This window comes from Tasmannia lanceolata, unplaced genomic scaffold (assembly GCF_043159265.1).
Source record: "Tasmannia lanceolata isolate RefF3 unplaced genomic scaffold, GAP_Taslan_0.1 ptg000006l, whole genome shotgun sequence".
Taxonomy (NCBI): Eukaryota; Viridiplantae; Streptophyta; class Magnoliopsida; order Canellales; family Winteraceae; genus Tasmannia; species Tasmannia lanceolata.
Window position 1 is genome coordinate 7,059,725 of NW_027518683.1, and position 71,763 is coordinate 7,131,487.

The window sequence follows — 71,763 nt, forward strand, 5'->3', positions numbered from 1 at the left end:
AAATGGAAGCTTCTAGAGTTAAAATGGAAGCTTCTAGAAAGAAAGTATAAATAACTCTGTAATTTATGAATCCATAGAAGGCAAGTTATACATATTAAGAAGGTGAGGTGTCTATTATCTTCAAAGATTTCATCTTATCTTGTGCCAACCATGTGTCTTAGGAAAGCTGACAATTGAAATCTTCAAAGATTTCAGAATTAATGTCTCTCCAAATGTACATTGTAAATATAAATTCAACTTTTGGTTCGCACTTATTTGGTTTATAAGGTATATGTGTCTTAATTGCATCTATAAACATCAAGGTGGTAAAACTTTAGTCCAAACAAAGGTTGGCTACACCTATAAATATCAGGGTGATCAAACTGAGGTTGCAATTTAGGCCATTCTAGATTGCAATTATGTAATTTGGGCCTTGTGACTTGCGGCCCTAAGAGGCCCAAATCCTTTTTAGGTTGCTATTCGTTCAATGTAGGCCTTTTCACTTACAGTTCGAAAAGGCCCAAATGCTTGTTTATGTTGAAATTCATGCAATTTGGGCCTTTTGATTTGCTGTTCAAAAAGCCCCAGATGCCTTTTTAGATTGCAATTTGGGCCTATTGAATTGTCGTTTATACCTAAATTACAATCGGAGAAGGCGCAAATTGGTATACCAGTGTATACCCAAATGCATCCTCAAGCATTCTTATTTTTAAGGTTCATTTTAGGAACAAACGAGCATGTGCTTACACACGAATAATGAGGGTTTCATGTGTATAATAATACTATACCAATTTTCTTGATTGATAAGCTGGGTTTTAGTGGGACCTTTAACAACAATAATATGAAATAATCAACTACAAAATAAATTACTCCTAATAAAATCGCCAATTGAAAGAGCAATAATTAGTACTGTTGGGACTCGGGTAGAACTCACCGTCTCAAAAGCTAGCTGTTAAGTGGAGGGATCCTTAGAAGCCCATCCACATCCTTCAACCTTTCCGATGTGGGATCTTTGCTTTAACGTGGAACCCTAAACAATCTCCCCCTCCATGCGGATGCAACATGGACAATCTCACCCCTTCATGTGGGAACTATGAGATCTTCCCTGAAGGATTTTTCCATCCTCAGAGGCATACTTGGGTTACCGAGATCTTCCTCGAGAGATTTTTTTCGTCCTCAGAGACACATCGGATTATCACGCCCTAACTTTCATACTACTTGTTTGGGACCCGGCCGGGTATAACTCACCCTTAAAAGCTAGCCATTAAGGAGAGGGTGCCCAAATCCTTTTTAGCCCATCGAGATCCCTTCACTTTACCGATGTGGGATCTTCTCCTTTTGCGTGGAACCCCTAACATGTACGAGATCCCTTCACTTTACCGATGAGGGATCTTCTACTTTTGCGTGGAACCCCTAACATGTACGAGCCTGTCAACGTTGGCTTATCAACAATTGGATTGGGATCCATCAACTTCTTTACTAGGAGATCTTGTGGGCTTTCCTCCTAGAAACCCATATCTCAAATAAAACCTCCAGTCGAATATGAGACTGAGCAGCTGAAGAAGAGATGGTCGACATTTTATGCTTCAAAATTGCGTAATATTGACAGTTGGGCAACTCTGAGTCCCACTTTAAGAAATGCGGCCTTTTAATGAATCTTACCTTGAGTAGCTTGCCATTATGCAGTAGTGTCTAGCGATATCATATGACTTTTGAATAAGTAATTCTACTAATGCTCCAGGAAAATAGTACATATTGAATTCCAATAAAGGAATAATCACCACCAAGGCATGGATAACTTAATCTAGAAGGTTAAAATAGTTCAATTCTAAGATTATACAATATAAAATGAGAAAATTGGGGAAATGATAAAGAAAGTGAAGGCAAGATCACTTATCAAGAATCAGGAAAGTGAGACGATGAAACTTAATTAAATTCCATCGAACTCAACTTTCCATAATACTGCGGCAATATCCTAGATTTTTTTTTCCAAATTATGTAGGGATGACCAACATTTATTCCGACTCTAGGGATCTAGGATTCAAATGAAGTAGAAGTGTGTGTTCTTTTTAGGGAACATATCCGGCATTACGACACTCAGACTGCTTAAAGCTGCACCCGAGCTTCTTTTGGAGCGGTCTTCCGAAATAGCAGTCCTGCCTGGAAGCTTTCGTCTCTAACCCGGAAAGAATGATAACCAAAGATAGTAAGCCCAGCCCAAGGCCCATTAGTGAACATTACTCAGATATCCTTGATCTTACTATAATGGCTCATCCAGGATAGGGCCCACCATAATGGACGGTTCAGATTACATACTTTACAGCCAGATTCATGTGCGGAGTGATCATGAGCTAATCACTATTTTTAAACAAAGATTCTGTATTTGTCATCACCTCTCTCCCCTTACCCATCTGTCTCTCTACCGTCTGAAAGAATTAGACCCTTAAAATAATCGTCTCTTACAAAGAAGAAAAAAAGAGGTTTTTGAAAGGCTTTTGGAGAGAGACAGAGAGAGAGAGTAACGAGGTTTTCGAAATCCTCTCTCCTCTAGGTTTCCTTGAAAACGCTTTCGTCAATACCTCCACCTCAGTCAGACAATCTATGTAAATCCCCCTTTCCTTGTATTTCACTTTCCATTAATCTGAAATAAAAGTTTTTTTTTTCCCGCATCGCATCTTTAGGGTTTCTCATGCTTTTTTCACTCCTCTGCCAAGATCCTTTCCTTTTTATTTTTTATTTTTTTCAGCATTCTCTTTTTCATTTTTTTTTTCTGTATGGTAGAGGTTTTAGCTGTTGCATGCATACTGAACTGTGTTCTTGATCTCTGTAAAACCCTAGTTTTTATTTTTTTTGCTGCTTATGATTGCTATAATTTCTGTTTCATGTCTCTGATGCTAGTTAATATTAATTTGAGTGAATGTCCGCTAAGACTGCTTTGGATTTGAATTTTCTGATATGCAAATCATTTTATTTATTGCCTCTATGCTGATTGCTCAGGGTTTGAATATTTTGATATGAAAATCCTTTTCATAGTCGTAGCCTGGTAGTTCCATTTCTTTCTGCATTGATGTTTTCGTAGGTCTATTGAAGGAAACTCATTCACTGAATTATACTCTTTTTTTTGTGTTCTAATTCTCAACAATATAGGGAGACAAATCAACCATTTTTGTCTATTTATGTGGCTTAGCTTTAATGGTATTTTTTGTCTTCTTCTTGGCAAGCATTACTTGGACCGATTATGAATGGACATCTGATATACTGTATCTTTTTTTTTAGCATATTAGGGCATGCATAGGCTGTTATAGCTTTTCTATTATAGGCTTACCACTCTGATTCTAAATCTGCAACGAAAATCCTTTCATAATAGTAGCTCGGCAGTTCGATTTCTTTCCGCATTGATGTTTTCGTATGGTCTAATGAAGGAGGCCTCGTGTTTTGATTATCAGCAAAATTCTGAGACAAATCAACCATTTTTGTCCATTTATGTGGCTTAGCTTTAATGGTATTTTTTGTGTTCTTCTTGGCAAGCATTACTTGGACCGATTATGAATGGACATCTGATATACTGTATCTTTTTTTTAGCATATTAGGGCATGCATAGGCTGTTGTAGCTTTTCTATTATAGGCTTACCACTCTGATTCTAAATCTGCAATGAAAATCCTTTCATAAGCGTAGCTCGGCAGTTCGATTTCTTTCCGCATTAATGTTTTTGTAGGTCTAATGAAGGAGGCTCACACTGAATTATATTCTTTATGGTGTTTTAATTATCAGCAAAATTCTGAGACCAATCAACCATTTTTGTCAATTTAAGTGGCTTAGCTATAATGTTATTTCTGTGTTCTTGTTGGCAAACTTTAGTTGGGCCGATTATGACTGGACATATGATATACTGTATCTTTTTTTAATCATATTAGGGCATGCACGGGCTTTTATACCTTTTCCACAATAGGCTTACCACTCTGATTCTAAATCTGCAATGAAAATCCTTTCATAATAGTAGCTCGGCAGTTCGATTTCTTTCCGCATTGATGTTTTCGTGTGGTTTAATGAAGGAGGCTCACACTGAATTATACTCTTTATCGTGTTTTAATTCTTTTTTTTTTTTGAAATGGTAAATCAACTATATTAAAACAGGGAAGACCGAGAAAGACTCCCAAAAGGATTACAACGAAATAAAGAAAATAAAAATACAATAACCTCAAGGAGGAAAAAAAATCAATCGTGTTTTAATTCTCAGCAAAATCCTGAGACAAATCAACCATTTTTGTCAATTTAAGTGGCTTAGCTATAATGTTATTTTTCTTCTTCTTGGCAAGCTTTACTTGGACTGATTATGAGTGGACATCTTATATATTCTATCATTTTTTAGCATATTAGGGCATGCATGGGCTTTTATAGCTTTTTTACTATAGGCTTACCACACTGATTCTAAATCTGTAATTTCATTAACATTACTTGACAAATGAAGTGGTTGTCATGCTTCCCGATGTGGGGAATCTATGCCTTTAACTTCGAGTGAGCAAAGTCAGAAGTAAATTGCTTGCATTTGTTGGTTTACAATTGCGGGGCTTGTGGATACATTACTTGCTTGCAAAATTATACTTTCTTACTTGTGGTTGAACGGATATTATCCTCCAGATTCTCACTTGAGTTTTCAGAAGCTCAACATTCCATTAGTAGGCTAAGGTGATGTTTTTTTTTCTTATCCGATGCGTGTGTTTTTACCTTTTCTTGGAGCGGTAGCAAGCTTCATTAAAAGGCAAAAGGGAGGACCGAGATAGCCAACCCAGAACAGTACAAAGAGATACCACCAAAAAAGTGAGAAAATCGAAAAAAAAATACAATCAACACCAATTCAAGGAGCCAGAAAATCGAAGATCTCCAAACCCTGCTTATGTTTACTTTTGTTCTCTTTCGTTTTTGTTTCCTTTTGTGTCCTTTTTTTTATAAACATAAATGCGTGTTTGGGAAAAAAATCTCCTATCATTCCTCTTTGGAATGATTCCAGTGAAGTTGGAATGCTGTAGATGTGGTAATGTAGTTTCACTTTCAGAGGAACTTGGAAGTTAGTCCCTGGTCCATTTCCATACTTGTCTGAAATTTCTGTTATGCTCTTCCATCCATTTTCTCTTTCATCCATTCAATGCTCATCCTTCCATTTTTGTTATAGTATCTCACATCACAAAGCGAACCATTAGTCATCATCAACTTCTCTATTGATGGGGAACGTGAGGATTAGAATGCAAGAATGGCCTTCCTTATATTGTTAAACAACATCTTGATATACATAAACCAATCTGAAATCCTTATTATCTTTTGCATACTTTGCTTGTCTATGTTAGATGCCTGTGCTTCTCGACATCTCTGGATAAATACCAAAGCCACTTATTAGCATGATCATCTTCAAAATTCTATAGCAAAATCCTCCTTTTCTGCTTAGGCATTCATACTTTTTCCTTCCACCTTCTATTGCTTCAAAATCCTTGATCTATTGCTGTATCCCCAACCCCCACCCCCAAGTATTTGTTGGACTTTCTCCATCATTTTCAAGTTGGCATCTTACACTGAGATATTTTGTTTATAGTTGCTAGATTGAGAATTGAGTGCAAGAAGCGTCGTGGGAAGTGGAAGCAAGAAGCGAGGGGCGTAGAAACGAGAGCGGGAAGCAAAAATCTCCAAGGGAAGTAAAGAGAAAACGTCATCGAAAGTTGGCATCTTACACCGAGATTTTTTTTTCATAGTTGCTAGATTGAGAATCGAGTGCGAGAAGCGTTGTGGGAAGTGGAAGCAAGAAGTGAGGGGCGTAGAAACGAGAACGGGAAGCAAAAATCTCAAAGGGAAGTAAAGAGAAAACGTCATCAAAAGTCAAAATGAAGTCTTAAACTTCATTAAACGCGAACAAGAAACATCTAGAAACAGATGGGGTTATAGTTGGTTATTGAGGCAGTTTTAATGTATGTTAGGGTTACAAATAGTAAAGAAAATTTCACAGTTTTTTAAAATTACAAGATTGAGGGATTTATTGTTTTACACGTTTTATTCATGTAGATTTAATGTAAAGTTTTTAAAAAATTCCACATAAATTTTATTTGAATATTAAGATGAGTTTTTAAGTTTTAAATATTTCTTTTTTAAATACACCCATTCCGTTATCAAAAGGAGGAAATGCTCTTTTAGGAAAAAATAATCACACAAATAGGAAGCTTACTCTTTATTAAGAGGAAGGGTGTGGGAAGCGTGCTTCCCTAAGTTTAGGATGTGAGAAGAATTTAGTTTCCGAAGCGAGGTTCCCGCCCATCTAGAAAGCTTCCGATAACCTTTTTTTTTTTAACGTTAGCTTAGGTTCTCTTAATGAAGTTTGATCTTTTGCTTCCTAACTTCCTAAATCGTGACAAGAGAAGGGCATCTTAATAAATGAGGTGGGGCAATTTGATACTTCCTGAATTGGAAACATACGGCCAATGATATATCATTGACCCCTTTATCACAACCATTGAACAAGCTATTAAGGATTGATGCACTTCTGTACACATGTGCAAATTAATCACTTCATCCAGTGTTTAAAAACCTATGATGTGTGGACACGGACATGAGCGTCGCTAGGGCTGCAAACGAGCCGAGCCGAGCCGAACATTGGGGTGTTCGTGCTTGGCTCGCTTAGTTTGAGGCTCGGCTCGTGTTCGTGACGAGCTTTTTTTTTTGGGCTTGTCTTCGGCTCGCCAAAATTCAACGAAGCTCGAGCTTGGCTCCGCTCGCCTCGTTTAGTAAACGAACGAGCCCGAGCCCGAGCCGAGCCAGGCTCGAGCTTGGTTGGGTTTGGGTTCAGCTTGTTTAGTAAACACATCAAATAAATACCATTAAGTAATATATATATATATATATATATATATATATATATATATATATAGTAATATAACGAACATAATCCGAGCTTTAAAGCACTGTTCGTTTATTTGACGAGCCTAATTTTTGGGCTCGGGTTCGGCTCGTTTAGTAAACGAACGAGCCCGAGCCGAGCTTTTAATGAGTCGAACTCAAACATGTTCATGATCCGGCTCGATTCATTTGCAACCCTAAGCGTCGTGGACACGGACATGAGTGTCGTGTGTCGACACTGACACAGAGTGTCGGACACGGCAAACCCCTACAATTTAGAAATGGGGACACGGCTAAAATAGAAAGTATATTATCATAATTTGTTGATATGGATACATATGTCGATTTTTGACACGGATATGAGTTGTCTGACATGGAAACATCTAAAAATCTAGAAATGGTGACACATACATACTCATAAAATTGTTTATTATTACACAAATGCGTGTCCACACACTCACATTAACTCTAACACTCCTAGTAATACATTTAAAAGTGTCCAAAAGAGTGCCGACACGTGTGGACACGCGTGTCTTGTCGGACATGGGAGGACACGTGTGTCATCAATAAATTCAAAGTGTCGGCTAAATTATAGTTAAAAACTCGTTGACTCAACTTGGAACTCGCACGAGTTGACTCCCTTTTACCTTGGCCGCGTTCCGCGTTGCACCACAAAGTACTTTTTTTTCCTTTGAATGACATGAACCACCTTTCTACATCTTAATCCTGCTTTTTGATAGTTTGATCATTTGCTTGCTAACTTCCTAAATCGTGACAAGAGAAGGGCATCTTAATAAGTGAGGTGGGGCAATTTGGTACTTCCTGAATTGGAAACATACAGCCAATTATATATCGTTGGCCCCTTTATCATAACCACCGAACAAACTAACAAACTAGTAAGGATTAATGCACTTCTGTACACATGTGCAAATTAATCACTAGTAAGTTAGAAGGGGAGAAACAAGATTACCTTTCATTGGGGTTTGTTTGGATGCACTTTAAGTAGAGGTAGAAGGAACATAAAATGATGTCAATATTCAAGTAAAAACAAAGTAGAAGATAAGTGCTTACACCTCTGCTGAAACAACGGATTTGAGGAGTGGTCCTCTGGCAATTGCAGCTTGCGAGTTCACATGCCATCACTTAGGCATGGTGAGTCCACTTGAGTTGTGATTTGAACTGTCTGTTTGAAAGCCATCTTTCTTTCCGCTCTTTCTCTTAGCCAGTTCAAGTAGCGAGCAGTTCGTGATTGGCTTTCGGGTTGGCTAGTTTCGGAATTGATCAATTCACCATTCCGAGCATTGGGCATTTTTAAGAGAAGAAAGATTCACAAGACGATTGGGCAAGGTGCATCTTGAAAGGAAAAGAAACTTACCAACAAACGTGGATGCTAGCATCAATGATAGCCGTCATATACGACAAAGTGGGAGTTCGGACTTGGCGAACGAGCTCTTGCCGTGGGAGAGGAAAGTGGGGCAGGCAAAATAACAATTCTGGTTTCTGGTATGAGATAAGCCGAGAATTTCGATCGAGCACCCGGGGCGGTAATCCGGTCCTCTTCTCCTTCAGAACTTGGACATAAGCTTTACAATGGGGCTGACTCTCTAAGGGGTGGCGAAGAAGGCTCGAGACAGTTCCCCCGTACCCAATATTCCAAGGCCATGACCAAAAGCGGCAGAAGAATTCAAAGCACAAAAGAGGAAATAGAAAAATGTGCGGACACAAACAACAGGATTGAGCCGTAGGAGAGTTGTGGAAGCGAACCTTGGCATACTCGTTCTCAGTCGGCGAAAGCCTCGCTACCCCTCTTACTGCAGAGAACTCATCGAAGAGGAAGGGATAGGCTATGTACCATATTAAAAACAAAGTAGAAGTAACAATCCTATTTATTTTTCCTTTCCTCTTGATTTGGGAAGAAACTCAAAAGGCTATTTTTTAGAAAATGGAATGAACAGCAGTGCATGGCAACCAAACGTCCTTGGGAAAGGGAAAATTACATCTTTTTACTTTCTTTTTATAGGGAAACAACATTTCAGTGGCAACCAAGCAGACCTTTGAGTTTTTTTTAGCTGTTGAGAAAGCCCCTAGGGATTCTGAGTATCATGACATATTTGAAATACACCATTTTATCCTACCCAACCATCTATCTCTTAGGCCCATCATTTGGAAGAACCATACTTTGTGGCAAATTCAAAATTATTTTATGCTTTATCTCGGTCTATCTTTAAAGCAATTTATCTAGGATTCAAAACTGAGAACTAATTGATTGCTCCATGTGCTGTTATTGTGGCATCCAAAATCAACAGCCTCCTGATTGCATAGGCCAAAATAGAAGGTTCATGATCACTTTATTCTCAATATCCACATGATGATCTTGTTAATGATTTGGTGGACTAAAGCAACCATACGGATATGAATTTCGTTGATTATTTTGGGATTCCTTGTGTTGGGCATAAGGGCAATAGATGGAATTGTAAACGCTAGCAATGTCTCTGTGGTATAGAATTCAATGAATTCTGTAACCTCAGGCATTGAAAGTCTCCAACATTCATGGTAGAGAGCCATGGGAGTGCATCAGGGCCCAGGCTTTTACCTATTTGAAGTTAAAACAGTTACTTTTAGCTACTTCTGGCATATGGAACTAGTTGATTGCTCCATGGAGGTTCTCTACCAACTTCAAGTTACTCATATATGACATTCTTTTTGGCCTGCTTTCTGATTAATCTACACCTGTTAGAATTTCCAATGACATGCATGCTTTTCAAAAATATGTGCAATATGTTTAATATCTATGTATATCGTCAAGATTGTTGATCGATAACTTGAATATTCTCTTATTCTTCCAGACTAGCATTTTGGAATTAATACTTCAAATTGACCATTTTATCACTCTTTGACAACTACGTTTGACAGATTTGGAACGATAGATCCTTTTGATTTAGTGCAGCCCATTTAATGCATGGCTACTAATTTGAGTTTCCATGTTGAGACCCTCACAGGTTTTAGGTTGCGTCCTGAAGACAATGAAAACTAATGGTACGGATGGAGTAATTATTTCTGGGGGCGATGAGGCTGAGTGTTCAGAGACTACTGTAGAAATAAAGATAAAAACTCTGGACTCTCATACATACACTTTAAGAGTGAACAAACGTGTAAATTCCGTGCCCCCTTTAATTAGTAGTGCCTATTGAAATATAATATTTATATGTGTAGAGATTTTTAGAGCCCCGAGGTTCCAAATAGAACATTTATGGTAAACAAGATGCTTATGTTTACTATTTTTACTCCATTCTGATACTTGGTTGAGGTTATTTTAGTCACTGTGCATTCAAACAAGATGCTTATGTTTACTATTTATACTCCATTTTGATACTTGAATGAGGTTATTTTAGTCACACTGCATGTTTTTTAAATTCAGTTAGTTTTTGGCTACTATTTGATGCTTCTTTTAACTTGTTAATCTGTTCGTGATATTTCAAATTTTCTTCTGTCTTTTTTTATTGCAGTTTAAGTTAGATTTTGGCAAGTGGATCTATTGGTTTAACTTGTTAATTCTTAATCATTCAAAAAAAAAAAAACCTTGTTAATTCTTATTTTACGTACTTATGTTGATTACATTCTCAAACCTCCGTCTACATAAAAAAAAGAAAAAAAACAAATAAAAAAAATGAAATCCACCACTGTAGCTATATGTGTGTGTGTGTGTGTGTGGAGAGAGAGAGAGAGAGAGAGAGAGAGAGAGAGAGAGAGAGAGAGAGAGAGAGAGAAGGGTTTCTGCGCTCGAGCACAGAAACAAGGGGGTGGGGCCATTTGGGGGGGGGGGAGGTGATCCTAACCATTCATTTGGAAGGCCCCATCATGGATGGGGGGCCTACCAAAAATCAGCTCCATTGGATCACCAATGGGTGTCCATTTGTGGGGCAAAAAATGGACAGATACTGTTTGTCCACAAATCTGTCCATTTTTGGCCCCACAAATGGATACCCTAAGGTGATCCAATGGAGCTGATTTTTGGTGGACACCCTACCCATGAAAGGGCCCATCAATGAATGCTTTGGATCCCACCCAAAATGTTGCCCCACCTTGTTTCTATGCTCGAGCGCAGAAACCATTTCTCTCTCTCTCTCTCTCTCTCTCTCTATATATATATATATATATATATATATATAGGGAAAAGTGAGCGTACTCGGTCTAGTAGATAAGCTTATCTACTCGGTCGGCTAAAAACAGTGGGGGCCCACATTTTTTGGGTGATCCAAACCATTCATTTTTTGGGTGTCCACAAAAAATCAGCTCCATAGGATCATCCTAACCCATCCAACAGTGGAGGGGAAAATGGACAGACACAGTTTGTCCACAAATTTGCCCATTTTCCTCTCCACTGTTGGATGGGTTAGGATGATCCTATGGATCTGATTTTTTGTGGACACCCTAGGTAGGTAAGGGCCTTTCAAATGAATGATTTGGATCACCAAAACAATTTGGGCCCCCACTGTTTTTAGCTTGACCGAGTAGATAAGCTTATCTACTCGACTGAGTACGCTCACTTTTCCGATAGATATATGTATTAACATAATTCGGCGAAAGATCTACGTGACCAAAATTTCCTGCTAAAAAACATTTCTAGGATAGATTCAACACCGGGCTTTAACCATGTCTCCCGAACAATCTCAGTACATATGGCGCAAGATGATTCCACATATCGAGGTCGGAATGGGATCGGATGTTTTCACGTTTCACCGCAGTGCTGCCATTCTATCAGGAACTAAACTGCCTGTTTCTAATACTTTTAATACAAGAACTTAATTATTTTACATATTTGTAAATAAGATAAACAATTTTTTGGCATTTGCTACAGCTTGTATCAAATTTCGATTGTCTGCATTTCCATCTCCATATGCTTTTGTGATTTTATAGGATTTTCACTGAATTTTCCAACTGAAGCTGATATTTTACCAAGTTTCGACTGCAATAATGTAATATATACAGTTACGATTATATGAGTATATATATGATGTATCAATAATATGTGTGCGTAGATAGATATGCAGATGCCAGTATTGCCACACAGGCATCCTCCCCCCACCTCAACTCAACTCAACTCAACTCAACAAAGCCTTTGTCCCAAACTAGTTGAGGTCGGCTAAATGAATCCTTTAGAAAAAATTCATGAAGAACGTAAAAGGAATCTACCCGGCTCTAATCCTGGTTCTAGTTGGGTTCTTCTATGTGGATCATTTTCTTCCATTCTATCCTATCCAAGGTCATGTTCTCTGTTATGTTCCTAGCTATCAAGTCTTTCCTCAATGTTTCTACCCAAGTTGTTTTCGGTCTGCTCCTACCACTTTTTACTCCATCAATTTAGCACGGGTCACCTCTTCTCACCGGAGCATCCTCCCCCCACCAAAAAAAAAACCACCACCCAAAAAAAAAAAAAAAACCACCACCAAGCCATGCACGTGCGCACAGATATATATATATATATATATATATATATGATGTGACCCATCATTTTCATATATATAGTACATATGATATCAGTATGTAGCTTCAAAATTGAACTGCATTTTACATAGTGCCAAGCAGGCAAGCCAGAAGGGGAGATATCCAAGAAACCTATGATGTGTCCCATCATTTTCAAAAGATCACGGCCAAAATCACTATTTGGGATCTTTTCCCTTTCAGACCTTGCAATCTCATTGCTAAGCGTTCCTCCAAGTCTTGCATAATGCTCATGTCTCGCAATGGTTTGTCATACAGGAACTTGTTCGAAAATACAGTAAAGTAACATAGGAGTTTGTCGCTAGGGATTTGACCAAATATGATCGTCTAGTTCCTATAGAACCTATCACTAAAATACCCCTAGAAAGGGATAGGTCTAATCAGAGCAAAAAAGGGTTGACTTGGTAGAATTCACAGACGTCAAATGTTTGTCATTCTGAAAGCATGACAATCTAAAAATTGTAGGTGGTAGAAACATTTGTACGTATGTACTATATCAGCATGCTACTTTAGTGAGATATGGGATTTTAAAACCACCTATCCCTCATTTCCTGCCATTTTCTTTTTAACTATTTGGTTTTTTTTTCTATATTCTCTGCAGATGCCGGTTCCTGCATTGAAGGAACAGATAGCGTCAGTTACTGGTGTTTTATCAGAACAACAACGCCTAATATGCCGTGGAAAGGTTTTGAAGGATGATCAGCTTCTCTCAGAATACCGTATCCTTTCTGTTGATTTGGTTTTTGGTGGCTTATGGTAAACTTCTAGTCTTATGAAGCTCATACATTTTCTCCAAAAAAGTGGTGCTACACATTCATTCTGTCCATCATCTTTATACCTTGTGGCATAATTATATGAATTTCTGTTTCATGGTTTCGTAGATGTAATTACTCATGTTTGATCTTCTCCTACTATATTCTGTGAGGTGGATTATTATTATTATTATTTTCTGAATATTGTGGGGTGGATTATAATCTGTATTTAATTCTGGCAGATCATTATTTTTATTCATAATATTTGACTTTTCTTGACACGAGATCTTGTAAAAGGAGTTTTTTTTATATATTGTTTTCTTTAACATGTTTATATTTATTAGTGGTGTGTGCACCTGTTGAAAAGCGTTGTTATGAGTTGCTATTACACCCCTCACAATCCTTTGCCACTTGTGCTACTACTGGATTGGAGGTCCTTTACGCACACGCGCGCGCGCACACAGTAGTGTTTAAAGATGGAGGCGTGAGGTGAAGCGTTCAACACCCTTCTAAGGTAATGTTTAAAGATGGAGGCGTGAGGCGAGGCGTTCAACACCCTTCTAAGGCAAGGCATAAGCCTCACAAATTTTCTAATTTTTAGAATTTTAAATTAAAAAGCATAAAAATTAAGAAAAAAAAATTAAACTCTAGAAAGAAATTGTACTTCATTTTCCACATTTCGAAGCATAAATAAACATTAAATTAAGAACGAAAGATATAAACCTCTAACATCTAAAGAAATAGGAAAAGCTACAATCTATATGATTTCATTCCATGACCTGTTTTGGCCGAGTAATGCTTCAGACAATTCACACCCAGTGCATTGTTGATTACAAAATTTAAAATGATATATATCTAGCTTGATCTCCAACCTCTTCCTGTGCATGCTATCATGCACAAACCTTCATTTTCACCATATCACAACCGGAAAACTCAAATACACTTCAAAGAAACTTAATGGGCTGCCAAGCAACTCAAAACAACACAAAAGATAAAAAACAGAAACAAAAACAAAAACAAAAAATGAGCTTCATTGAAGAGATGATGGCCGAAAGCTAAAAGCACGAGAACACACAGTTTTTTTACTCGTCGTTGCAATAGCTGCTCATTCTCCATAAACTCTGCATCTAAATGATAGATCTTGATGAGAGAAATCACTCGAAAGTGACTGATTTTGATCCATTAAATGGTTACAGACATTTTTTGAAAATATTACGATTTACGGTTCAAATAATTTCTTATGGATTACAATTTTAATTCCATGATTAAATCTTAATTTGTTTGAAAAAAATCGTATGATTCATGCGATTTATCCTAATTATGTTTTGTATAAAAAATAGGATTTTCTTTCAAATATTTGAATCCTTTTGCTCCTGCATTATATAAGAAGCCTTTGGAAACCCTCTTGTGAGGAGGAAGAAGGCAAAGTAGGCGAAGTTTGAATGAATCGAACCAATCAAGCACTGTGCATGTGTTTCAGGGCATTACTTACATTGAGGAGGGAGACGTCTATAATGAACACACCATCGATGACTTACCAGTTTTTTATAATTGATATCTACCATTTGATATTTGAGACTTTGAGAATTAATATGATCTCTTATCTTTTATTATTTTTAAGATTATTATCCAATATGCATGGGTTTGGATGGGGCATAGATGACTATTATGTGACAAGTTTGTTGGCAATCAACTGGCATTATGATATTGAATAACTAATCATGGTAGTTTCTATTTAAATTAATAGATTTGGATGAAAATGAATAATTGGCTATTTTATTATTCTCTGATATAGTGTTTCTCTAAAAACTAGCCCTCAAACTGCTAATCTTATTTTTTTTCCTAATATAAGATTGTTTTGATTCACAAATTAGCATTTATTGAACAAGTAAAGATTAAGTTAGAAAAGAAGAGCATATTTAAAAAGAAATGATTAGGGATGGGTTTTGTCTCGTTATGTTTTAATGCAGACATGCCTGTGAAGCTTACAACTCAGATGTGAGTGGCACATATTCCTCAATACGCTTCCTGCCCAAGGCGTTTGCCTTCCAGGCCTGTACACCTCTGGTATGTTTGGATGCACTGCATAGACTCGGGGAGTAGTGGAATAAGAAGTCACAGGGAAGAGACAAGCATCTGATTGCCTGGAATTACCTTGGAGAATAGTGGTTAGTGTTTGGTTGCGCAGCATAGACTCAGAGAGCAGGGGAATAAATAGGGGGTGTCATTACCAATATATATATATATATATATATATATATATATATATATATATACACCTCTCTCTATATATATAGTGAGAGAGAGGGAGGAAAGAGAGTGAAAAAGCATTCCCAAGATTTTTCAAGCAAAATTCCATCTTTTTTGGGGAATTTGGTTTGAAAGCTATAAGGAGGGGATAAGAATTCCGCCTAAGCGGACATATAATAATTACCTAGAAGGCATCCCAAGGAGTCCTCGGGGAGTTCAATGCAATATTGGCAACCAAATGACGAGTGGCTCCCAAATCCAAACAAAATCCCAACGGCTACTGGGATTTTGTGCAACCAAACACAGCCCTAGGCATGTGTCTGGAGCCATTGAGGCTACGCCTCTCGTCGAGGCATTGTTTTGATTCACAAATTCACATTTATTGAACCACCCTAACTTAACTTTGCTGGGCGTTGTCTGTTGGAGAGGTCATTCATGGATAGCCTCGTTATTGAAGGAGACTCCCTGAATGTAATTAGATGGTTGAAGAGGAGCTGACCTCCCCCTTGGAGATTTGCGCCTTGGACTGATGAGATTCAGGAGCAAGTTGAAGGCATCCCTATTTCCTATAGGCATGTGAGGAGATTAGCTAACGGGGAGGCCGATAGATTGCCAACGGCGGCAGCGGCCAGAGCTTCCTTGGAGATCTTTGATTTTCTACCCCGAGTCCATGTCAGTGGGTGAGTAACAGGTATTTATGGACCTCTTCACTCTACTCAAATGGGAGTTTAGAGAAAATTTTAACCGGGGATGCGCTTTAGCAATCATCTATAAAATAAATATTAGTGATTATTTTTCGTAGAACATCCCACTTTGATGTCTTGAACATTATATCTGTGCTGTTTCATTTTTATCCTTGTATTAATTGAGACAATCTGATATTTTTTCACTTGTGGTTGCCTCTTACATTTGTTGGGAAGTAAACTTGGTAGATTCTTTGAGACATATGGAAGAGGGCCTCCATTCTTAGCAGGCCCTTTTGAGTACAATTTTTGTATGTATGGAGTTTCCTTTCCCTTTTTAGTCTTACTGTATTTCTCTCTCTCAACTCTGTCAACCTTCCAGTGGCATATTGATTATATTACTAGTTTATTTCTTCAGGATCTTTCATTCATGAGGTAGCATTCTTCTATTTTAGCACCTTTTAGGTTATCAGTTTGTTATCCAGCTTTGTATTTTGCTCGAAGCATTTCTTCAACCATTATGTGACCTTTTCTTTATTACCTTGATGCATTCTTTTTATTGTTTTAATTTTTTGTTGAATTTATTTAGACATTTGGTTTCGTACTTAATTATATTTAGATGTGGAGGACGGCCATACATTACATCTGGTTGTTAGGCAACCTTTTCACTCATCATCGTCCCCTACAACAGGCTTCATGGGATCTGAGAGCGCACCAGATAATCCTGGTTGGCTCTTCTTTAAGAAAACTTTGTCACCTATTTGTTTATTTGTCTATTTCATTTATTCATTTGATACTTGTTTTTTGATAGTTTAAAAATGAAGTCCATTTACTTTTTAGGGCAGAGAACAAAACTCTTTTTATGAGTTATCTCTTTTAAGTGCTGTTGATTACCGTTTATCCTCGTGCTTTACTGTTTTTTTTATAATAGGTTTTGCTATTATCAGTTGTGTATGGACTCCCCCATCATTTCATACTTCTCATAGCTAAGTGGCTTCAATAAGACACTCGTTTGTAATTTGAGAAATGAAAACATAAGTCATTCCAGTTCTAGTGGTGTTGGATAGTAGAGGTGGAGTTGTTGATGTTTGCTACTCAAGAAGAGATGTACATGCCCTTGCAAGCTTAACCTAAACTCCATCCAAATGTATCTTGAGTCACCTGACTCAGGTTATACTTCAAGCCACTTCTGTTTGTGATTTGATGTTAACAGAGAAAATTTAAGTAGTCCATAGTTTGCACTTGATTCTTTATGATTTTATGTTGATAAAATTTAGAAGCCAGTTGAGTTTGGTATTTTAGGTATTAAAGACACATTGATCTTATTTAGTTAAATTTTCCCTCTAGTGCTGGGGCACATTGATCTTGTAAGTGGACAAATAGAGATTATATTTTCCACAATCTGTTTATATATAAACACATTTTATGGTGGCATATATATATATTTTTGAAATGAATATATATATATATATATATATATATATATATATATATATATATATATATATATGGGGAAAGTGATTATGAGCGGCCCCTCATATAAGGTGACTGCTAAAAACATGGCGGGCCCATATTTTTGGGGTGATCCGAGCCTGTCATTTGATAGGCCCTAACGTAGATAAGGGGTGCCCAAAAAATCAGCTCCATAGAATCATCCCAACCCTTCGTACTGTGGAGGTGAAAGAGGGGGAAAATGGACGGGTAAGTGGGCAAATTTATACTCGCCCATTTTCCCCTCTTTCACCTCCACAGTTTGAAGGGTTGGGATGATCCTATGTAGCTGATTTTTTGGGCACCCCCTATCTAAGTCAGGGCCTATCAAATGACCGGCTCGGATCACCCCAAAAATGTGGGGCCGCCATGTTTTTAGCGGTCACCTCATATAAGCTTATATGAGGGGCCGCTCACAATCACTTTCCCTTATATATATATATAACCGGCATTACTAAGCCATATTAGATGGCCTTAGATACTATAAGGCCTTTGCTTTATGAAGGTGTGGCTTGAAGAACCAAGAAAGTTCCCCAATGGACGATTAGTTACTATTGGCAGAAACTATTGGAGCTTGTTTCGGATACTAAGCTGAGGCTTTCCTATCAATTTAGAGAACCAAACCAGGTGGCAGAAACTCTCTTGCTAATCTCGCTTATGACAAAATTATATATATATATATATGTGTGTGTGTGTGTGTGTGTGTGTGTGTGTGTGTTAAATTATAAAAGATAAATAACGCCCTTCTCCAACAGCTTAAGCTTTTGGAGAAGTTGGTAAGTTAACATGGTATCAGAGCGGTCGATCCGAGCGACCTGCTGATCACAACATCCGTGAGTGCGTCCTTTGGCGGACGGCCGATCTAGCCGTCCGCCGGGCATGCACTCATCATCAACACTCCCACCAGTTGCGCCAATCCTACCCCTTCTTCCTTAGGTTTTCTTTTCCTACTCTTAGGTTGCAGTCTCTGCCCTAGTTTTTCATTCCTTTTTGTTTTACTTGATCTGCCATTATCTATCTCCATAATTGCACACCTTCTTTTGGTATTTCAAAATCCAGTCTTTTGATTAATGCACCCCTTGATTTCATTTTCTATATTTCCCCTAGTATTTTAATAGACTCATTTTCTCTGAAGACTCCATATTTGATATATGCACTGTTTTTCACGTATTGTCCCGATATTTGTCATCTGAGCCGCTTGTTGTCGTTTTTTTCCTTCTCCATCCCTTTTTCTTTGTCTTATTTCAGTTGAGGTACCTCTTCGAGGTGCGTGCCTGAAATTGATTACTCTACTCAGTTGAGGGGCTGCCATTCTTTGAGGTCCATGCCTGAGAGAGTCAAATTCCATGAGGATCAGTACTTATTGACCCATTATTTCTCGCCCATCGTGGCCCATTCTTGCCCATCGTGGCTCATTCTTGCCCATTCTAGCATTGGTCTATTTTGACCCATTTCTTGCCCATTCTGCCATTGGTCCGTTGTAACCCATTTCTTGCCCATTCCAGCATTGGTCCATAGTGACGCATTTCTACTCGCCCATCGAGGCTTGAGTATCATCTAGCCCCATTGAGGCTATGATCTATTGGCTTTTAAGCCTCTTCGCTACACATCAACAAGCGGCGTCTTCTTCGGCAATCAGTATCGGTTATCATCAGATATTCGGCAACAACATTGAGGGCTCCACTTTCGGCAGTGTGCATTGAATTTTGATTATATTTGTAATTTAGAGAATTCTATTGTATTGGAGAATTTTATTGTGATCAAACGTATATCGATTTTCAATCCATATACGTTTGAGGGGGCATGTTAGTATATGTGAGATCTCACCGTTTGATCATCGGCCAGGGTTAGGACCTCGCTCTCGTCTATGTAATCGATTCCTAAGGCTTCGAGGATTTGGGTTTCTACGAAGTGGCCGATTCGAGCTTTGGCCATGATGGAGATTGTAATGGCCTGTTTGATTTCTTTGATTAGGGTTGGATCACTCATTCGAGCGACACCGCCCTGTGCCCTAATGTCGGACGGTACGCGTTCTAGGGCCATCACGATGCAAGCTCCGGTCTCCTCGGCGATTTGGGCTTGTTCGGCGTTTACTACGTCCATGATTACGCCTCCTCTGAGCATTTGGGCAAACCCTACTTCGACGAAAAAGGGGGATTTTTTCGCCTCCGTGATTGCGTCGTTGCCGTAGATGGTAACAACTCCGGTGCCGGCCATTTTTGTTCTTAGCCTTATATGAAGAATATGAGAATTATAATAGAAGGAAACGGAGATCTACGAATACCAAGTAAAAAAAAAAGCAAGGTGCAAGCAAACCGAGAGAGAATAGGTAAGTTGGTTTGATGAGGAAACTAGATAGATTAGGTAAGTGGATTAGAAGAGTTAAACAATAGAGAATAGGAAAGTAGATTTGATTAGGATTATTTCCTTCCATAATTATTTTGATTTCATTCTATGTTTATCATGTATGTGCTCTATATAAGCACACCTTGAGATTATTGTAAATCATTCAAGAAAAATAGAAATTCTCTAAAATTTTTCATGGTATCAGAGCCAAAGGTCTCGAGTTCAAACCTCTAGGATAGCAAAAATCTATATGCGATGGTCGGCCCAAAGTGGGACCACATGTGCCACGTGTTTTCCAAGCGGGCCACACGTGCGGGGGAGTGTTAAATTATAAAAGATAAATAACGCCCTTCTCCAACAGCTTAAGCTTTTGGAGAAGTTGGTAAGTTAACAATATATATATATATATATATATATATATATATATATATATATAGAGAGAGAGAGAGAGAGAGAGAGAGAGAGAGAGGAAAGTGTTGGTGAGCTTAACCAAACTTATGGTGAGCTAGCTTGCCCAATCACATGGGGGCCCACTTTGTTAGGATGATCCAAAGCATTCATTTGAAAGTCCCTTACATAGATGGGGGGTGTACCAAAAATCAGCTTCATAGGATCATCCTAACCACTCCATTTGTGGAGGACAAAAATGGACAGACACAAATCTACCCCATTTTTGTCCTCCACAAATGGAGGGGTTAGGATGATCCTATGGAGCTGATTTTTGGTACACCCCCTATCTATGATAAGGCCTTGCAAATGAATGGTTTGGATCACTCCCCAAAATGTGGGACCCATGTGATTGGGCAAGCTAGCTCACCATAAGTTTGGTGAGGTTAAGCTCACCAACAGTTTCCTCATATATATATATATATATATATATATATATATATATATAGGAAATGATATTTCCACCCCCATTAACCTGGTAAAGTTTGTGGCCGACAACTCATTTCGAAAAGAAATAATAAAAAAAAGACGATTTCCTTCTTTCTTATCTACCTCATCCTCTGTCATCACCACCCTCTCCCTCTATCAACATGGACCAGAAAACCATGAAAAGCCCACTTCTTGAAACATCCATAACAAAAGGTCTTGAGATTGAAACATCCCTAAAAGAAGGTAGTCTTGAGAGGAAACCCGGTAGCAGTTTTCAAAGCGACCTTGGGCCCAAACCACGAGGGCAGAGATGAGGCATGGTTTCTCCTTAAATGGCTCTGACAAAATGGGTGGTGAGGGGAAAAGTGGCCAAATGTTCTCCACAACTAAAAAGATGTGTAGGTGGAAGTGGGTTCTATTGAAAGAAAGGAATGGTGTTTTTGGAGGCAAAAGATAGTTTTTGGGATCCATGATGTTTGGATGAAGGACAAGACAAAGCGATTTTCAAGAAAACCACTAGAACCCTTCTATAGTAGTAGAATGAACCAATCAACGTGTACACCACTCACACTATGAGGAATTAGGAGTTTGGGAGCAGCTCAAATCTCATTCTTCCCAACATGGTGGGACAAACCAAGGTTGCCAAAGCGGGAATCGAAGGCTCCCGGGATGGTCGGAAGCGGGAATCGCGAAGTCACCAGAGAGTAACCAGGGGGTTGCTGCGGAATCGCTGGGGAGTTGGGCATCGCCAGGGAATCGCCGGGGAATCGCGTCTCACATAACCTTAAACCGTGGTTCCCAAAAGTAGGAATCAGATTTCCGGAGAATCATAAACCGCGATTCCCAAAAGTGGGATTTGGGTTTCCGACTAATCCGAACCAGGATTCCCAGTGTTTTGGGATTCGAGAAGATTCCCGTTTCGGATTCGAGAACTCGGGAATCGAGGTTCCCCACTCTCGGGGAAGAATCCTACTTCCTTGGGACAAACTAGCAATGATGAAATCTAGGAATGACACACGACATAGTCAACATTGTCTTCTCTGTCTGCGCAGCACTATAGGTCTATAGCCCAGTACCTCACCAATTTATTGCTTGATGGGTTCGAGGTGTTTGTCCAACCTCTCACTTTGTCTCTCTCTCCCTCATAAACCATCCAAAGTGTTCCTTCCCCAAAATCCCCAAGCCATAGCTCACCTCCCATAAATCCACTACATCCTTATCGGTATCGCCCTTGTCACCTCCCTTCCTCGCCTACTCATGTTAGCCATGTTATGCACCTCCCGGCCATCATTCTGAATAGTGCCACCCACATTTACAGGAGGTTGGTCTCCAGCTTGAGCACGGTCGTAGGCCCAGGCTTGTTGAATTTGGGTGAGAAGGTGCCTGATGCAGGACAATACCTAAATAAGGGAAAAATCCTACACTCCTAATGGGATTAAAGACTATCGGAACTCTTAGGGCTGAATCTAAAGGCTAGAGGTGCCTACGGTTTACGTAGGGTTGATTTAAAGCAGAATTAATTTTGCGGACAGAAGCAATACCGAGGCTTAAATTTGCATGAAATAATGAGAAAGAACACAATTAGCATGAAATAAACCTTAAATAAATTAGTCGACAGATAAAGGGTCCTTTTGGGTAACTAGTTAAGGGTAAAATTAGCCCAAAACGGGGTTTTAAACGTGCGACCAAGTAGAATAATTAAAACAATACCAAAACCTATGAATTTTTTCGCATTGTTGATGTCCCCATCAGTGCCTCTAGATTTGAGGCAGTAGGCTTCCTCGGAAGGAGCACAACATCATCGTCGTCGACAATTTATTCACGGATCGGAAGGAAAACTTGATTCACCATTTCGGGAACCTAAGAATCAGGATCATTGGCCACAATGTGGTCGAGCCACTCCTACTTGTAAATCCAGAGCCCAACAATAAACCTTGCACAAACGCAACCAAACAACATCGACAGTACTTAGATTAAATCTTAAGCACAATATGATGTCCGAGTACTCAACCGCGTCAACCAAGTACTTGACCATTGTGCCGAGTCGACTAGGATTTTCTTCGGCCATGTTTTGACCCGCATCCGCATTTTGAAACACTGCTATAAGCTACTGATATTTGCACTACCATGTTTGTTAATGACACAAACTCACATTGTTGTTTTCCTTTTAAGTGCCTGCTAAGAGTTTTTTGGGAATTTAAATAGCTTTTGACTGCTGGTTAAATAATAAAAGGCAAGGTGAGTTTGTGTCATTATCGAAACATGGTAGTGCAAATATCAGTAGCCTCTATATATATGTATATATAATATATATGTATATATAAGTATTAGAATCAATTACAATAGATGTTGATAGCTCAAAGATATGGTTCATAACATGAGCTATGCAATATATTGATAAGCATAAACTACCTTGTATATTTTGTACTACGCATCCATACTATCAAATACATTTATTATCCATAGAGTATATGAAGTCCATCCCTAAGTAAAATCTACGAAGTAGATTCACAAACCACAAACTAATACTTGTGTAATGGACAATGCATGAATTGAAGCCATTTTGACCGATCCCATTCATTTGTTCCGATGTTTGGCCATTTATTGAACTGCAAAACTAGGAACTGAACCCAAAAGGAAGTGACTCTGCAGCTTGTGCAACCAATGATCTTTCAATGATATAGTTCTAGAGTTCTTTGTCTTGTCAGTCACAGTAGAATTGTGAACCTCGTTTGTTGTTGACGACCATAGAGTCCGAGAGTCCTTTTAGGGCCGGGAACTGGAAAACCCCGTTATCTGTTTCCAAAGTTCATGAGAGATTAAATTCTTTAGACCGTTTATCTGTGACCACCAGGGACTCTGGATGTTTCTCTGCTTTGGTGGTTATAGTTTCATCAAGGTTTTTGTGGCTTGCTTATATGTCAATTCTATTTTTAATTTGTGATTTTGCTCTTCAGATTTTTGAACTTTATAGTGTATGTATTACTTCTTTTTTAATGGCATTACAGAATAACATATCATATAATATATATCTAAAACAGAATCCTGGACGAGACGTGGGTGCGCCACGTGTCACTGCTTCTATACCCAATTTCCTTTCCTCATAGGATTCACGATTAGGAAAAAAAATACAGTAGCTGATTTTTTGCTAAATCCTCTCTCTTAAAATCAGCAATTAAATAATGAAAGATATTCTGAAAATCTCTCTCTCTCTCCACTAATCAAACGAGAAGATATCTCCACTTATTTTTTCCAACGCAAAGATATTCCTAAAATCTCTCTCTCTCTCTCCACTAATCAAACAATAAGATATCTCCACTTATTTTTCCAACGCCTTTTTTACCTTTTAAACCATTTTAATACTTCTTTTTATTATTCTTTCAATTTACCTTCAACACTTTGTGCATCGCACGTGCTTCTCACTAGTAATGTATATGTTACTAAAACAAAGCTTTCAGTTTGATTTGGAAAATATTAATTGCTCCATCATCATTTGCAGCAACTGATCCTACTTCAAATGCTGCTGATAATCAAGGTAATCAAGTAGCTCATAGTGTAGTGCTTGGAACCTTCAATATATCTGACCAAGGGGATGGACCTATGCCAGATCTCAATCGGGTGAGTGAGTGGGTGTGGTCGTGAACAAATTTTCCTTCTTATTTTTACGGTGTTCTTGTCAAAGTTAAATGACGCTCCTTTGTTTTTTTCCTTGTTTTTTGTGTTTTACATGAGCAGATCGTCTCTTCTGTCCTCAGTTCTATTGGAATTGGTAATATTGGAACTGGGACTCGAGGCATTGATCTTAGGGTATTATTCAGTGATAAACACCAGTGACTACCTTTTATGTCTTGTCTGATTTATATTTTATTTCACTATTTTTCTAGTTGATGTATATATTTTACATCTATGTTTATTACTCTGTTTTTGGGAAGGACTATGGCCCAGAAAGACTTGGCCGAACAGCTGGTGTTGGTGGCATGTCAGAATCGGTCCAAGTTCAAACTGACCAGACTGCGCCAAGGGCTCAACATGACCCACTGGATGGTGCTTTCCGAATTCCACCCACAGTCTCTATGGGTCCTTTGCAGCCAACTGTAAGTTGCAGGATAGCCCTACTTGGCATTGCTGTTTTCTCTTTTCTTATTTTACTCTTTTTATTATCTACATAATGTGTCTGTGCCAATAATTATGTCTTCTCTTTTGTAGGTCATTCCTGATTCTTTAACAACTCTGTCTGAGTATTTAAGCCATATGATCCATGAGTTCGGTGTGGAAGGTCAGTGTTTTTTCTTACCATGAGATCTTTAGCATATGTTTGCTTTTCTGATGATCTGAGATGGTTGGAACATATGACCATTGTCAGGAATAGGCGAGCACGAGAATAACAATGTTGATGGTAGTTCACATTCAAGTGGTGGACAATGGCTTCCAACAGCGGCATCTTTGGCCGAAGTCATCCTATCAACTAGGCAGATGCTCACTGGACAGGCTGGGGAGTGTCTATTGGTATGCGCTTAGTAATACACTTCACTTTGCATTTTTTAAAGGTGTTTATTTTTCCAGTCTAGGGATTTGGAATACCAGATTTTGTCTCAAGCTAGAATATATGTTATTGTACATTGATACTTGGATAAGGTGTGAAAATATGTAATCTTGCAATATTATAGTTTCTTGTGTTAATTTTGGCAACCATTATCGCTTTGATTTCCTTTGGGGGCAAATCATTGCTTAGGCATTGATACGCCGAGCAAGGTTAAGAACTTCGAAGTTGACTTTTGATTCGTTGAATGTTTGATTCCAAGTTGATGATGAGACTGTTAAGGAATTTGCTTGGATGGCTTAGTTGTAACATCTCTGTTGTGTACTTGTAATTTCCCTTAGTTTTACTTTAGCTTATATATCATCATGTTATGCTTATTATTTTTTTGCGTGAAATCTTTGTATAATCACGAAAATGTATGAAACCATATCCAAATGATAGATTTTTTGATGAAACATAAGGAAATGATATATATATATGAGAAAAGTGTAGCTACACATTCGTGTAGCTAACTTAGCTACACCGACGGCTTAAAATACAGTGGGCCTCACATTATTTGGGTGATGCAAACCATTCATTTGATGGGCCCTCACATAGATAGGGTGTGCCCAAAAAATCAGCTCCATAGGATCATCCCAACCCTACGATTTGTGGAGGCAAAAATGGACGTGTAAAAACCTTCACAAATCTGTCCATTTTTGCCTCCACAGTTTGAAGGGTTGGGATGATCCTATGGAGCTGATTTTTTGGGCACACCCTATCAATGTGAGGGTCTATATTTTAAGCCGTCGGTGTATCCAAGTTAGCTACATGAGTGTGTGGCTTCACTTCCCCCCCCCCCCCCCTCTCTCTCTCTCTCTCTCTATATATATATATATATATATATATATATATATATATATATATATAATGGTTACATCACATTTCTATGTATACATTTCTCTGATAATTCAATACATGCCACATTTGACTTGTAATTCATTTAAATACGTGTACTCAATGATTACATCACATTTCACATGCACTTAATATAAATAATATTATGCAAAACATATTGGTATAGTATACCATTAATGCACTCACGGTTTTGGTTTCAATATGCATTTCGATTTCGGTATGCATTTATGTAGGGATGAAAATAGAAGCATTTCAGTCATTTCATACCGGTTTCTTTGGAAATTTAAGACTCAGACTGAAACAGATAAAAGAAATTAGTTGTTGTGGAGACAATGAAAACTAAAGAAAACAAAGGTTAAATAGATCTCATAGAAGATAAGGAAATCAACATTATTAATGAAAACTAAAAAAAATAAAGGTTAAATGGATCACATAGAAGATAAGGAAATCAACAAAGATATTGTCCAGAATCGTAAGGGACAGCTAAACCCCGAAATTTGCCCAGTGATGTCAGAGTCTAGAATTTTTTGTCCATGGATCGTAGTGGTTCTGGATGAGAAAGTTTTTGCATAACTTGTCCAGGTAACTTAGATAACCATCCCAAATCTAACTAGAATATGGCTTTCATTACAAAGAACTCTGAGATCCGTCAGGAGACATGATACGAGATACTTTTCTATCTTTGTTCTGTTTGGTATGATATATGCATATATCTGTGGAATTGTTTTTCTTGACACAATTATCTGTTTTTTTGGCAGCAACTTGCAACGCAACTAATGGAGGAGGCAATTGTGACTGACCCCATTGTGCGGATAAACATGCAATCTAGGGCAATGAGATATGGAGTTCTTATGCAAAATCTAGGTGCTCTGTTACTTGAGCTTGGACGCACAACCATGACGTTGAGGATGGGCCACTCACCTGTAGGTTGCTTTTATTATATTTTTAAAATCTATCTATTATATCTAGAAAATACTTGTGCTACAAACAATAATATGTTCATATTTCTTTTCACAGTTGGAAGCTGTGGTGAATGCTGGGCCCGCAGTTTTCATATCCAGATCTGGCCCGAATCCCATCATGGTTCAGGTCAATTATTCTCTCACGGTTTTATAAAAAATTATCTTCTTATTTGTCACTATTTTCTTTTCACCAGTTGAACTTTGTATCAGCAGTCACTTCCTTTTCAACTGGGAACAAGTTTTGATACAACTCACATGGGATCTGTACACCCTGGCCACGCCTTGGCTCGTGGTGGCACACTTGGTTCTGGGTTGCTCCCTAGGAACATTGACATACGGATACATACAGGTACCTTATATTTTTACCTGAGCAGCCATTCTAAAACCTTGGCATTTGATGTGTAATCATCTTTTTTACCTTCAGGGTCTTCAATGTCCACTGCTAATGCAAACCTAGGCGAACCAGCTCCTGCTCATCAACCTCCTGGGCAAACAAATCCAACTAGAACTTTTTTAGGGGTCTCAGGAAGTCCATCTTTGACTGTGGAACATGGGGTACGGGTAGTACCTGTAAGGACTGTTAATCGCCCCCCATCGGATTCGCCTGGTAGTTCAGTTGGACTGTTCTACCCACTCCTTGCAAGATTTCAGAACCCGAGCCCTGGGCATTTGAACGATACAAGGGGTTCTCAACCATCAAGTGAACACCACTATTCTGAAACGACTCCTCCCGCAAATACTTCGGCTCAACAGCAGCAAGGTTAGTAATGCAGATTCATACTTTCATAGGCAACTTATGTTGTTTTACTGATATTGGCACTAACATGTTTTAATAACAGCACAAACTCAGCTTGTCTTTTATTTTTTAATAGGCCTCTCAAAGCTTTTTTGAGAACTGTAATAATTTTTTACTGCTGTTTAAGTAATAAAAGACGAGATGATTTAGTGCAATTAGCAAAACATGACAGTGCCAGCATCAGTAACTGTATTTTATTACCTATACATAAGGAATTTAGTTGCATGTGGCCTCCATGAACTCAGAATGAAGTGCACTTGTGGAACAGAACACAAACTGTTTGAAAATGATGATGAGAATACAAGTTAAACAGGATGCACAGTCATAAAATACATTAACACAGCCACCCAGAACAACACTTAGAAGAGATTGTGCCATGTGAAATTTGCTAGAGTAAAAACATTCAAAAGATGAAGAGAAAAGAAGAGAAGGGAACCTACAATTCATGCTAATAGCTTAAGTTGAAGAAAGTTGGGATGTCTATCACCTTAGTGTCCTTTAGGAGTATACCCTGCCCCTTCTTTGGTCCTCTCCTATTGGTTCCTTTAAGTTGAACTTTGATGGTTCTATTCTCGGAAACTTCAGAAGTGGAAGTGCATGCTTTTTGTATCCGTATGCATGTCTTTGTTAGAGAGTTAAATGGAACCTCAAATGGTGCATTATTAGTGGTGGATGGGATATTGCCTTCTCCCATATTCTGAGGAGTGCCAACGACTTAGCTGATAATTTAGCTAAAGTCAGGGTGTCTCAAGGCAGGATTTTTATATCGGGCACCAGCCACCTGTCAATAATGTCTCTTTGTAATTGGTTTTCTTTTGTTTGATATAGTTCAGTTACTTTGACAAAATTATGCATCATTTGACTATTTCTAATAGTTATTGAGCCTCTCCCTGTAGGGTCATTGCCAACTTCCAACTCAAGCCAACAGGAGCTGCATGGTAATAGTAATAATAGTACTAGTGCTCGTCCAAGTGATCGCCACGGGTTCCAAGTGGAACATCCTCCAAGTCTCCTAGAAGCTGGCATTGCGCTACGCAATGCCGACAGACTTAGTCAGTTGCTTAGAACCATATTCCGAGGGGAGCATTTCCATGTCAATCACACCAACATTCAGGACAGAGCCACAGGTTCTGGTGCAGGACCCACTCAGACAACCACAGCTGAACCACATGAGGCATCAAGAGCAGAGGGTATTGAACAAGGAATTTTCTTATCCCATTTGCTTCAGCAGATCATGCCCTTCATATCACAACACATGGGGATGGACCCACCAGATTCTTCAACATTTCAAGTAAGAAGCACCATGTTTTCTTAAAAAGCTACATTTTCAGTCTTTACCTCTTTTTTTTGGCTTCTTGGCCCTGATTTTTTTCCTACAAGAAAAGCAAGAATTGGTTGGATTCTTGTGATGTTTGTACCTTACATATACATTAGCCAAATGTGAGATATAAAGCAAGTGCCCTAGTCTACGAACTAAGCAATAACACATGTTTGCAGAATGAGGATGGCAATTCTTTTGGTGCTGAGAGCTCACATCGCCGTGATGGTCCTTCTAGCCCGCCGAATTCCAAACGCCAAAAGGTATTAGCACTGAGTACTTCCATTTATTATATATTTAATATGATGTTTGTGAGAAAAAAACATACATTATGTGTAGAAGATGTAAATCAAAGCCTATGGAACCTAATGACCCATGTAAAGAATTCACGAGGTGGACTTAAAATCTTGTCACATAATTTTATCAGTTCATTTGTTCCCTTAATTTTGTAAACTAAATCGGGAATAACTTGAAACCTTTCTTGACGTAGGGGGAATGATGGCATGTGCGCTCAGGTGGTCCTCAATTTTTTATACGGCGGAGAACATGCCATGGTATGTGCATGCATTATCTTTTTTTCTCAGAGCGGCGGGGCCATCGTTGCCGGACTTATTACTTTCATAGGATGCACACCTGTGTAATCTACCATTTTGGTTCGCTGCAAGCCTGCAAGTTATCAAGCTCCTTTGAATGGATCAGATAGGCCTTTCTTCTCCAGACTCAATAAAATAATAATGGATGAGAACCCTTTTGGTATAAGTTATATGCTCTTTTCTCAAAGCCAAAAAAAACAATAGATAGAACCCTCATGGTATAGTTATATACTCAGTTCCCAAAGAAAAGAAATAATGGATGAGAACCCTCCTGGTTTATTTATATAATATTCTTCATATACTATGGTATTTGCTTGTGCAAATTCAAAGATTTCTGAGGAATTGAAGACTGCTGCATAGTGGCCAAGTTGGTTGCTCGCTTCAGGCAGTTTAGTAAGGTCTTCAAATTGGTTCTTTCTACTGTGGACCAAGTCCTCATTCCAGCCAATCTATTTAGATTTTTCTGGTCTGATTGGGTTGCAGAGCTTCACAATTTTGCAACCGGGTTAGTCGTTATTATTTTAATGCAGTTTATTCCTTCAATATTCAAATCGTCCTTGATTATTAGTATTATTTTAGTGCATTTTATACCAGTATAGAAATTATTGTTTGAAATTAACAATTTCCATTTTCCTGAATGGTTCCAAACTCATTTCTCTTCAAATCTCTCGATGTTAAAATTTCTCTTGATTGGACTGATTAAGGGCCGCTTTAGATACACCACAAATGGAAGATTAAGGCCACTCAGGAAGCCATCAACTGAGATTGATATAAAACTAACCATTATCTGCACATAAGATTATCTGTATTCTCATATAACTGCAGAACTTCTTTTTTTTTTCTTTTCTTCTGATGACGTAGGATGTCCCCACCCCCTTCGGGAGTAGGACTAGTCCCTACGGATACATGCAATGACCCACTCACCACGGGTATCAGGTAAGTCGGGGGCGGGATTCGAACACTCGTCAATAGGGAGCAAACCCATGACTTTATGCCGAAGAGCCAACGCCTCGGTGGGTTATGACAAACACGCACAGTATCCGAAACCTTACGAAGTAAAATCCCTATAGCTATTAAATACCTTGTAAATGTAAATTTATCTATAGCTGTAAAATATCATGTAAAAATATGTTTCTCATTACCACTGAAAAAAATATATGTTCTCATTAGCTATTAAATATACCTTATAAGAGTTCTTTATATATGTTAATTCCTTATGTAATAAGAGTAAACAACTATATTGAAGGAATCTACATTAAATTCTGGGAAATTTTCTACGAATGGCAACAAACTCACCTAAAAAATGAAACTTCGGTGAATAAACTATGCTCCAGTCTAAATCGAAGGACTTTTGGCCAAGAACAAATACAAGAAAATAAAACGAAGAAAAGTGGCTCTAACCCTGAAGCATGTTATGCCACTTGTACACAATCTAGTGGGAAACCACAAATCCATGGTTGAGTTCGCCCCACAATCAAAACATGGTCTTGCTGATATTTGCCTCTCCTCCCCTTGAACGGTTTCTGTGAGAATGGTTCACTGCTTGAGGATAAATTCACCCCCTTTGACATTTTTCTTGGCCTAATTATAACCAACCATGGGATATTATGTTTCCACCCCCTCTTCCAGCTTTCCACCTTCTTTTGTTCGCCTTTTCCTGAAAATGAAGTCATTTCCATGACAAGAGAAAGAAAATGAAATGTGTTGTCCACCAGTTTAGATAAGAGGACAGAAAGGGGGGAAATATTCTTGTTAGCGTCCTCAGTGGATGATAGCAGCAACTCTAAAGTGTTTTGACAAGTCCCTCTTTGTTTTGGATTTTGTGAACCGATTGTCAGTCCAAAACTAATTATTGGACTCAGAATTAAATCGTAGTTTTATATCAAATAATCAGTTTTGGACTTACAATCGGTTCTCAGAATTCAAAACAAACAGGGCCTAAGAGGGTGAAAAAGAATGGACATCAAAGGGAGACTACTCACTGTTGATAAATAAACATATACTTTAAGCATTTTATATTTCCTTCAAGTTAAAGAGCCCTCTTTTTTTTAGAAGATAGCAAAATCTGCATTAGCGAGTCATCCCACACATTAAGCCTCAGCTATACCAGCCCCATTTTTATGAGTTCCGGTCACACACATACCCAACAAGAATTTTGGCCAAATTCTCCAAAGACCAACAACAATCACCCTCTACCAATTCCCAACCTGCATCCGAGTGACATCTATACCTTTTTTTTTTGTTAGTAAGTTGGGATCGAAACCACGACCTCAAGGTTGAGATACAAAGCCTCAACCATTGCTGAACACTTACACATGGGCCCTGCCATCTTAAACAGTCCCCCAAGAACCAGTGGACCAGCTCTGGAATTTTCTTCTTTGCTTTTAGTCTCCTCTCCCAGGTGAACTTCCCATTGAGACTGAAGCATTTCCTCTAGGGCACTTGAACCTGCAGCACGATGGCTCTCTGAATCCATTCCAGCACTCATGAAACAAAGCAAATAGGCTAAGACTGTAAAAAAAAATGATAACAAATGAATAGTGTTAGGACATGCAAAATGAATCTTAAATACCTTGTAACAGTGAGGTGACATGTTGATTGTTAAAAGGAACATACAGATGGAACGGGCAAGGGAATTATAAACCAATTTTAAACGAGTTTAACATCTCACCATAAAACAAAACGGAGTTAAGAAAATCCAAGATTAGGAAATCTACTGTTAAGCTTACATGAGCTCGTCATGTCTTCTATTAGTGAGAGGAAATGTGTTTCAAAGCCGAGTCTTCTGACCTATCTAGCTTTCTGGCAAGTTTTAAGTGTTTTCACACATACATACATATATGCATATAATATGGACACACACACACACATCTATAGGCATACACCCACGTGTATGTATCTAAATTTTACCAGCAATAACAAACAATTTTATGAAATAAAATAGAAAGATAATAGACAGAACACCCAATGCTAGTCTTCAACTTGGAGTTCTATCAGCTTTATAACCTGTTTCTGTCTAGACATTGTTTCTTGAAAAATAAAAATGGAAGTTAGCATGTCAAAAGTTTCAACAGAAACAACATCTAAGCACCGAGGAAAAATCCCAATTCCCATGATTAGTCTGTCCGATGAAGTTTAGAGATTATGAAATGGAATTCCAATTGAGAAAGATCCTAACCTAAATAGAAATTAGAAAATGGAATTCCAACTGAGAGAAGATCCTAACCTAAACTCAAGAGCTAATTCCAGTGCTCTTATAGCTTTTAACTGAGGAGAAAGTCTCATACTCTCATTAAGGTCAAAACTACCTCCCTCTTGGCACTTATGAATGAATCCACAAATTCAATATTACCCTCAATGCCTACCATCAGAAGAAATACATGCTCCTTATAAAGAAGTTCCCATTTCAATATTACCCACACATTCAATATTACCCACAAATTCAATATTACCCTCAATGCTACCAGTTCAAATGTCAGTTGATAAGGGAACTTCTTTTACGAAAGCCATTCTCTCTCTCCGTTATTTAAACACCCTTTCTTCAAACTACTGTTAGCTGAAGAAAGGGCGGAGAGGAGATGATTTGGGAAGCTAACAAGGTAGTAGGCATCCGGTTAGTGGAAGAAAGGGTTGCTGAAAGAAAAAAACCATTCTCGCCTGTATCGGATGCCAGAGGAACTTCTCATTGACATGCCGGATTTCCAAATCCAACACATCTTGGAGGAGTTGGAAAAGTTCTCAGCATAGCTGAGCTGTTTAAAGGTGAGATGTTGTTGAAGATGTCCGAAAAGAGGGAGGCTCCCATAGCTTTTGGGACACTGTTAGAAGTTCAGTTCTTGGGGGACTGAAACATAATTGTTGAGGTTTGGAGGAAGCTTTAGTGGTGTTTATTGATAGCATAGGCAGTTTTTGTTTTAGACACTTTTAATGGTCTAGGAGTATACTCCTGGCTAATCTTTTTTGATGTTATGTAATGCAAGTCGGGACCTCTAGTCCCCAATGTATCTTTCATAGTATCAATGAAATTGTCAATTTTCAAAAAAAAAAAAATTATTTCCATATAGGAGACCGATCCCACCTCTAGATGGGTTTCCATGAAATCTTGGTCAGCATGTTAGATTTAAAAAGCTATAATTAGAAACCAGAAATTCCCTATGAATAAGCATTACTGGGTTTACCTCCACTTTATTTGCATTGATGTTCAACTAAATTACAGAATGGGAAAGCTACGGTGGCTCCTGAGGTAATTACAACCCTTACAAATGTAAAGTTTCCTTTAAGTATTAAATACCATATAAATTTAATTTTTATTTAGTATTTAAATATCATAAGAGGGCGAGCCTTGGCGCAATGGTAAGGTTGCTCCATTGTGACCTGGTGGTCACAGGTTCAAGTCACGGAAACAGCCTCTCTGCAAAGCAAGGGTAAGGCTGCGTACATCTAGCCCTACTCAGACCCCGCGATGGCGGGAGCCTCGTGCACTGGGCCGCCCTTATTTAAATATCATATACATTGAATCTAAACTTTAATACATTGAATCTATGTGTACTCAATTACAATATCAGGGGACTTGTCGGATATACAGTATATAACTTTGTATGTTGCTAACCCATTATGTAGCTTAGAAATTCAAGAGCATCTGTTAATGAAATAAAATTCATATACAAGTGAAAATGAACTACTTGGATAACTAAAAGACTGATTAAATTAATAGGCACAATGAATGAACAAAGCAGTTTAGAAAAACAGAGGACAAACATCTAGAGTTCTACAAATGATAATTGTCAAGATTAGATTCAAATTTTAGACAATTGTTAACACAGACAAACCCTACGAATCAATTGTGCCTACACCAAGACAAAACAAAGCTGTGATAGATAAAACTACCTCTCTTGCTCTTCTATGTCTCATGATTTTACTTGCTGAATCACTAGATAATTTACCCCAACCTCACGTTCAATGAAGTAATGAACTAAACCAAGTTCAGTACTCAAATGAATTCTGAACTGAGAACCAGTCATGAAAAGACAGCACAACATTTGCAGAAGGTGGATGCAAATTTATATATGAGCGTAAAAATGATCTTCTTTTGCTGCAAAAGGCATGATCAGTGATGTTGACAAAATTTCTAGTCTTTTTTCATCTGGATATAACACCTTTCACTCAAAACTTGTGGCCCTGAGGTTGACACAAGATGGATTATTAGACTATTAGGGAACCCCAAGTCATAAAATAGGGGCCTGAGTCCCCGAGATTGGAGCACACAGAAAGCTAATCAAACTTCAATTCACCCCACCCTTGTCAAATATCATCAACATTCGTTATCCGATTCTCCATTCAACAGCTTTGTCCCCAACTCTTTCCGTGGCTTAGCTGAAAGCCCCTTCACTAACATCTCCTCATCATACTTTCGTGCCATTTCAACCATACCCTTCTGCACCAGAGCATCAATCAGAGCATTGTAAGCAAACCCATCAGGACTACACCCATGTTCCTTCATCTTATTCCAGACAACAAAAACCAGCCGAAGAAAACCCCACCTTCCGAATTTCTTAATCAGAATCACATAAGTGTCCATCCTCGGACGACATCCACTCTCAATCATCCTATCAAACAGTTTGAGAATTTCCTTAGGCCTCTCAAGGCATTTAAAAAAACAATGGTATGTGATCACATTCGGAGCGCAACCCTTATCAGACATTCGTCCTAGAAACACATAGGCATCCCTCACTCTCCCTTCTTGACACAAAAGCTTTATAATCGTATTGTAAGTTACTACATTTGGCTCACATCCCAAATCAACCATCTCACGATAAAGCCGAATCGAAACATCAACACCATCTACAAGACCAATAGCATTAACAACTGTATTATACGCCACAACATCTAATAAAACCCCTTTTTTCTTCATCTCCTTATACAATTTAACAGCTTTCCATGGCTTCCCTGACTTACAGAGAATATCCATATAAATCGAATACGAATGAAGATCACGGGCGATCCCCTTTCGCTCCATTTCTTCCCAAAATTCTCTACACTTACTCCACCATCCCATTTTAAACCAACCTCTCAAAATCATATTATAAATTTTGGTATCAGCTTCAAATTCAGAATACTTTCCAATAAACAGTTCCTCAGCTTCAATTACATGTTTATACTCACAAAGCGCATCAATAAGATTATAAAACGAGATTTTATCCTTCAAACCAAAATCATCAGCTCTATTAAAAGTATCAATTGCTTCTTTTACCAAATGTGCAGAAGCATACCTCTTGAACATGATTCTGAAAGTAGTGTGGTCTGGTGAAAAGGATCGATCTTTTCTAGACCGTTCGATTAGATTCCAAGCGAGATCGTATTCGAAGAATTTCCCTAAAATGTCGATCATAGGGTTTTGAGTTTGGACGGTGTGTTTAAATCGGTGTTCTTTTTCGATCCAATTGAAGAATTCTAGGGCACGTTTCCAGTCGTTTCCGTAGTTAGAAATGGTTTTTGCTACTGTATTAGGATCCGATTGAATGGAATCGCTTGAAAACAATATTTTGTTTGTGTTGAAGCTGATTTTTTCATTAGAGAACTCGTTGGGGGAATTGGATTGGGAGAAATTGAGGTAGATCTGAAAGCGAGAGAAGAGGATTGGATTGGAGTAGCGATTGGAGATTGAAGCAAGGAAGCGCATTCTAGGGTTTATGTAGGGTACCGAAATATGAGTGTTCAGAGACCAATAGAAATGAGAAAATAAGAACTAAATTGTAGGGGTGCATCTTGGGTCGAGCTCAACCCAATTTTGGCTCGGGTTGGGTTGGGTTAGGTTGGGTTGCGAAAGGCCACAAACCCAGTTTAATTTCGGGTTGGGTTAGGATTGAGACTGTGGCAGCCCTACCCCACTTGAACCTAACCTTTGTCTTCTAATTTTATCTTGATTTTCTTTGTGTTATTGTATTTTTCTATTTGGCCCTAAGAGAACCCAAAACTCAACCCGATCCGATTTTAGGTTAGATGGGTTACGTTATGATTCAAAGATTTAGAGGTGGGTTGGGTTAGGGTTGACCATCCTCAACCTGGACTCGGGTTGGGTTAGGGTTTAGGGAGTGCTATCTCGGGTTGGGTTAGGGTTGGACTCAACCCGATCCAACCTGACCCAAGTTGCAACCGTACTAAATTGAACGATGGGCTTGCAAAGTGGTGCGAATATCAAAATAAAGTTGCCTCTTCTTTTTTTTTGGATTTTGGGAAGGGAAATGATATCAACACAACTATGTTTTGATATTTGGACTAACCTATCGTGTCTTTTAGTACTTAAAGAGCTGTCAAAAAATTATTTACAATTCCCCAAATGCTCTTACAAGCCAATTAAAAACGAAGACATGTTAGATTCGTACAAATAACAGAAAGTAATTGTGTTGATATCATTTGCCTTTGATTTTGAGTCCAATGATCAGTTTTAGAGTTACAATCAAATCCAAAGCCAACTACCAAGACCTTAGACCTGTTCGTTTTGAATTTTTTGAGTCCAAAACTGATTATCAGACTAAAAACTGATTTGAGTCTCATAATCAGTTTTGGACTCAAACACATTATTTTTTAGTCTAAAAATCAGTTTTGAACTCAAAATCAAACAATAGTAGGGACTCGACAGTTCAGTTGAGACCATGGTTTTAAATTTTGACCGAAATCTGAAATTTTGGATTTCGATGGAGACCGACACCGAAATCGATCAAAACCGAAACGGTCATTTATTTCGGCCGGAATTTCGGTTTTTCCGAAATTTGACCCAAAAAATCTGTTTTTTTTTTAATATTAATTTAATATTTCACCCAAATTTCGGTTGAAATTTCAGGGTCCGAAACCGGTACCGAAACCGAAATTTTAAACCTTGGCTGAGACTACGGGCTAGATGGTGCCCAGAAGTCAAAAACACCACGAAACACAACTTCGTTAGGAAGAAAAATAGTAAAAGAAGATGTGGTTGTTATGAATTCCTGGCCGACACTTGTTGTGCCCCCGCTTGTGCCACGTCTATGTGATCAGATTTGTTTGTCAGGTGACCACAAGTCGAGCCAAATGTTGTGGAGAACACCTTGTTGATTAGATGATCTTAGGTCTTCAGTCACATAATATTAGTGGGGCCAGGCCAGTTGTGGGAGATAGACCCTAACAAATAACAAAAACACTAACTTAAAGCAGCATATTTTATTCTCACTGCTTTTTCAGGCCCTGTGATTACGACAACCGATTATCAGTCGAAAACCTATTATTGGACTCAACTCTTGAGTCCATGTTCTCTACATGCTCTCTCCAGTCTCCACCCACTTTTACAATTGGGCCAACGAATATTCCATGGAATAAATGTAAGGGTGACACGAAAATAGCAGAAAAAACAAAGGTGGCGTCCTTTTCATACTGCTTTTTTAAATGGTCTCTAGAACCATCCTATTAATGCAACAGGCCACATTTGTGATGGCCAACAATATCTTTGGAATAGATTACAGTCCACGTGGTATCCTCACAAAAGATTTTTTCCCAATAAAATATCGAAGACCACCAATTCATGAGCTGATTCTTAGCCATATACCGGCAATTTAAAAAGAAACACTGTAACCCCACAACTGATTCCAGCCACGCTTTCTTAGATAAATCTCTACTCTCTTTTCTCTCCCCATCAGCTTAAAAAGAAAGAAGAGAGACGAATTTCTTTCCCACCCGCAAATCACCCATTAAAAGATTTTTAAGATATTTGTAGAATCTTCTTTGGCTTCTTCAATCTTTCTGTGCTCCCTTTTTGGCTTTTTCTAATCTGGGCAGAGAGACCATGTGTGTGAAGGATAGAGAAGAGGTGGGTGAAGGGATGGATTTTCATTCAGGGATTTTGAATACCCAGATCGAGAATTGGGAGAAAGATTCTCAGATTAGTCCCAATGATCGGATTTCTTCTCCCGTAAGAATGCCTTTTTCACACCCTTTTTTGGGTTTATCTCATTTCTTTGATAAGTTTGTTTTCTTTGACTGATGCTCTCTTTTCTCCTCACTTTTTCTTTTTTTTTTTTGAAATGAGTATTAGATGAATTTGGGTTTGATAGTCGGCTGAATTCTGAGTGATTTCCATTTGGGTAGTGTTGACTAACTTTAATTTTTTTTCTTTTTTCTCTCTTTTTTTTTTTTTTTGGGTAGGTAAGTTGGGGTTTTGGCAGGAGCTTTAGAGGTTTATTTATTTAAAAGTAGAATTTTGCATTCATATTCTTTCATACTTCTTCAATCATTATAAATAATGTTATGGACTTCAATTGGGAACTTTGCAAGACTCTGTTCAATTGGAAGTCTGATTTTGGAAGGTAGCCCTTCCCTGAGTTGGATTCTTTCCATGTATTAGTATTTATTTACTTTAGGTAGATTCTCAAAGGGCTTTGATGTGGTGGGTAGGCACAATTTACGCTCCCATGGCAATTAATTTAGTCTTTGATGGTTGCTTCCTTTTGACCAACTTTTTTCTCTGCCAGATGATCCATGACAGTGGCTTATTTCCATTGATGTTCCTTTGGTTTGGATTTGTGAAAATTTTACAAACATGTTTAAAAGTTTACTCAAGAACATAAATGTGTTTAAAAGCGTAGTCAAGAACTTACAAAGCCAATATGACCATACTTGATGTGTAAGGTTTACAAAATTCCAACCTTCAAGGATTTCGATACCCAACCTGTCCTCTTTTCTTGTCCTGAAAAATATCTCTATTTCTCCATGGATGTTTCTTTGTTTCTTACTCGAGTCCATACCACAAAGAATCTCTAAATGTGGCTCCACTTTGTCCACGACTTCTTTAGGAAGTCAGAATGCAAGTGGCTATAAAACTTTATATGAGTTTAGCAACTGTTTTATTTATCTCAAAATGGCCTGCATTTCCAGTTAGCAAATTTTCTTTCCAGTCTTGTCTATTAGAGGGTAGCATTGATCTACATTTAAACAAGGAGATGAAGTTATTTGATTGGGACAATACGTTCATTCACAAGTTTCTGAGGATTCAGTCCGTCTATGGAGTGTTATTGGTGAAGATGACTTCACTTTTTTTGTTTTAATGCTAAGTAGGATCCCTGTTAGCTTTTGAATTCCTGAAAGATAATCATGCAATCATAGTGCTTTCTTTATCCCATTAAATAATAGCTATCTTGAGCCACCCACGAGTTGGGATAGTCTTTTCTTTAAGGACTACTTTGAAAGCTAGTCAGTGATAGCCCTCCATTGATTCGCCTATTGAGATATACAAATGCTTTCGTGTATAAATGGTGATTAAGGGTGTCTTTGGATACCTCTAAAAATTATTTGCATATAATCTTATATGCAAATGATTTTGAAGTTAAATATGATTATTTGCAAATAATGTCTAAAATATTTTTAGACATAAGATTGACTTATTATAATTCCATTGCAAATGGGGACCGAACTTGGTGGCACCCAAAGAGTGCCTAAGTCTTATAATTGGTCGCTTCGTCGATTGGATTCAAAACACTTCCAGAATCAAATAGAACAACTAAATAGAAAGGCGATTTCACTGTCTTAAGCCATTTGTACTTCTTAAATACCCTCATGTTGAATCATTTACTAGATACGCTGGACCATATAGGAGAGTTGTTCCAAATCTTATTATCCTCATGATTGAAAATGAGAACTCATGGACACTGTCAAAGGATTTTTCTGATATCCATCTTATACACAAAGCATTCTTCTTATGATTTTAATGAAAATTGTTTATTTGATTGTGGGATATAAGCCTATTGTACGTAATGCTTCTCCAGATTGAAGTAGATTCTGCAGGGCTGATAAGATCTCACATAATGCTCTCTAGTTTGTATCAAGGCTTTGGTTGTGATTGTATATAAAAAGTTACACGATGAGATAGAGTGAAATTATATGGGGTTGAGGCAGACTTAGTTTTGAGGAGAAGAGTAATAAAGATCTAGTTTTTCAAGAGTTTACCTTTCTCAAAGAGATTCATAATTTCTACAAGAACGTCCTCTCTGACGATATGACAAAGTTTTACTGAAATCATATGGTGTTGGATTAATAGAGTAAGTTCAAATCAATTTTAAACTTGTATAAAGTTTAAACCCACCAAAAATTATGATCAAAATTTAGAATTTAGGCAATTTTCCAAAACTAGATCAGACCCAACCCTTCTGTATGCTTCGAAATTCACACTTAGGTTTAATCCTTTCAAACGAAGTTGAATCAATCCAATTTGTCTGTTCAAATTGTTCCTTCTAACGATAGCAATAAAACAACCTTTGCATCCACTGGAACTTCAAATTTTGATTTCAACAGTTACAGAAGACTTTTCTGATTTTGGACAATGATAAGATAGAATGGTAAAGATGTTACCTTGAAGAAATGAAGAAGGAAGAAGGATAAGCCCGTGGCATCACACCTCTGGTCCAAAAGCCTCGTACTAACGGATGACGAATTCTTCACATCGAGATCAAGAGGAGGAGAAATTATCAACAATCAACGCTTGTTTATTCATATCATATCAAGAGATACCTTGAGACTTACATAAGCAGAGACTCTAATCATAATTTCTCCAAATTCGTTCCCATCATCAATTTGCTTATCCTAAATCAATTTTATTGTCCTACATGTAGTGATGGATGCATGAAAAGACTTCATAATTGAGTCGCCAAGGTCAAGACAATCCATCCTTGATTTTAGACGGATCAGGGGTTCCTCGTTTTTCCAAGCCTTACCCCCTCCAAATTTCATTTTTTTCTTAGCTGATCCATTTGTGCACTCATTAAACTCATTAAAAATTTCTGAATTTTCTTCTGGAAACAAACATTCATGTTTTCCATGGCTTTATCATTATGATATTAACTTTCTTTATGTTACTGAATTTGTGTAGATTCTGGGGAATAGTTAGATTTGATCCATAACTTTTAACTTGCATTTGCAATGGATAACTCGATCAGTTATAAACTACAATAGATGAATTCGTAATAGAATCGTCCCATATTATCCATTTTCAGCCTCTGACAAGATTATTGTCATGAGATATCTATCCCAGATTAGCATCATCTACAAACTTTTTAATAAATTTTCTCACATTCCATCAACACGAATCATAGATACTGTGATCTTAATTGTGAGGTTTCATTCTTCACATTTTCCTGGGCCTGAAACAACATCTAAGGCTCCATATTGGCAGATTCATTGATGGTTCTGTAGGGTGATGGATACCCAGCTCACACTGAAGCACCATTAGTATCTTATTGTTTTTACCATTAAAAAAAACAGTATCTTATTGTTTGAGTAAATTGACCCTTCTCTTCAACATAATTTTTCCATTGGATAGAGATTGAATCTTCGCCTTTTGGTAATTTGCGTCTTTCATTTTGCTCAATTTAATGCATAACACTTAGAACTCCGTTGGTCCTTAGCTCTCCAGGCATGAACTCCGTTGGTCCTTAGTTCTCCAGGCATCTAATGTCACAAACTCAATGTTAGGCCATGTCTATTTCTGTTATTAGGGATACTATCTGTGATTCTTATAACTAATAGAATTTTCTGCTTGGTGTATAGCTTTTGGTTGAGGGAAAGGCCTGTTCCCTTGTCTCTCCATGTATGGGCATTCAGATTTCAATGGACTAGTAATGTGAGTGCTTAAGAGGGAAAAAGAAGAAAAAATCGAACTCAAGAACACAACTTAGAGAAGAAGAAGAAAATGGGAGCAATGCTCAACCCAATTGATATTCCATCAATTACATAAGTATATCTAAATCCAAAATCCCCTCTAAAGATGGTTTCTAACCCTTTAAATAAGAGAAAACAATAGAAAATTAGTTCAACCTTCTCCACTAGTTAACTTAGGGACTTGCATAACATTAATTGCATTAGAACTCACTATCTTTGACTGTTTTGGGAATCCACAGACACGGTCCACTAAAACTGCCATAACTTTTTAACCACTTGGCCAATTTTCGAGCACAACTACTTGTTGGAAAGATCTCAAAACATCTACAACTTTGTAGTTTACCACTTTCCATGATTTTTCCATTTAAAAGCCCAAAAATCAGGTTCAAAACGGTCCAACAACATTAATGAAAGAATGCACCTTGGAACTCCACGAAAACCACCTAAGCATGACTTGGCTGCCATGTTGGCACTGCATCATTATCTCGGGGTGAGAAAGAACTCGCCCACGAGTTCTCTTCAAACTTTCCATGATAAGTTATCAAGTCTTTAACATTGAAGTTGGGTGAGTATTGATATTTGAAGGGAGCTCAACCTTGAATGCATTATCCCCAATTTTTTTAAGCACTCGAAAAGGGGCATCCACACAATCTTGAAATTTGCCAAACTTCCTTGGTTCAAGAAAACTCGCTCTCGAACTTTGAAGTATCAAAGAATGATCATCAATTGAAACTTTCGAAAATCAAACAACGCTTCATAATCTCCACGATGAAGTAATAATTTATTTAGATTTTGAACATGTTTGAATGCGTAAATATCCACTGTGGGCTTCAATATAGGATCGAATAAAAATGGGTCAATGTAATTAAATGAAAAAAATGTTGTATTTCGTTTCCATTCACTCATCTCTTCAATATCCATCGGTTCACCTAATATGCAATCGGATCCAATTTCTTTGGTGATGAATTCATTGAATTGGCGTTGAAGTTCCTCGTACTCATTAGTTTCAACAACAAGTAGAGCATCAGATATACCATTATCTTTGGTCTCTTGATCAAATTTGTTCCTAGAAAGAAAAAAAGTTACGCACCTTCCCTTTTCTTAAACCATGTGATCCGATAGGACTTTGGATGTGGTTTGGTTTTGAGCTTGAGCTTGTTCACCATTTCATGACATACGATGTTCTCACAAGTTCCATTATCGATCGCAATGGTGCAAACCTTGTCATGAGATGTGCATCGAGTTTTGAAAATATTGGAATGAAGCCAATCATCATTGGATTCAACCTTTGTTGTAGTAGGTGCTCGTTAGATCACCAAACTTTCTCCTTCTTCGGGTTCGATTTCTTCATGTTGTATATCATCTTCCTCATCATATATGGGCTGATTTGAATCGTCAACAAGATCCTCATCATTTTTTTCATCAACGAAGGCCACTACTTGCCTCTTTGGACAATCTTTGAAATGATGGCCAACTTGACCACACTTGAAACAAGTATTTGGATTGTTAGGACGATCGGGTTGATTTCCAACTTGATGTATAGGGGCTGATTTTATAGAATCTTTGTTGAAATATTCGGACTATAACTTTGCACCTCCATCATGTGAAGATTCACCTTCAGAAGAAGGATAGAGGCTATGAACATCAACAAACTTCTTAGCACCACGACGAGCAAGCTTAGCCTCCACCTTCAAGGCTAGTTGATAAGCATCATTGACGCTCAATGATCGATGCATTTCCACCTCTTCACAATGGAAAACTTCAAACCATCAACATACCTTGCCACAAGTTGGTCTTCACCCTTTTGAATATCATTACGAGCCATGAATTTGTAAAGTTCTTCAGTGTAGTCCAACACACTCTTGGATTCTTAGCGTAGGTTGTTGAATTGAGAAAAGATAATTTGGGAAAAATCCATCGGAATAAATTTCTCCGTAAGCCTTGACTTTATTTTGTCCCAAGAAGAAATCTTACGCTTTCCTTTGTGGATTTTTATTTCTTGAACTTTATCCCACGAAGTTGAAGCATAGCCACTAAGCCTTGTAGCCACAAGCTTCACATGCTGGCTTCCGGGTGTCTCCTTGTAATCAAAGAACTTCTCAATGGCACTAAGCCATTCAAGAAACTCTTCGGGTTGTAGATGACCATGAAACTCCAGCAAATCAATCTTGACGGTGTCGAAATCACGATAGAACCTTCCCAACCTAGCCTCACGAGTATTGGCGAAGGGATTCACATCGGATTCATCACTAAAACCTCCACGGATTGATCCACCTTACTCACTACGAGTCTCTTGGCGTTCAAGACGCATGGTAAGTTGTTCAACTTCTCTTCGAAGCGCTTGAAGTTCATCATCTCTCAAATCTTCCATCATTTGGTTACCACGCCTTCCTCTACCTCTTCGTGCCGCCATGAAAATCAAATCGAAGCTAGCAGTAACGTTGGCTCTGATACCAAATAATGCGGGTGTTTAAGAGGGAAGAAGAAGAAAAAATAGAACTCAAGAACACAACTTAGAGAAGAAGAAGAAAATGGGAGCAATGCTCAACTCAATTGATATTCCATCAATTACATAAGTTTATCTAAATCCAAAATCCCCTCTAAAGATGGTTTCTAACCCTTTAAATAAGAGAAAAGAATAGAAAATTCGTCCAACCTTCTCCACTAGTTAACTTAGGGACTTGCATAACATTAATTTCATTGGAACTTACTATCTTTGACTGTTTTGGGAACCTACAGACACAGTCCACTAAAACTGCCATAACTTTTTAACCACTTGGCCAATTTTCGAGCACAACTACTTGTTGGAAAGATCTCAAAAACACCTACAACTTTGCAGTTTACCACTTTCCATGATTCTGTCATTTAAAAGCCCAAAAATCAGGTTCAAAACGGTCCAGCAACATTAATGCGGGAATGCACCTTGGAACTCCACCAAAACTACCTAGGCATGACTTGGCTGCCATGTTGGCACTGCATCAACTAGATTATGGAAATGAGGAATATAGGAATTCATTATAGTTATTGACTGAAAACTTTACTCTACATAGCCTGTTTACTTCTGTTACCTAGTTTAACCTGAGTAAATTTTCTGGAAGCTCTTGAACAGGGATAGAGCTGGTTTGGGTTGCAATCTAATTGATTATGGGTGCAATTTTCAATATAAATAACAAAAATCCTAAAATCCAATTAAATTTCACACCAAACTAGCCCTTATTTTCAGGTAAATATTATGTCATGAGTCCAACCACACGGACAGTACCGTCAGGATCAAGCCTAACTATGGACATATATGTGTAGTCAGTATTGTCGATCTTGTAAACCCTCATGAAGTGATCGACATGGTCCTGGGCCCATGCCAACCTGACATCCCATTTATAAGGCTACAAAAGTCAATGGTTAATCTTGTCTTAATGAAACCCTAAGGAAGGCTTGATGGACCAACGGACTAGGATCATCCGATCAAGGTGGTCAACAGCAATGGGCCGGATATGTGCAGGCCAGTAAGTTCAATGGACCCAATCACATCTACGTGGTGCACGTGGGGCTCATAAAGTGGCTGTTCAGAAAGAGCCTAATAATCATCATCTTTTTAGCATTTTCTCATTATTCTTGTCCAAGTTTGAATAATTTTCTAGTTTCTTTGATTTCTAACTGGCTTCTTGCATCCATTTTTATGCTCTTCCTCATAAGTCATTATAATCTCTTTTTATACATTTGGATTTTTGCAGCTAGAAAGCATATGTGAGAATACAGCTGTCATAGACTGCAGTCAAAACCAGTCTTTAAGTTTTGTCCCAATCATTCGATCAGGAGAGTGGTCTGATATTGGCAGCCGTCAATGCATGGAAGACACTCATGTCTGCATTTCTGACCTAGCTAAGAAGTTTGGCTATCATTTCCTTGATGGTGAAGCTGTTTCTTTCTATGGAGTAAGTTTCTTGAATCTTAATTGGTAATTACTGCACTTGTTGAAGTTTAGACTTATGTTTTTTTTCAACTTGGATGCTTGCCAAGTGTTAATGTAAGCAAGAAATGTCTTATTATTCCCTGCCTGCTCTCACGTACACGACTTCCTTGATGTTATTAACAAGTAAAACAGACTTAATTTGGGATGGTTCTTCAAATCGTTTGTGTAAAAGTAATTTAGATAGTGATGATGTAGTGTGGTGATCAAGGAAGAACGTTTTTTGTTTTTTCCAGCAAGCATAAATGTAAAGATGTCTTACTCACAAATTTTCTAGAACAGACAAAAAGGTTTGCAATTGAACGCATATTGTGTATAGTGTAAACCACACAATGTCATTGCTATATAATACTGAATACGAGCACAACAATCTTCCAAAGCGTACAACTTATCCTGTGCAGAGTGATATCTCTAAGGCTTGGAATGAATTCTGGGCATAGGTATTTGACGGGCATGGAGGAAAGGGTGCTGCACATTTTGTTCGTGACAATTTGCCAAGGGTCATTGTTGAGGATGCTGATTTTCCTTTGGAACTCGAAAAAGTGGTCTTGAGGTCATTTATGCACATGGATGAAAAGACATTCTCCCTTCAATCCAGCTTGTCTTCCGGCACAACTGCGCTTACTGCAATGATATTTGGGAGGTGGGTCTCCCCTTCTTTGTTGTTGATTCGCTATACTTTTATCAATATTGGTTGGCTGTGCCTGTTCTGGAAATTAACAACTCTCTCTCTCTCTCTCTCTCTCTCTCTCTCTCTCTCTCTCTCTGCTCGTGCATGGGCTTAAGGTGAATTAGTGTCTATCTACTGACTATCATTTTTCTTTCTTGGGCTGTTATATGATGGATGTGCATAATTTTCTATGGAAAAATATGAGTGTGTAGAAATATAAGTTAGGCCCACTTGTTCAATGATATAAATGATGTATTTGCTGGGCTTTCTATGGATGGGTGATACTCCAAAAGTCTCCCTTATCGGATAATTCTAAGCCCTTAATTTATAGAGACTTTACTGAATGCCACAAGTAGGCAGCTTAGAATTCTCTGATGGGGTTGGATTTTGGTCTATCGGCCATGCATATCACAACCTAGTAGATTGTAGTTCTGCCTACTTATATTATTCCAAAAGAAAATACCCACATTCATTATATATTAAAGCCTTCTTCTTTACCTATTTTTTTTCCGGTTTCTTTTGTTACTTCTTGTGGTAACAACAGGTCTCTACTGATTGCAAATGCTGGGGACTGCCGGGCAGTACTGTCTCGACTTGGAGTGGCCATAGTGATGTCCAAGGATCATAGGCCTTGTTGTTCGAAGGAAAAGAAGCGCATCGAATTAGTTGGTGGATTCATTGACGACGGCTATTTGAATGGGCAATTGGGAGTGACTCGAGCTCTCGGTGATTGGCACATTGAAGGAATGAAGTCAGCCAGTGAAGGTGGTGGGCCGTTGAGTGCTGAACCAGAACTTATGATGACCACGTTAACAAAAGACGATGAGTTCCTTATCATTGGCAGTGATGGGATATGGGATGTTTTTACTAGCCAAAATGCTGTAGACTTTGCCAGGAGGAGACTCCAAGAACACAACGACGTTAAGAGATGCTCCAAGGAACTGGTGGAGGAGGCAATCAAGCGAGGTTCTATTGACAATCTGACAATTGTGATGGTATGTTTTCACTCAGAACCCCCTCCCCATGTTGTAGTACATAGAGCTAGAGTAAGGAGGAGTATATCAGCAGAGGGTCTCCATAGTCTCAAGTCTCTGTTAGAAGGGTGATTAATGGGTAGCTGATTATTTAGGTTAATCTAAGTCTTGATCTGCATATAATTTATAATGTATTCTAGTTATTGTTGAGCGTGGGTAACTGTATGTATTCATTGAGACATGTAGGTGGATCTTGATTTGTAGAAACATCTAGTATAAAGAGATAAACTTTATTTTTTTGTGGTTGCTGATAATACATGATTAGCTCAAGTCTTGTGTACCTCTCCAGATTTTTTGGCTTGTGAAAACCTGCATGAACTTTCGAACACTAATGATCAACACCCAGTTTAACTTTATTAACGTGATCATCTTGCAGTTCTGGTTCAGACACAAGAAAAACCCATATGTAGAAAATCTGATGGCCCAAATCCGATCTATACAGTACAGAAAAACACAATGAGAATAAACAAGTCACAAGATGCACATGAGAGTTTTACGTGGTGCAGGGTGCCCACGGGCAGAACCAATTCTACCATGTGAGAAAGAATAAATGAAGATTACAACTGGGATCAATTCAACCCAAAAATGGTTACTGTTCTCCTTCCCTCACCGTGAAAATTCTCCTTCACTCACCTTCTTCCATGCACCAAGAAAAGACCATTTCTCCTCTTCTTCCCATAGAAGAGCCCTCTCATCCAAAAGAAAAGGCCTACCCTTTCTCTCTCAATTCAAGAGAAAACCTGCTGTTCTCCTTCTCTTTAACCTCACTGATATTTCTATTTCCCTTGTGCAGTCCCTCGCACTTGTGTTTGGATTGCCAGAATATTTGAAGTAACTAATTGGCAATATAATTGTCCCATCGACGGAAAAAAAAATGGGGAAAGGAGGAGGATGAAGAAAGAGGAACTCACAGTGCATCAATGGCACTCTTTGACAAAAATACTGTTATTTCTTTGATAAAATGACAAGCATAACACTACTTTTGAAATGCATGGCAATATTAGGGAGCTGCAATTTAATAGAGAACATTGACTAAAAATAAAATTATTACTTTGACTGCCAAAAATGAACTCACCAAGATCTCACTCAAATCTAGGATTTATATCAGCCTTTTTTCCCATTGTGATTGAGGAGTGTACTGAGTTCCAGATTCTGCCACCTCTCCTTAAATAGCCTTTTGCTCATGTGAGGAAACATCTCAATTTATGTAGTGCTTCGCAAGTGGCTTCTTCAGGCACTTGAGCAATGCCACAATTTTAAAACTTGCATAATCAATACATGATACATTCCCACAGATTAAGTTGACATCAAAACTAGTTGCTAAACGACTTTGAAAAATAAGTTCACAAGATGCCTGGAGCCAGCTGATGTTTTGGGTTCAATCATTTCCATCAATCAAAACTGCCATGTTTTCGAACTCGAAAATTAAGTGCAAGTAGGAGTAGACAACAATATGGTTCCAGAAGTGTTCTTTTTAAAGGTTTCTGTGATAGAACAACGAAAAAATGGGCTCTATTAAATCTGTTAATGAGGGACTTCAGTTCCATAAAGCAATTAAGGTGCTTATTAATAAATAAAGTTATCTTGACCGTACATGTGGCACATATGTATGGTGATTGAGGAGGACTGTCTGGTGGGGAACCATGTGTATGATCTGTAGGCCAACCAGACCATTGATCAGTGTGATTTTTGCTCATTGAATGTTGACCTTTGCTCATTGTTTTTTGTTCGACTTTTTCCTCGACGATTATTCGCAGCAAATATAATTTTCCGGATATATTCATCAACATCTTTACCCACCAGATCAACAGCTTATGTTCGCAAAAGAACAGAAAATACAAATAACATACAACTTGGTCTGCAAGTTTTTTTTTGTTTACTATTGACTGAAGAACAAAAGGGATTTGTCTTTGATGGCAGACAACTGTTGGCTGTGGATAGAAACACAAATAAGAAAATTATTACTCTAAAAATTTGGGAACCTTGATCACTCTGGCTCCCAAGCTAGGATAAAGATATACATTCTATACTCGTTTTTCACTCATGTTATAAAAAGTTCAGTACATAAATAATCCCTGTATTGGGCATAATGTAAGAGTGGAATGTGAGTATCAAAGTTGGTTTCCAATCAATCCTGGACTTTTATTAGGCAAAGATACACCGTATATTTCCTTATCCTAGAGTAAGTGGTTCATCTAAAGAATTAATTTAGAAGTAACATAGGGCAAGTACCCATCTCTAGACATAAAGCCTCAACAACCCGAAAGGAAAGATGAAATAAACAGAAGTTCGGACTTAATTTTTGAAACAGATGAGCTGTGTGCTTTGCTAAAAAGCAACCATTAAATGAGAAAAATGCCCCAAAAGGAAGACACTACAAAACAACATTCACCGATTCTTTGACCTGACAGAGATGACATGTCCCAATCTATGAAGCCCAAAAAGAGACTGCAAAAGCAAAATGGGAAGAAGATTACTTTACACAAAGTGAAGTTACATATCAAGACATCATAACCATCTTGCTCTTGTCTGCCGGTTGGATCTCTAATTGCAATATTTTGCAAAATTCAACCAAGTAGATTGCTCAATCAAAAAGTTCCTCAACAAAGATTACATGTGGGAAATAGAAAATTGTTACATGGAAAAACATTTAGGCTGGTAAATAAATGAAGAAGTTGTTACAATATGATCGATAATTAGAGAGAGGCCTGTCCATCTATTTACTATGAAGTTACCTTCATAAACTGTGATAGATTCTGGTCTGTCTCAAATTCTCAATTCTTTGTGTATGTTCAAGATTTATTGCAAAAGCCATGTAAAGATTCAAAAAGGAAAGCAAGGTTTCTTTCTATGAAGTCATGACCCACAAAAAACTGCATCAGGTAGCCAAGGAAGATGCGCAGAAGGCAGTCCTTGTGCTCGGCAGCGAACGTTCCTACGCACCCTCAAACATTTGAAGCTGACAATATTCCTTAAGAGGAATGAGTACAACCTCTGTCTAGTTTGTTCCAACATTTTAATTTTTAGTGGCCCTCCGGTGGAGTTAAAGGAAAATAAATGGCAGCATATGGGAATTTATTTGAAGAAGAGCTGCCATAATGCTTCGTCATAAAGCCTTGCCTGATCATAATCAAAACTAAGAATCCTTGGCCACAAAAAGGCATGCACAAGATCCTCTCAGAAGGTTTCTTTAGCTAAGTTTAGTCCCAGAACAACCATTTTCATCATGAAATTTGGGGTCCAATTCGCTATCTGCATTGAATATTTGGGAGTAACCAAATATATCTTATCCTGACTATAACTCAATTGAATAAAACAATCACGTACAGATCCACTAACCAACTGCTTTCCCAAACAGAACAATTAAAGATAATTCCATTGCTTGTGTAAGTGCTTCAGATAATCGCTCATTACTGGGATGTGTGCAATGCAGAGGTCCCTGAAAATGAGTTTAGAGTTCATTGAACCTAGAGAACCACATAAATCAGAAACAGTTAGTGCCTTAGGCTTCAGAGAGCATGCCCATCCTTTAAAAATATAAAAGATGCCCCGACTCGTCCAACAAGGATACGCTAGCAATTTATGAAGGTGAGATAACATATACCACTAAAAACAACCCGAAACACAACTTGGATTTAATTTTCAAAAAAAAAAAAAAAACACAGTTTGGATTCAGCACTAATAGCATACACAAGCAAAAATGGAGGTTCTCATTTGCAATGCTGCACTACTTATACATCTGTAACAACAAATCAAAGGCTTGGCTATAAACCATACTGGATATAGCTGTAACGAATGAAAAGCGAAAAAAAAAAACTATATACAAGAATGAAAGTACTAGCATGTCAGCTACATTCTTTCCCCATATCAAAAGGCTCACCGTTATCAAATGAAACGGGAAACATTTTTGTTTCCAAACAATAGCGAATGTAATTATTGTACGCTTATGTTGTCCGAAAGCCATTTTCTCTCATTCAACTTGCTCCGAATTTCAGCTTTTGCAAGGTGAATCAAGAACAAACCCGCGAGAATAATTGCAAGAATAAGCATTGCAAACACACTGTTCCATCCCCTAGTCGAAATATATCCTGTTAGAAGTGGCCCTAGAGCTGCCCCAACAGAGCCAGTACCATCAATAATAGCCGTCACAGTTGCCAGAGCTCGAGAATTCCCTTTAATCGAGTTCTGCGTACCCAGATCAGCTGCAACAGCAGTTGTAATGAGCGAGTATGGGCCATTCACAAACAACCCAGAAAGAAACATCAAGCCAATGTTGGCAGACATGGAGATGCTTCCATAAATTCTGTACAAAATAAGTGCTGGGACTGAGAATAAAAGGAAGATAATTGAAGTAACCGCCCGAGCGTCAATCCTATCAGAAATGAAACCAGCCAAAATTCCACCAAATACACCCCCAACATCAAATACAGTTGAAAGGATCCCAGCCCTCTTTTGAGATAGAAACACACCAGCAACAGCTTCAATTGCAATAAAATAAGTACAAGTGAATATTCATCCTTTCATCAACCAATATAAAATTTTAATGAAACAACAATTCATTTCATAAGGATATATGATACCTGTGTGTCTTATGTAAAATGGCAACCAATATAGAAAAGTATAAGCAACCAACTTGGAGAAGAACAGGCAGAAAGCGTATGGTGCCACGCCAGGTAACCTCCATGCCTCAACGAACCCAATCGCACCTGCCAAAACCGAAACCCTAGATCCAAGAAGACCATCTTCTTCCCTTTCCATCCTCTCCAAATTTTCAATAGATTCGGCATTAGAATTCGAATTCATCTCTATCTCCTTTTCAAGAGATTCAAACCCAGCATCCTCTGGACTCACAACCAAAAACAGAAAAACCAAAACCCCCACCAAAATAATAAAAATCCCAGGCAATACAAAAGACCAACCCCAACCAAATTCTAACACAGACGACGCCACAACAGAACCAAAGATATTCCCCACCGAAGTCTGGGAATTCCAAATCCCAAAAATCAGCCCTCTCTTTGATTTCCCAAACCAATTTCCAACTACAGAAACCACACAAGGCCATCCAGTAGACTGAAACAAACCACTAAAAATCTGTACCACCAAGAAAAACCCTAATTCATGAATCTTCCACCAAAACCCTAACCCAAAAATCACAGTTGAAATTCCGCTAGCAAACATTCCGAATGTGAGAAATAACCGGAGATCGATCCGATCTCCGATGTGGCCGGAGAAATACATACCGATCGAATATGCAGAGAGGAATGCGAGATCGAGTTCTCCCAATCGGTGAGTTCCGCGATTTCCATTGAAAGGAGCCCAACCAGTACCAATTGAGCTCGAATTTTGACCTAATTCTGAAATTTGAGAAGTGTTGGATTGGATTTGGGGTCCGAGAACGGATTTAACGATGCTGGGGGGCTTTCTAGAGGCGTGGAATGAGGCGTAGGCGGAGAATGTGATGAGAAAGACTGAGATCTGGTAGAAGAGGAAGCTTTTTTGAGGATTAGGAGCGGGAGTTAGGGTTAGGGTTTTTATTTCCATTGCTGGATTCTTCTTTTTCTCTCGCGAAGAAGAGGATTTTTCAGACAGCACCCCCCATTAGATTCTATGTCGCGATGCTCCGAAGCAACGGTCAATTTTCTCATTTATCTTTTTTATTTGGGACATGATAAATTCGCTTCCTTGTAGGATAATTCGCACCACTGTAAAGTAAAAAAAGCGTGGAAGTCTACCACGTACCTTCCTTTACAGGAGGCGGATTATCCTACAAGGAGAGTGAATTTATCATTGCCCTTTCTTTCGTTTTTTTTTTTTTTAACACTTGGTGTCAGAAGTCCGAACTTCTGGCGTGTGTCTAGCTCAAATCAGGAGTTGACGCGTCTAAGGGTCCGGTCCGGAAAGACCCTGGCCGGATAAATATTTGGACAGAGTTTCTTTCTTAAAAGGGGAAAGGGATTTGCTAGGGACCATCACTGAAGGCATTTTTCGGATGGGCTGTTGCATGTGAGAGCCACAGAGGCTTAGATTTTGTCATATTCATTGAATTCATCCGAGGTGGCTGCTCTCACATGCAACCGCCCATCAGCTAAATGCCTAGGGGTGCAACTCGGGTCAGGTTGAGCCGTTGAGGCCAACCCTAACCCAATCCGAGATAGCATTCCTTCAACACTAACCCAACCCAACTCGAGCCTTAGGTTGAGAATGGTCAACCCTAACCCAACCCGCCTCCAAATCGGGTCGTGTTGGGTTTGGGTTCATCTAGAGCCAACAAAGAAAAATACGAGAAAAAAATATATTCCTAAGAAAATCATGATAAAATTAGAGGACAGAGCTCGAGGTTGGATCGGGTCGGGTTTCCAAGGCCTTAACCCTGACCTAACCCGAAATTCTTTTCCCAACCCTGACACAACCCAACCTGAGAAAATGCCAAACCAACCTAACGTAAAATCGGGTTGAACCCGTCGAGTTCTGGTTGAGCCCGACCCAAGTTGCTCCCGTGTAAATGCCTTCTGCAATGGTCCATGGCAAATCCCAAATCCTTATCCTTACTTTCTAAAAGCCTAGACCTTCAAATTTCGTCAACTAACTTTTGCCATAATTCCCTATATATATAAAATCTAATCTAATATCTAATATATCTAATCTAATCTAATCTAAGCTATCTATCTTCTAATAAAATAAGGAGGGAGGGGGGTTTACTGATCGGTCTTAGGTGGCAGCCGTCCCCTTCTTCCGTCAAATCTACGTGGAATTTTGAGAGAAGAGAAAATGCTGGATTTTTTGAATTTCCTCCAAAATTCTATTAGATTTACACATCTCCCCCTTAAACAACTAAATTGCTTTCTAATTCCTTTAAGTGTCTAGCTTTGTCTCTCTCCCTTCTTTTTTTTTTTTTTTGATGGGTAAGCTGGGGTTAGGCAGACCCCTACCAGATATATAAGAAAAAAGATACATCATGAAGAAATAGAGACAAGCCCCGTGCAAATGGAGACAAGCCCCGTGCAAATGGAAGGCGGAACAACCAAAAGTCTCAAGTCAACAAAATAAGGCTAAAAGATCAAAAGTCTCTCTCCCTTCTCATGCAAAACAAAAGGTAATAATTTTTTTTTGTCAGCTTTCAGTAACCTATTAATAAAATATGGCATTTACAATAACAAAATCCAGAAACTCAAAATGTCATTCTTTTTTGTCAGCTTTCAATAGTTTTATTCATAACTCAGTATGTTATTGGAAATGTTTTCCGCACTACTGTATTTTGATGAGGCACTCTCACTTTATTAAAAGTACGGTATGGCCCGCACCATACGATGATCCAAACCGTCAATTAGATGGGCCACAACCTAAATAGGTTGTGCCCCGAAAATCATTTCAATAGGTTGATCCTAACCCCCCGATCTATAGAGGGTTAGGATAAACCCTCTAACATTCAGATCGGAGGGCTAGCCTCAACCTATTGAACTAATTTTTGGGGCACAACCTATTTAGGCTGTGGCCCATCTAATGGACGGTTTGGATCATCCTACGGTGCGGTCCATACCGTACTATTAAAAAATTGATGAGTGGCCTCATCAAAATACAGTAGTGCTGATAACATTTCCCGTTATGTTATTTACGTTAACTTTCTTTGTCCAGCAACTTACCCAGAAAGCTACGTTTTGAGTGCCCATCAAATGGACGGTTTAGATCATCCTTTGGTTTAAGCCACAGCATGACGTTAACTTTCTTTGTCCCACTCCCATAGGCAACTTCCCAGAAAGCTATGTTTTGAGGACCCATCAAATGGATGGTTTAGATCATCCTTTGGTGTAAGCCACAGTATATTTTGAAAATTACAAGACTATACGGGCGTACCGCATATAAAATCATGGTGTAAGCCCTTATAGTCCAATATTTTTCTCAATGTATTGTACGGCCTGCACCATAGGATGATTCAAACCGTCCATTTGATGGGCCATAACATAAATAGGTTGTACCCAAAAAATTATTTCAACCCTCCCATTTATAGAGTTTTACATAATATGCTTTTCCTCTATAGGTCGAAGGCCTATGATCATCCTAAGGAAATAATTTTTCGGCATAACCTATTATATTGTGGCCCATCAAATGGACGGTTTGGCTCATTCAGTGGTGCGCCGTATAGTACTTTCAGAGAAAAACGGGATTACAAGGGCTTGCATCATATAAAATCTCCGAGATCTTATATGGTGTTTTCTTTTGAAATGGAAAGATTTTATATCGTGTAAGCCCTTACTGTCCAGTATTTCTTCAAAAGGTACAGTGCTGACTGAACCATAGGATGATCCTAACCGTCCATTTGATAGGTCACAAAGTAATTAGGTTGCACTCCAAAAACTCATTTCCATCGAAGTGCAGATATCATTTTCTATCCATCTTGAATGGTTATGGCTGCCATCTTAGGTTGTCTTGACTAAGGGTGTCAATTTTGGCTCGGGCTCGGAGGCTCGCTCGAGCTCAGCTCGAATCCTTAACGAGCCGAGCCCAATTTAGGCCAGGCTCGGCTCGTTCAGAATTTAATATATTTAAATATATATATTATATATTAATTTATACATTAAAAGGGTTGTCCAGGGAGTGAAAGGGGGAGGGCGGGGGGCAAAATATGCCACTTCATTTTTGGAACCCCATATGTTACTAGGACCACCCCCCCATAGTGTAAAAAAAGTAGTCAAATTACACTAGTAGGGCTGTCCAGGAAAGATGAGGGGTGTGAACATAATATAACCCGAGCTCAGTAAGGCTCACGAGCCTGACCGAGCCAAGCTTTTGAGCTTAACGAGCCGAGCCGAGCCCAATTTATTTTTGGAACCCCATATGTTACTAGGACCCCCCCCCCCCCCATAGTGTAAATAAAGTAGTCAAATTACACTAGTAGGGCTGTCCAGGAAAGATGAGGGGTGTGAACATAATATAACCCGAGCTCTGTAAGGCTCACGAGCCTGACCGAGCCAAGCTTTTGAGCTTAACGAGCCGAGCCGAGCCGAGCTGAGCCCAATTTATTTTTGGAACCCCATATGTTACTAGGACCACCCCCCCCCCTCCCCCCATAGTGTAAATAAAGTAGTCAAATTACACTAGTAGGGCTGTCCAGGAAAGATGAGGGGTGTGAACATAATATAACCCGAGCTCGGCCAGGCTCAGCTCGTTTACACCCCTAGTCTTGACTCAATTTTACTGCATCAAAAATGATATCAAAATACCATATCAAATGAGTTATTGGTTTATTTTTTAAAGCAAATAAAAAAAAAATGCGGCCATTTAGCCTATTGAAAACCATGTGTCCCCCATTTGTTTGTTTTTTTCATGAAAATTTAAGAAAAAATTCAGATAAAAGTGGATGGAAATTCAGGCTTTTTTATGAAAAACATCGGTTGTTGTGTTTTTCTTTTCTGTCAATTTTCTTCGTTTTTGAAATTGAAGTTTATGTAAGTCTAATCAAACTACAGTAAGAAATAGACTAAATTGAATTTTTCCCTTTCCTCCCTTTCCTTTCCACTTCACCATGTCCCCACCCTAGCCATAGCTCCACCGCCTCTACGTGCACATGAGGTTTTTTACTAGTATTATAATAAGGAAGATCGCCTTTTTACTTAAATGTCTGCGTCTCATTTCGTCTTACCCAGAGATCGAAAATTTCCCCGATACTTTCTAGATTTTCTCACGATATATTCTCCCTCTCTTTCTCTCTCAATATTTCCGTAGGCATACCATGTTTTTTTAACGTTTAAAAGCGAGACTTTCCTCCCCTGTTTGGTTGCCGGTTAAACTTTTGTCACAGGAAGAGTTAGTTAAATTTTGGTCCCATCCCATATTTGGTTGCCTTTCAGCACTAGGTTTATTTTAATCCCACTCTTGTAATGATTACTTGTGGGGTGAATTTTTTAATCCCACTTTTGTAATGATTGCCTTTTCATCCCATCCCAAAATAACTCCAGGAACAAAAATAAACTAAGGAACCAAAAATAAGCTTGAGAAGAATTTTTTTCTACCCAACAGTTCAAGCAACCAAACAAAGGTTTTTTTTTTCCCCACCATAATCCGGTCAACCAAATATGGGATTTTTATTTTACCAGGATACTTCTAGGAGTTTTTTTTTCCCACCTATCTCCCAGGGTATTTTTTTTCTCCCACATAACTCCCAGGAACAATTCGTTCAAGATTACATATCTTATTCCCTGTCCTTAAAAGAAAGTAATTCGTTCAAGATTATCTGTCCCTCTCTCTCCTATATTGTGTGTCAATTGTGGGTCACTTTTCTGGTTCTCGATCTTCTTTGGTAATTCCTTCATGCTTCTCTTACTTTTGAGTATTTTTTACTTTTATTATCCATTTTTTATTGTTTTAATACCTCTCTCTCTCTCTCTCTCTCTCTCTCTCTCTCTCTCTCTCTCCTATGAGACAGGAAAGGGTTCCTTCTAACGTTAGCAGCTAGCTTAGCTGCTAATGTTAGCGTAAAATAAGGGTGGGCCACATTGTTGGGCTGATACTAAGCATTCATTTGAAAGGCCCCATCATGGATGGGGTGTGTACCAAAAATCAGCTTCATTGGATCATCATAGGATGTCCATTTGTGGGGGTGAAAATGGACAGATACTGTTTGTTTTGATTCAGTGATGTCTTGAATTGCCTGTAAAAATCAAGTTAGAAAATTACAAAAAAAAGCTTCTAGATATGTTTACCATTGAAAATTACAAATTCTTGGAGTTAAAAATTCACGATCTAAATCTTTATTGAATCTGATTCCATATTCTAATTTCAACTCTACCATCTGTAATTAGTTCGGAATTACTCCATTTTCTGTGTTTGGATAGCAAGGAGCACTAATTTTGACCATTAATTCCAATTGGAATTGAGCCAGGATACAGAGGCAGTCATTATCAAATTTGTGAATAATCACTTATTAAGTGATGCAGCAGAACACAATTACACTATAATAGATTATTTTTATAATAGGTGATTGTTATAATTCGTTGCAACAATTGCACTATGTTGGTCTGTAATCCCAACCCTATTCCCAGTCAAGACCCTGAAAGATGGGCACTTCACCATTGCCGCAGTAGTTTTCTTGGTTCTCCACATCATAGCCTTGCGTGGGGTCGATCACAAAATAGTGTTCGCTTGGCGAATGGATTACAAATTGTTCAAGCAAAAATGTATTACTACTTGATGTGTCATTTAAGCCCACACTTGGTGGAAGTGGTGCAAGTGTTGGCTCACTTGGTGGAAGTGTCTCTGCCATTCCACTATAGCCGTTGGGAAAGTTGATATTGTTAACCCATATGGGATTGGACTGAACGGGCATGGGCTCTGGCTCGGGCTGAAAGGGCACCGGCTGGGGCTCATTCTGATTGGGCATCGGCTTGGGCTCGGGCTGAATGGGCATCGGCTCAAACTGGGGCTGAACAGGCATAGGCTCGAGCTGAACGGGCATTGGCTCACGCCGACCCCGTTTGCGCTTGTGCACATCTTCACTTGGTTGAGCTTTTGCAGATTTTTTTGTATCTCTTAAATTCTGATAAACTTTGCATAAAACACAATCATCCAGCTAAAAAGAAAAAAAAAGAATTATAGTTAGTAGAGAAAAGAAATTAAATCTCGGGCATATGATAATAGTATGAATTAAAAAAAAAAAAACATACATCACGTATGAGATTAATGTAAATTCTAGCATAACTATTTTCTTTTTCTTTAAAACAATATTGTTTATTTTACCCTCATGCTGGTGCCCTCATTCTTGGGATGTATCTTGTCAGAGGCTCTATACTCCTGCATAAGCCAATTGGTCCTAGACCCTTTCGGTCCCTTTCCGATGTGAAAAACCAGCATTCTCTTAGACCCAAGTATCTCTCCTTCATGTTCAATTTTCTTATCTTTTCCTGTGGCTTTCCAGTAGCCATACCCATCTCCGGTGCCCTGTCCTGAACGCACGTCCCGTCTTACAGACTTCCCATTCTGATACTTCTCTGTGGTGTGAAAAAGTACCATTCATTTTCCTCCCAAGGCTTGTGTTCACCTTGTAATCAACAAAATTTTCTTCAATCAATAATCAATAAACAATATTAAAAAATTTTAATATTTAGAAAGGAGGCTTAATCTTTTTTATATGGTGCCCACGGGTGAAAATCCAGTGCCAATTTCAATATAGGCATAAACGATAATCTAACAGCAGCCTCTTAAAAAAGTGGGCTGGTGCAGGGTGCAGGATTTCACACCAGTTCACCATATATATAAAAATCAATCAAATTGGTGTCCTATTAAAAGTTAAAAGGAATTAAAAAGCAGAAAAGAAATATGAATGGGAGAATAACTGAGAAGAAGTGTACATACTTGTGAGAACGTCAGGAGTGTAATTATAAAGATCTACATCATGGATTTCATTGGCAGGAAGTGAAAGACCTTGAACCTTCTTTATAAGGAAATATTTAAACAGTTCATGATCAAAAGGACGAAATCTGTACCAAGGACGAATTTCTGAGTCATTACACTTTCCTTGAACTTAGTCCACAGGATCTGAATGAATGTTCAGACATGCGGAGAAGTAGTCTCCTTCCATGTCGCCAGAAGACGGGAACTCTCCGCCTTCCAAGTATGAGCCCATAGGATCTGACTGAAAGCTCTGCAAATCGGACAAGTCGTCTCCTTCCATGTCGCCAGAAGACGGGAACTCTCCGCCTTCCAAGTATGAACCCATAGGATCTGACTGAAAGTTCAGCAAATCGGAGAAGTATCTACCTTCCATGTCGCCGATTGGACTCGGACATAGAAATTGCAAGAAGTCGCCCATTGTCTGAGAAACTTCCTCAGACCCCTATAATAGCAAATTGTGTTGGGGAGAAATATCAATTTCATGGTCACTTTTTATTTTGTCTGTCCACCGGGAGAGAAGGAGAGAGAGAGAGTCTCCAAGGAGAGAGAGAGAGAGAGAGAGAGAGAGAGAGAGAGTCCTCTTTGCACAAGGAGAGACTTATTTTGTGAAAGGAGCTGGTCGGCGCTTCTGCACGAGAGAGAGAGAGAGAGAGAGAGAGAGAGAGTCCTCTTTGCACAAGGAGAGACTTGTTGTGAAAGGAGCTGGTCGGCCCTTCTGCATGGAGCAAATTGTGTTGGGGCGTAAAAATGACTTTGAATTAAAATCGCCCTTTTCTTATAGGAACTTGGCTTTTAATTAAAACGGCGTTGCAAATTTCTCTCCTTGTGCACGGAGGACTCTGTCTCTCCTTGGGTTAGGGTTGAGACTGTGGCAGCCCGGCCTGACCTGAACCTAACCTCTGTCTTCTAATTTTATCTTGATTTTCTTTGTGTTATTGTATTTTTCTATTTGGCCTTGGGAGAACCCAAAACGCAATAAAATTAGATGGGTTGGGTTGGGTCAGGGATGAGAGATTTAGACGTGGGTTGAGTTAGGGTTGGTGCAAATATCAAAATAAGGGGGCCTCCTTTTCTTTTTCTTTTTTGGGATTTTGCGAAGGGAAATGATATCAGCGCAACTATGTTTTGATATCTGCACTCTTTGAGCCTTGCACGGGTTTCCCAGGGCCTTTTTCTTAATATTTCTGGTGGGGAACCCTAGCTTAATCATCCAAAAAAAAAAAAAAAAAAAAGTAGTTGTGTTGATATCATTTGCCGTTTGAGAATTGATTTTGAGTCCAATGATCAGTTCAATGAAATCTAAAGTTGTTATTAGTTCTTGGTTTTACTTCTGAATAATTCCATTTGATGACTCTTCTTTGCATTGGGTTGGAAGGCAACAAATAGGGGGTGTTTTTTTTTTTTTCGTCTTTACATAAGTTTGTTACTTTGTTGCATCCTTACATAAGTTTGTTCAATACATTTGAACATTGGTAAATTAGGAGGCACTTCTCTCAAGTTGGTAAGATTTTGAAAGAAAGGACACTCTCGGTATGTATGCAGAGTTAACCATTTTCAATGGGTTTTTTTTTTATATAAGAAATCAGGTGAAATGCTAAGTAGGATCCTTTCAAACCTCATAGATCAGTATCTTGTTTGGCAATGCAAATCAATGCAATTTTAGATTCATCGATATACTTATTTAAATGCAAATTTTATGAATAATTTTTCATCATATCATATCTTATATGTAATTTCCACAAGAAACTCAAAATGAAAACTAAGATTCCATTCTTTATTCATTCTTCAATGTCAAATGTAGCTTTATTAATTTAATTTTATAATTTTTTAATCAATTTGCAACGTTATCAATTAATTAATTTCTCTATTTTCAATATTTTGAATCCTCCTTTTAACTAACCATCAATTTGTAATGTTGCTTCCTGTTTTTTGTCGCCCCGTGCATCGCACGGGTCTGCAATTAGTAAAAGATAACGAAAATATCCCTACTTAAATCTCATGAAAAATGACAAAAATACTTATATCTCATAGAAAGTGTTAAATACACCTATCTCTTCGAAAATAACTCATATATCATGGAAAATAAAAAGACCCTATCTCATAGAAAATGATCAAAGTACCACTCACTCATAAAAAATGACCAATACACTTGTATCTCATAGAAAATAATAAAAAACACCTATCTGATGCAAGACAACTTATATGGTGGACGGCTCTGCACTTACGTGCAGCCTGAAAAAAAATACTGGTGGCCGCATTTTTTTGGTGATCCAACCATTCATTTTGTTGGGCCCTGATTTTATTCTCTAATTCAGATCTAATTTTATTCTCTAATAAAATCTTCCCCATAGAATGATCTTAACCCTTTGATTTGACGAGGTTTAAAATGGACACCGCAACATAAAAAAACTACATAGATCAGGGGTTAGGATTGAAAAATATTTTCTGGGCACACTCCCAACAAATGAAAAAAAAAAAACGTGTGCCGACATTGTTTGGGTGGGTGATCCAACCATTCATTTGTTGGGCCCTAATGTAGATAGCTTGGGCCCTTTGATTTGAGGAAGTTTAAAATGGACACCACAATAAAAAAAAATGCATAGATTGGAAGGTTAGGATCATTGATCCTATGAACAAAATACACTATCTCATGAAAATGACAAAAATAAACTTATCTCATACAAAATAATAAAATATTTCAATCTCATGGAAAATGGGTTAAGGTACTTTGGCTATTATCGTTATTTTCTCGTAATGGGGTATTTTTGTAAAAACCAGACCCTCCCCCAATGCACATACCTCTTATGTTGAAATTGTATTTCCTGCATATAAACAACAAATTTAATGTTTCCCTAGAGAAATGAAATTGTGTGAAACGGTTCTCTAATAATAAATGTCTTTTGAGGATAAACGTGTGAGTACATGAAAATCGATGCTTTAAATCCTCCTTAACGACAAAATCCTACATGAAAATCGGTGCATTTAGAGTCAGGTTTGTCAAAGGTGAAGGAGGAGACGGGATATGCGTTTGGAAAGTTGAGAGGAGGTAGAAGTAGAAAGTCTTTCGAAATTTGGATTTTTTAATTTTGGGAAGCTGTGTGTGTGACACGTGGCACAACCTCAGCTTTACTTATATACTAGTTGCACAACCTCAGCTTCCCACATTCATGTCCTAATGTCTCAGAAAAAAAAAATCCGATTAAAATTTCACTACAAACAAAGTGGTGTAAGGAGGTGTGAAATGAAGGAAGTTTACAATTGTTACGCACTGCATATCAATTTTTTCAATATCATGGGCCAACACCATCAGGAAGATTTGAACTGAATTTCAGTTACACCTTTCCATCTAATTTTTTACTACAGCAATGTCTCAACAGAAAAAATTTGCACTTGTTTTACAAAGAAGGGTTATTGAATAAACTTCAACCAATTTAGGACTGACTCTACAATGTTAAAAATGTGGGTTCGTTTCACAATTACCATGTTGAGATTTTTTTTGTCAAGGTGTTGTAGGTACAAAAAAGAAGAAGCTTGAAGCCCGTATATGTTAAAAAGACAACCAACACATGAGGATGAACATAATTAAAGTCAGACAAAGCATACACATAAGGATTCAGGTAGATGATTTTTTTTTCCCTATGTTTTGGTAAATAACAACTTAAAGGGGCTGATAATAAAGTAAATTTCATTTATTATGCACCGTTTAATATCCTTGCAATATTTTGAGAAATTGTTCAAACTTGACTCTCTTGCAATCATGACAATAGGAAAATATATAGATGAAAGATTATCCTTTTCCCAAGCACCAATTAATTGGTTTACTGTTCTTTTGGAAAATAAAAAAGATACTAAAAAATTGTAGGAATTCGTAAATACATATATTGAGGTGGATAAATTTTTCATTTTGACAAAAGCTATGGTCAAGTAAATGATTTTTGCTGAAGAAAAATAGGCATAGAGAAAACTATTGTGGTTAATCTGAATTCCATTATTTGTACATAAGGAGTGGGTAAAATGAACTTGGGTATGAGAGGAGATACCTCAGAGGGTGGGTGTGAGGAGAGCATGAAAATGTGTGTTGGAATCTGACACGGGTATCAAGTGGTAGATTGGGCAAACCCCAAAAAGAAAGATTTGTGGATTTGCCAAAATATTTTAATCAATTCTTAAAATTTATTGATAACAGGTAATATATTGAAAATTTTAATAGGTTAAGTAAATATAATGTTTTATTTCAATATAAAAAATTTCCTATTAGGTAGATAAAGCTCAAAACACACAGTAATTGTAAGGTTAGGTTGTGGTAGTAGTATTCAGAAAAAAAAAAAAAAAAAAAAAAAACAAATAAACAAATAAAAGAGACCTAGAAGGCTAGAGCTATCGCCGGAGTATTGGAATCTAAGACGTGTCCGACACGGGTACGATCTTAGTCATTAGACAAGGTTATGATGAGAAAATATGTGCTTAGAAAAGTCAAAAAACAAAACAGGTAAATGACAATGTGATCATGATGTACACAGAAATCAAAGCAGTGAGGAGAAGACAAAGGAACCACTGCGTAAGAGAATATAGATCATAAGTCGTTGTGATAGATCTGTAATTTGTGAAGAACTAATACTCGTTATTCAAAACAATATTTCCCTTTGAAATCCCGCCAAAAAATCAACAATCAAAGAGACTAAAATGCAGGTGATTGTAACAAACATTGTCACACAAAATTTAAACTCAGTCCCCACACTAAGAAACATAAATACTCCAGGCATTGAAAAAAAAGAAAGAAGGGAAATGTTATCAGCACTACTCTATTTTGATGAGGGCAGTCCTCACTTTATTAAAAGTACGGTATGGCCCTCACCATAGGATGATCCAAATCGTCCATTGGATGGGCCACAGCCTAAATAGGTTGTGCCCCAAAAATCATTTCCATAGGTTGATCCTAACCCTCTTACATTCAAATTGGAGGGTTAGAATCAACCTATGGAAATAATTTTTGGGGCACAACCTATTTAGGCTGTGGTCCATCCAATGGACGGTTTGGATCATCCTGTGGTGCGGGCCATACCGTACTTTTAATAAAGTGAGGAGTGCCCTCATCAAAGTACAGTACTCTGATAACATTTCCCAAAAAAGAAACATCAATATTCCATGCTCATAAATGATGATTCATACATCAAGAGACTCTATAGCAAGTAACGGGAAACATGTGAGAAGCTTCATTGAAAGTCAACACGAAACATGTAACAAGCCTCATGGGAAGCAAACAAGAAATTTATAGAAGAGTAGTGTTATAGTCTCTTAGAGAGGAAGAGGTAATTAAGTTAGAAAGGAAGAGTTAATTTAGGTAAGGATTACAAGTAGTAAAGAAGACTTCACGAGTGATTAGTATTCCAAGTTCTAGGGAATTATAGTTTCACATGTTTTATTCATGTAATTTAATGTCAAGTTTTAGGAAAATATTCACAGAAATTTTATTTGAAACTTAAGCTGGGTATTTAAGTTTTAAATACAATTTTTAAATAAATACATTCAGCATTATCAAAAGGGAAATGATTTCAGCGCTCAAGTGTTTTGATAAACATGCGCTCCACTTGTTTGTCGTCTAGTATTTAAAGGGTTTTAAGAGCTTTTTGAGAACTGTAATATCCTCTGACATCCCTTTAAATACTACACGACAAACAAGTGGAGCGCATGTTTATCAAAACACTTGAGCGCTGAAATCATTTCCATTATCAAAACTACAACACACTCTTTTAGAAAAAATAATCACCTAAATAGAAAATGTACTCTTAATTAAGCCGGAACAAGTAGGAAGCGAGTGGGAAATGTGCTTCCCCTTAATTTGGGAAACGAAAAGAACTTAGCCTCCAAAGCGAGCTTCTTATCCAACTAGGATGTTTTCGGTAACTAATTTGGTCCAAACCCATAAGGTTAGTTTTGAAGTTCTTGGCCTATTAATTACTTAATTCAATTATGTCATTGCATATGCTTAGTAGAACTAGTTTACTCTTTTAATAACTTGGACATGTTCGTTCTACTGATAAAACAAGGAAGACATAACTGATGAAACTACAGATATCGTGCCCAGCTTGCTGGCAAACAGATGCATGCCTCTAACTAGACTAATATATCAAAATTAGTGCTTCCAATGGCCGCAACGACTAAAACATGGAAATGGTTAGAGTCAGCAGTAAAAGAAGTAACCTATCTGAGGAGAAGAATGGGTCTGATTAGCTAGTAGTCAAGCCGATGATCTTTCCAAGGTGATGATTAGTAGTTTGTCTATGAAGATTACTCCCACTAGTATAGATATGGATTGTGAACTCTCTCTCTCTCTCTATTTTTTTTTTGTGACATAGGTAAGCTAGGTTCGAACCCCGACCTCAGGGTGAATGAACAGTCATTACCAACTGAGCAAGTGGCTCAACCCCGGATTGTGTACTCGTGACAGAATGAAGAAGGGGATTTTTTCTGCAACATGAGAAATCCGGACAAAGCAATTGCAAGCGTGAAGGATTGGGGAGAATCAAATAAGTGGATGCCAACAGAATAGGATTGTGGCAATCATTGATTCAAGGTAACATAAGTCACACAACCAAACTCAAATGTATCACTCTCCAAAAATTAGGAATGCAAGAATTAGGTGATGCAACAAACTCAATAGATTGGGATTGCAGATATTATGAATCAAGTCAAAAGATATAATGATCGACCTCAAATGTATCATTCCCAATAGATGAATTTATTGCTTTTGAACCATGGCGTTGTAACAGACACAAAAGTATTGCTACAATTATATTAGGATTACCAAGGAGCTGTTTGATATGTGGATAAGAATTTGGAATTAAATTCACCCCTGAACCCCACCTCTACTCAACTCTACTCAACTCAACTCAACTAAGCCTTTGTCCCAAACTAGTTGGGGTTGGCTAATGAATCATTTAGAAAATTTTCATGAAGAAGGTGAAAGGATCTATGAGGCTCAAATTGACTAAGTCTAATCCTAACGCTAGTTGGATTCATCTACATGGATTGTTTTCTTCCATTCTATCTTATCCAAGGTAATGTTCTCTGTTATGTTCCTCGCCCCCAAGTCTTTTCTCATTGTTTCTACCCAAGCTGTTTTCGGTCTGCCTCCACCTCGTTTTACTCCATCAACTTGGCACGAGTCACTTCTTCTAACTGGAGCATCCAAAGGCCTACGATGGATATGCCCAAACCATCGTAAGCGGTGCTCTCTCATCTTCTCCTCAATCGGTGCCACCCCAACCTTTTCATGGATGTCTTCATTTTTAATTCGATCTAACCTTGTGTGGCCGCACATCCATCCATCTAAGCATTTGCATCTCCGCTACACTCATCTTATGAATATGCTGCTTCTTGGTGGCCAAACATCCTGAGCCGTACAGCATGGTTGGCCTCACAACTGTCTTATAAAACTTTTCCTTCAACTTGGTAGGTATTGTACGATCGCACAGAATTCCTGAAGCATGCTTCCACTTCAACCAACCTCCTCTTATTATGTGGTTAACAACCTCTTCAATCTCTCCTTCCTTATGTAGGATTGAACCAAGATAGCGAAAGATATCACTCTTAGGTACCTCTTGTCCAGTCATACTTACTGTCTCCTTGCCCCGCCTCCTTATTACTTAAGTTGCACTCCATGTACTCTATCATAGTCGTGCTCAGTCTAAAAATTGTGGATTCCAAAGTAGTTCTCCATAACTCTAACTGAGCATTAACTCCTGCTTTGGTTTTGTCAATTAATACTATGTCATCTGCAAATAACATACACCACGACACCTTGTCCTGGATACCCTCCGTAAGTCCATCCATAAGTAACAAGAGTAAAAAAATGGTAGATCACTTTTCAATTAGTACAGGTACGATTGTCGGAATCCAATACGGATATCGAATGTGGGATTCGGTAAACCTCAAAAAGAAAGATTCACGGATTCGCCATAATATTTCAATTCAATCTCATATTTTATTTTAATTTAAAAAATAATATGATCATAACCATGGTTTTAAATTTCAGTTTCGGCTAAAATTTCGGAGTTATCCGAAACCGAAATTTCAGGCGAAATTTGGTATTGGCTAACAGAACGCCTGATTTTTGGGACGAAATTTCGATCAAAATTACCGAATTTCATTCTTGATTTGTTATCCTAAACTCAAACAACCCCAGTAGTTATGAATCACGTCAAGGTGACACACTTGACTCACATATATTACTCCTATTATATTATGATACTTATTATTGTGAGATCAAGGTACCATAAAGAAGTTAATTTATCACTCAAAACACATTAGGATTGCAATAATTTTGAATCAAAGAAACTCAGAAAAAAAAAATTAACCAGTCCTGATGTATTTGAATTGGGATAATTTTGAAATCAATGCAACGAATGACAAGAAGAGAAACCCTAATATATATTCCAAAATTGCCTTCTAAAACAAGAAGAAATTCAACCCACATCATAAAAAAGAGAACAAAAAAAAATAATGAATAAGAAAAGGAAAATGAAAACATAGAAAAGGAATGAAGGATTATTGGCCTCTGAAACTCCATCTTCCAAAAGAAATATATCCTCGTCGTCAGAACCCATCAGTTAAAAACAGCAGAGCAATCAAAAGTATCCCCTCCCCGTCAAAAGACTACAATGTCACCCCTTCTCCCATAACAATGCTGAAAAAATCAATAAATAAATACTACCTGCTTAGATGCTAGCGTCACTCTCCTACACTGTAAATCGCGATATGATGACTCCAGCAGAAAAGACATATACTATCCGTTAAAAGAGTTAGTCATACAATTAGGGAAATGACATACCAGCCCCCTTTTCTTCTCTGGACCACTCCATTGTAGTGTAAAAAGTGTAGACATAGATACACTAGGAGGAGGTGGCCCGGGAAAGAAAATGGGGAGTACAGGTATTGGACTTGCCTGGAAGTGGAACTTACCTCCGAGAATATGGGAGCTGATAAATGCGCCCCTTGAAATTCTGCGGACACCCGTATTAGCACCTGCTAAAGTAGGTAGCCGGTAATGTGAAGTTAGAACTTTTTTAAATGACCAAAATCCCATTGAAGCATCAGCAAGTTAGAATTTTTTTAAATGACCAAAATACCCATTGAAGCAGCATCTCCTCTCTCTCTCTCTCTCCCAACCTCTCTCTCGTTTTTGAAATTCAGGGCCCTACTTCTCTTTGAAACCCAAACGATTTTGATCTAATTTCAATTGGGTTTTGAATGGCTAGGTTAAGTTTTCCTATTCCCTAATGATTTTACAATTGCAACACTAGGAAAGTTATGCTCGTTGATGATCGATCATATCATAGAATAGAGGGATTGATTTTTCTTATTTTACTCTCATATTACTGTGTCCGTTTGCAAGGGCCTCTCGGAATGATTCCCAGGGGTTCACTATGTTCAGTTAGCATATGTGTAACAAGTTGCGGGAAAAAGTTCATTATCAATGAGGAGTTTATCTCATAAAGATTTTCCCCTGCAATTACAAGGAAAGATCTGATTTCACTCTTCCTTTTCACTTGGATCTGATGAGGCAGTCTCCCCTCCCTCTTCTTCAGTGGGGAGCCTCATCTGGAACTGGTTATCTGATCAACAACTCTTTCTTGGTCAAGACCCTCTTTCTTCAATAACTATTTTCTCCTTAAGTAGAATAAAGCTTCTATGAAGACAATTTCTCCATATAAAGAACAAACGGAAAAACAGGAAGAGAGGAGAGAAGAGACTAGTGTTTGGTTGTCAACCAAGTAAAGTTGTGATAGGGGATGTCTTTATCAATATATAGAGAGAAGAGAGATAAAGAACATAGAGAAAGTGAAAAAGATTCATTTTCAAGAAATCTAAGCAAAATTCTACCTTTTTGTCGTATAGGCTTAGATATTATAAGAAGGGGACAAGGGTGATACAATAGGAGATATGCAAATGATTAACTAGGAGACATTCTCGCGAGTCTCTAGGGATTTCAATGCTATATTAGCAACCAAACATGGAGTTTTGTTGGTGTGACACCCAAATACCTAGCAAATCCCCCTAAGACATCCCAGCTTTTGTGCAACCAGACACACTCAACACAGGATTGAGGATAACTATAGCCCTAGATATTCATTCTCACAATTGGAGATGGCTATTGTTAAAATATAAAAGATAAATAATGCCTTTCTCCAATAGCTTAAGCTTTTAGAGAAGTTGGTATGTTAACATGGTATCCGAGTCAAATGTCTCGAGTTCAAGCCTCCCGGATGGCAAAAATCCACATGCGATGGTCGGCCCAAAGTGGGACCACATGTGCCACGTGTTTGCCAAGTGGGCCACACGTGCGGGGGAGTGTTAAAATATAAAAGATAAATAACTTCTTTCTCCAATAGCTTAATCTTTTGGAGAAGTTGGTAAGTTAACAGCTATATTCTTTGATAGCCCTCCTCAGAATCAGATGGTTGAGGTAGAGCTAGAATTCTCTAATTCTTTGATTGATCTCTTTCAATAAGGCTCTGTTCACTTGTTTTCCTGGGAAAGGAAAAGAAAATGTTTCTCGGGAATCTGACGTGGCATTAGGAAAAGAAATCTAGGGAATCTGTGCAGGGAAAAGTTTCCCTAGACTGTTCACTTGCGTTGGAAAAGGTTTCCAGAAAAACTGCTTAACCTTCTTTTTGCACTAGTTTTCCAGGGAAACGAAATCCGTGTGTTTTTATTAGGAAATGAAATCCCTAAAGGGTGGGAAAATGGGCTTTTCCATGTCATTTTTTGCTTTTTTTGCAAATATTCCACATGTAATTCTATTTTCCCTGGAAAGCAAGTGAACACCAGAATTCTGTCTTATCAAGGTCTTGTCAAGGAAAAAATAAGCTGTTTTTCAGGGATTGGCTTTCCTGGGAACACAAGTGAACAGAACCTAAGAGAAAGTACATGAAGTTTATTGGATTTTTATCATTTATGTGTTTTTACTATTCCAAAAAGTCCAAAGCTACATCAATTTTTTAACTAATCGTCCGGGAGTACAAGATCAATCACTTTTCCAACACTTTTCTTTGACAACCAAACACCACATGGAAAGTGCTTCACTCCCCTTCCACTTAAATTGCTCCACTTTCCATCCTGTTTGGGTGCACCAAATTTTGGGAAAATTTAAGCAAAAGGCATATTTTCCT

General features: G+C 38.2%; 5 protein-coding genes and 1 pseudogene across 7 annotated transcripts; 2 read left to right on the plus strand and 4 right to left on the minus strand.

Moving 5' to 3' along the window:
- Positions 1-2,365: 2,365 nt before the first annotated feature.
- LOC143879486 (ubiquitin-like domain-containing protein CIP73) lies at positions 2,366-30,342 on the plus strand. Its single transcript, XM_077381891.1, has 16 exons — positions 2,366-2,582; positions 9,856-10,008; positions 12,960-13,077; positions 16,663-16,770; positions 24,256-24,374; positions 24,492-24,563; positions 24,689-24,850; positions 24,963-25,032; positions 25,120-25,262; positions 26,952-27,116; positions 27,211-27,282; positions 27,369-27,504; positions 27,580-27,915; positions 28,848-29,242; positions 29,449-29,532; positions 29,760-30,342. Exons 2-16 carry the CDS (start codon positions 9,880-9,882, stop codon positions 29,766-29,768), a joined length of 2,118 nt encoding a protein of 705 aa, XP_077238006.1. The 5' UTR covers positions 2,366-2,582; positions 9,856-9,879; the 3' UTR covers positions 29,769-30,342.
- On the minus strand, positions 19,124-19,751 carry LOC143878085 (pyridoxal 5'-phosphate synthase subunit PDX1.3 pseudogene; annotated as a pseudogene).
- Positions 30,343-31,100: 758 nt separating the features above from the next.
- Positions 31,101-36,625, minus strand: LOC143879487 (Pentatricopeptide repeat (PPR) superfamily protein). Of its 3 annotated transcripts, XM_077381893.1 has the most exons (3): positions 34,750-36,625; positions 32,176-32,373; positions 31,101-31,519 (listed from the first exon to the last, which is right to left on the minus strand). In XM_077381893.1, exon 1 carries the CDS (start codon positions 36,539-36,541, stop codon positions 35,174-35,176), a length of 1,368 nt encoding a protein of 455 aa, XP_077238008.1. In that variant the 5' UTR covers positions 36,542-36,625; the 3' UTR covers positions 31,101-31,519; positions 32,176-32,373; positions 34,750-35,173. The 3 variants fall into 3 exon arrangements, with proteins under 3 accessions (XP_077238008.1, XP_077238009.1, XP_077238007.1); XM_077381894.1 differs by having other exon boundaries at positions 31,101-32,310; XM_077381892.1 differs by having other exon boundaries at positions 31,101-32,373.
- A 1,803-nt stretch (positions 36,626-38,428) lies between these two features.
- Positions 38,429-48,488, plus strand: LOC143879488 (putative protein phosphatase 2C 54). The gene is made up of 4 exons (XM_077381896.1): positions 38,429-38,800; positions 46,269-46,469; positions 46,945-47,147; positions 47,719-48,488. The coding sequence occupies exons 1-4, from the start codon at positions 38,675-38,677 to the stop codon at positions 48,278-48,280; spliced, it is 1,092 nt and encodes a 363-aa protein (XP_077238011.1). The 5' UTR covers positions 38,429-38,674; the 3' UTR covers positions 48,281-48,488.
- Positions 48,489-51,895: 3,407 nt separating this feature from the next.
- On the minus strand, positions 51,896-53,845 carry G3PP5 (Major facilitator superfamily protein). The gene is made up of 2 exons (XM_077381897.1): positions 52,789-53,845; positions 51,896-52,686 (listed from the first exon to the last, which is right to left on the minus strand). The coding sequence occupies exons 1-2, from the start codon at positions 53,747-53,749 to the stop codon at positions 52,142-52,144; spliced, it is 1,506 nt and encodes a 501-aa protein (XP_077238012.1). The 5' UTR covers positions 53,750-53,845; the 3' UTR covers positions 51,896-52,141.
- A 5,242-nt stretch (positions 53,846-59,087) lies between these two features.
- On the minus strand, positions 59,088-61,451 carry LOC143878291 (uncharacterized). The gene is made up of 3 exons (XM_077380596.1): positions 60,554-61,451; positions 59,939-60,239; positions 59,088-59,771 (listed from the first exon to the last, which is right to left on the minus strand). Exons 2-3 carry the CDS (start codon positions 60,209-60,211, stop codon positions 59,235-59,237), a joined length of 810 nt encoding a protein of 269 aa, XP_077236711.1. The 5' UTR covers positions 60,212-60,239; positions 60,554-61,451; the 3' UTR covers positions 59,088-59,234.
- Positions 61,452-71,763: the final 10,312 nt, after the last annotated feature.

Coding starts and splice junctions, on each gene's coding strand:
- LOC143879486 (XM_077381891.1), top strand. CDS start 9,880: ATGAAAACTAATGGTACGGATGGAGTAATTATTTCTGGGGGCGATGAG. Junction 25,263..26,951: donor AGGCTGGGGAGTGTCTATTG/GTATGCGCTTAG, acceptor TTTTTTTGGCAG/CAACTTGCAACGCAACTAAT. Junction 27,916..28,847: donor TTCGGCTCAACAGCAGCAAG/GTTAGTAATGCA, acceptor CTCTCCCTGTAG/GGTCATTGCCAACTTCCAAC.
- LOC143879487 (XM_077381894.1), bottom strand. CDS start 36,541: ATGCGCTTCCTTGCTTCAATCTCCAATCGCTACTCCAATCCAATCCTC.
- LOC143879488 (XM_077381896.1), top strand. CDS start 38,675: ATGTGTGTGAAGGATAGAGAAGAGGTGGGTGAAGGGATGGATTTTCAT. Junction 38,801..46,268: donor ATGATCGGATTTCTTCTCCC/GTAAGAATGCCT, acceptor GGATTTTTGCAG/CTAGAAAGCATATGTGAGAA. Junction 47,148..47,718: donor ACTGCAATGATATTTGGGAG/GTGGGTCTCCCC, acceptor TGGTAACAACAG/GTCTCTACTGATTGCAAATG.
- G3PP5 (XM_077381897.1), bottom strand. CDS start 53,749: ATGGAAATAAAAACCCTAACCCTAACTCCCGCTCCTAATCCTCAAAAA. Junction 52,687..52,788: donor ATTTTACATAAGACACACAG/GTATCATATATC, acceptor TTGCAATTGAAG/CTGTTGCTGGTGTGTTTCTA.
- LOC143878291 (XM_077380596.1), bottom strand. CDS start 60,211: ATGGTACTTTTTCACACCACAGAGAAGTATCAGAATGGGAAGTCTGTA. Junction 59,772..59,938: donor ATGAGGGCACCAGCATGAGG/GTAAAATAAACA, acceptor TTTTCTTTTTAG/CTGGATGATTGTGTTTTATG.